The sequence below is a fragment of the Varanus komodoensis genome, unplaced genomic scaffold (genome assembly GCF_004798865.1).
Source record: "Varanus komodoensis strain SLA01 unplaced genomic scaffold, ASM479886v1 scaffold5, whole genome shotgun sequence".
NCBI lineage: Eukaryota > Metazoa > Chordata > Lepidosauria > Squamata > Varanidae > Varanus > Varanus komodoensis.
The window spans coordinates 22,636,396-22,708,484 of NW_025336087.1; the positions used below are offsets into that span (position 1 = coordinate 22,636,396).

The 72,089-nt window shown below is 39.8% G+C and overlaps 1 protein-coding gene across 1 annotated transcript; it reads right to left on the reverse strand.

The window, feature by feature from the left end:
• Positions 1-470: 470 nt before the first annotated feature.
• Positions 471-47,657, reverse strand: ELL2 (elongation factor for RNA polymerase II 2). The gene is made up of 12 exons (XM_044446830.1): positions 47,396-47,657; positions 37,249-37,296; positions 28,404-28,525; positions 24,666-24,829; positions 21,861-22,120; positions 16,470-16,594; positions 16,242-16,335; positions 12,990-13,560; positions 8,910-8,976; positions 5,399-5,570; positions 4,003-4,047; positions 471-1,978 (listed from the first exon to the last, which is right to left on the reverse strand). Exons 1-12 carry the CDS (start codon positions 47,525-47,527, stop codon positions 1,862-1,864), a joined length of 1,917 nt encoding a protein of 638 aa, XP_044302765.1. The 5' UTR covers positions 47,528-47,657; the 3' UTR covers positions 471-1,861.
• Positions 47,658-72,089: the final 24,432 nt, after the last annotated feature.

Here is a 72,089-nt window from a genome sequence, read left to right on the forward strand (position 1 = left end):
AGGTTTACCTACACCACTGCTGGGTAAAATGACTGCAATTTAATTTCAGCTTTAATTTCAGAAGAGAAGCCTTTGGAAGCCATGTAAGTGCTGTTCTGTGTCAGCAAAAGTGAAATTACTCCACCAAGATGACATCATACCACCCGAAGTCCTCCTCCTACTCAGGGAAACATCTCCTGAGGTTGCTCTTCTGTTGCCTGTGCACAGGCAGGTATGTAAATGCCATATTCTAAGTCCTTGTGTTTTGTAAGAGCTGAAATGTAAATTCCTTGCTGTCCCAGTTGTTAGAATGGAAAAATAAAAAGCTGCCCCTCCTCCATCCCTGCCCTGGTCAGTGGAATTAATCCCATTTGTAAATACAAATAGAATTGTTCTGTTCATTTCAGAATCTGAGTCATTCTCAGATTAACACTTCTAGAAATTCTATCAAAAGTACATATTCTGTTGTACAGCAATACACAACAATTGAGTTGATGCTGAAGACAAGTTTATTAAAGATACTACCAAAATTTTGGCAAACATTCCCAAAAAAAATTGACTTGTAAACATAATGCTTCCCTTTTCAATTGGCAGCACTTTGAAACAAAACATATTAAGACAAAAAGAAAAGACAAGTATAAGTCAATTTTGTGACCAAATAACTTATGTTCCCACATGATAAAGTGATGGTTTAATTAAATTAAACCAATTAACTGCATGAAATGAAAGTTTGTGCTGTTTGATGATCACAGTATTTTATAGTTAAATACATCTTTGTTATATTCCTGACAACCAGGAAAAAAATCTTTAAATATACATTTCATGTAGGTAATAGCTTCATTGCATATTTCTCGTCAAAAAATACTTTTATAGCAGTATATAAATAGGTCACCTACATGTTTAATTTTTATAATTTTGCCCCAAAACTACAGAATTAAATTTTGTAAAGTATTAATTTTTCTCAGATAAGAAAGCTGACAAATTGTGGAAATGGAAATATTTGTTTTCCAGAACTGATCTTGCAGTTTTATAGGAAAAAAACTGCTCTAACACTTTGTCACTTGTTTTAACCTGAATATTTGTCTTCCAGAACTGATCTTGCAGTTTTATAGGAAAAAACTGCTCTAACACTTTGTCAGTTGTTTTAACCTGAACATAGCAGATTTGTCCTCAATACAGCTCTCTTACACACACACACACTCTCTCTCTCTCACTCGCTCACACATACAGATACAGACTTTAGATATAGTAGGCCACAAAATACTCCCCATTTGATGGCGTGGGAAGCAGTGTATTTATGGAGAGATGGATTAAGTACAATTCATATACACAAGCAAACACCGTAAGGCAACCATTGCAATGGGGGTTTCAATCACAGAAATATGTTACTGTTGATAGATAGGTGTGTATATATTAATTATATACCACCTCATAACCCTCCAAAACAATGTTTCACTTTTTGTTTTATTTTGTGCAAATTTTTAAACTTTCTACCATTTAAGGCAAATAGTTTTTAATTAACAAGAAAAAGTCTGAAAACAGGCTTGTAATCATTCAAACACTTCTGCTTTTGCTACAATTTTTCCTTTTTAAAAAATGTGCACAACTTCAGAACTACAGACACTGGATCCCCAGTACCCAATGGTAAAATGATTTCTGTGGATAAACAAGTAAGTGTTAAGGAAAAGGGGACCAGGAAAAAAAGCAGCTTCAACTATGCAGGGAAGCAACATCCTCACCATCATCAAAAACAGCAATTCAGTCTGCTAATGCTGAAACTTCTGCATTAGAGAAGTTTCACTTATTTTTAAACCTTAGAATAAGTCATATGGAATTTTAAATAAATAATCTTTAGTTTATTCACATCTTCTGGTCCGGAGCCCTAATGCCATGACTCCGCTTGTCGTTGGTCAAATTCTCCTATAAGTCTTTTAATGTGAGCCAACTTGTTGTGCAGATATTCACATCTGTACTTTTCCTCATGGTAGTTGGGACTAGACTGCAATAGCAAGCAAAAATACAGTTTATCATACATATATTTATATTAATTTTTTTCAGCAAATGTATCTCTGTCTTTCTATCTGAAGATGCCCAAGGAAACTATTAATATAAAATCTAAGGAACAATAGTAAAAGCTATCAAACACAGATGGTTTGATGTTGTAAAAACAACAAATGAAGCAAACTAAAAGCAGACAGATACGGTTGTTCCAAAATGTCAGAGGTCATCCAGCACCCTCTTTTACTAAAAGGAGCAGTCCAGAACCATTACAAGTGGAGTTCCTGAACCCATTGTGGACATGGGGCCCCACACAGACGTTACAGTGATTGGTGCTGAATGTTGTTGAGAAGACTAGCAAATCCAATAGGGACACATTCCCTCTCCCTACTTCACAGGCCTCTCTGACTTCAGTGGCATTTAAATATGGCTACCTCTGGATTTCATCTATGGAAAACATGCTATTTGGCAGTATTTATACCTTAACTGGAGTTACGGTGTTCAGGTTTTCATGCCATATTGCACCAATTTGGAAGTGTGGCATTTCTTTCCTCATTTACCTCATCTTCCCTGCCTCCCAGATGCACACACCTAGTTAGTTACAGGGCTACCTAGTCAGAACTGAAGAAGGCAGTTGAGTTTATAACCCCCTCATCTGCTTTTTCATTTCTTCCTACATCAATGGAGGGACCTAACATTCTCCTCTGCCCATGTTTATCCAAGCCCTTTTTGTGTGCCTCTAGTCTTTACCTTAACAGATGGTTTAGTTAGCTCTGTACAATATTGTCATAGTGACAGCTACATCATTCTGTAGTGCTGCCACAGTTCTGCACCATTCACTAAGTGATTTGGCAAGGATTAGAAAAGTGATGTAGGCCACAGGAGGCAAAAAAATGCTAAGCAGAACAGCAGGAATTACTCCTTTCCTTCATCTGGTAAGCATATATGGAGTCATATGTATAATTCCAGCATCAAAGTCATATTTCTGATATTCTCACATTTTAGACAACAAATTATAATACTGAATATTTGGATCAATATCAAGTCTTGGCTGCTGTGATGGTTAGAAGATTCCACTTGCAAATGAACTTGATATTGGCAATTTGCCAAAGTTTGTTTTGAAAATGAAATGCTATTAAAGGCAAGACAAAAATGTATCTGGCTCATATGAAACTTCTAGTTAAATCAGTTGACCACAAGCTTTTAAAAGCTGAGCAAACATCCGGTCTTCCCAAACTGGATGTGTACATAGTGCCATAAGTGCAGAACCTCATCATGTGCCATACTGGGGAAATATCCAATAATAATTTTTAAAAATCCAAAATCCAAATCTCAGTGGACAATGTTAGCAGTGAGGCAAAGAGAATGGTAAAAGAGTATGTAGAAGACTGATGGAGCCCATGAACTGTCTATGGTCCCAATGCATTTTGGGCTCTGCAACTCTTTAGGGGAAGATGCAAAGTGCGCAATGTTCAAGTCAGTCTTCTGTACACTTTTGCAATCTCTTTACAAAAGGGAGAAAAATCAACAAAGTCAATCTGTACTGAACCTCAGAGACAATGCACAGAACTAGCATTCTAACAAGTAGCCAAAAGCAAAAACCAAATATTTGCCACAAACATAGTAAAAACAGGCAAACAGAAGAGTTTGTCCAGATTATAAAACCAACCAACCAACCCCTCCACACACCCACCCTCCCATCCAAGCTCTATGCAGTGTGAAGCTACATTCATTACTGGTACAGCAAGAACCTATAATTCAGTATGGTGAGCTTAGGAATTATTGCCTAATATTTAAATATGTGCATGTCATAAAACACATTACCGAAAGATGTTTTTGAAATGTCTTCATTGGAGGTTGCAAATCAGGTCAAACAAGTATTACAATTTATACAGAGAAACCTATCCAAGTACAGGAATTAGGTCTTTATGGTGCTAACTCTTCAGCTCATTAATTCTATGCAGTCCATTCAGTACAGTTTTACACATATATGTCACACAATAACTTGGTATAAGTTATACAAACCTGTTTGATCTTCCGATATTCTTGTAAGACTTCCTCATGAAGGACCTACAAGTTTGAAAGTTAAAACAATGGTAATTTGATGGCTACCTCATACAGCAATTTATTAACTATCACTTTGCAGATTAACTGAAAACATATATACTTGGCATTATAATTTGATAATTGCACTTTTCTGTAGATCCATGAGTAGCAGGGAATAAAAATCACACACTTTGAGTGACCCGCAAAGACCCATTTCCTTTCCGTAACAAAGAGTTTTTGAACTAGAAACTTTAAAAAAGCATCTTCCCCTTACATTTACTCTAAACTCAGCTGCAGGAGTACAGAATGAAACAGAGGAGCCTAGTATATACAAATCTCCTGTTGAGTCTACTCCATCTTGAACATCCTTCCCTACTTAAATAATCCTTTGCTGCCACTAAATTACTGGTCTAAGACACAGCAATGAGTGTTACTTGTCATTCCATTTAAAGTAATCTGAAGGTCCAAGCCTGACCAGAGGCTAGAAATGGAATATGCAGTTTGTCAGGAGTGGATCTTTCCCCCTCCCACTTCCAAGCAGAGCAAGGCAAAGGCTTCTAACTAAAGTCTTATATTTAAACTAGCCAGCCAGGCTGGTTTGGTGATATAAAACTTAATATTGCAGCAGTCATTAACAAAAGACACCAGAGAAGTTAGAATACAAGTTATTAGGGAAATGAGGCTTAATGATGAGAAGGTGATTCCAACTGAATACCTCTTCTCCCTTCCTAATGAAAAGGAGCTTCATGCTGCCTGTGGGCCAACTGGTAGAAATTCTGACACTACTAAGCTGGTCTTTCTGCTAGTTCTGGTGCCATATGATCAGACTAATAATGTTAAATCTGTCCCCCATCTAGCTCTGCATGTTCAACCGTTTCCCATATGTGGTGTGGTTCTCACATATCTAATCCTACTGGCATTGGTGTTTCAATTTCAAACCCACCGCTTCTTCCAGTATTTTAAGTAAAGTGGGCCTTGTTACTATACACTCAGCACTACCATTCAGTTGTCTGCTTACTGTCTAAAAACATTTTGTCAAAAAAGATGAATTCATTATTTCTTTGTATATATAAAGTAATCCAACAGTGGTTTGCGTCTGACCGTGGAAAGTAAGCTTCACTAGAAAGACTTTCCAGGATTATATCACCACTACCTCGTTCTGCCAAGTTTGCAAGGCACAAATTATTACAATTGATACACTCAGAATCAGATTTGGTGCATACAAGCTGCAATCAAAAGTTCTTCACTTCTTTAGTAAGGTGTGGGAACTCCAAATGTCACCAGACTATGAAGCACTAATTCCACAATTACCCCAGATTGTGAGCCAGACACCCATGAAGAAGAGCTTCTATAGAAGGTGAAAAATAAGTTTTACCTGATATTCTTTAGATCCTGGAGAAAGCAGTTTACGCTGTGCATCTAGTTTGATAAACCTCCTAGTAACACTCTCCATCCTTGCATGCAAGGTTCTGTATTCATCATATTCTGCATTGAAGTCATCCTTATAACTTTGCCGTTGCTCATATGAGACAATTGCTATATATTTTCTGTTTTAATATATATTTGAGAGAGAGCAAGAGAGAGAGAGAGAGAGAGAGAGAGAGAGAGAGAGAGAGAAGGATTCTCAGTTCAAGATGTCTTCACTTTTAAAGGTTGTAGAGGTATACTTAACTTTATCCAATCTATACATATTCTGTAATCCTCATTCCCACATGCTCACAGAAATCAGACTGATTCTTAACTAGTCAGAATTTACCTTTCTGTACACATCCTTGTTATCTGCCATTTTGTTCAAGTGTTCATAAAAAACCCACCATGTAAAGCTAACAGGTCAGTGGATTTTATATGGAAGCCAGGAATATTAAAATCAAATACATTTTTTATTCTTTGTATGCATATTTGATTAAAACTGTATTTGCTAGAGTTAATACAAGTAAATCACCATGGCTTCTGAATGCTACAATTAAGGAAGTAAATAAAAAGCCCAAGCTGCTCAAGTTTAAGAAATTGTTAAAGCTTTAGAAAAATAATTTTTTTCTGGGGAAAAAATAATTCCCCTCCTCCTCTCTGATCAAGATGGCTTAGTGAAAAGGCTTTGTATGCAATCTACATGCCTGCTGAGTACTATATACTGCCTCTGGTATCCTGTTCTGCTGAATATTATGAACAATATTATGAATCCTTTTCTCCATGGTCTTTTGTTGCCTCACCTTGGAACCCTCATTCTATCTAGTACTGTATTGTCCAAAATTTCACCTTTCCTGTTCCTCTGAACATGCAATCACCTTCCTCAGATCCCTAAACTGTCTTCCTGATTGCTCCTAAATCCTGCCCATCTTGCTCTTCCTCACTTTCAAATCCTCCTTGCACTTATTGCTTCAATCTCTCTGCTCTAATAACCTGACAGAGCCAATCTGGAAGCATTGCTCATCCAATTCTATCAACTTTCAGCTATCTGAAGGTCTCCCCTTGTACCTGAGAAGTGGTATGCAAAACATCATAAGGTCAGGTCTCTTGCTTTGTAAAGAATCACAGAGTGAGTGCTGTAACAAATTCTACTAGGTAAAATCCTACTGATATGTCCATTTTCTGTCAACCTATTTCCCCCACACATACAGCTGTTCAGTTGAGATGGCATCAACTGAGAAATCCAACTGAAGTAGAGGTCTGACAATATCAGATAAAAACATACCTCCACTGACCCTTGAGCCCTTTATCTGTTCCCGCATTGCTGCTGTTAACAGTACCTTCAGGGAAAGAAATTGCTAACTGTGTCCCGAAAGGAGTTTATAGAAGTTCAAGACATTTTTTTCTTATATTTTTCTGCACGGAAGAGGAAGCAGGCATTGCCCAAGAACAAAAAAACAGGGCTCTGTGCCAGCTAGAGGTGATATGCTAAACATGCGTAGGCAGCATGATTCCAGGGACAAGGGTCATGCGGACATTAGAGTTGTGCTCTCAGTGCTGTGCTGTAATGGTGGCACATTAAAACAACTGGGTAAGTTTGTGTCAGCAATTCAATTCAAAATGTTCAGAAGCACAGACAGTTCTTTCCACCAAGGATTGATTGTTAGTATATTGCATCAAAATGCCTGATTTGTTATGACTGTTATAAAGGAGATTTACTTGCAGTATTCTATCACAAACAGGATAGACAAGAGTTTCAGTTGGTTTTGCAGTTTTGAAGAAACCATTCCTAACAACACACTGAAAATCAGTAACTAGCAATTTTAAAGTACTTATTTTTCTGAAGGGTTTTTACAGTAGCCCTGAAACATTTCTCAAGCAATTATTAGATTAAATGACATCAAAGTACAATTTAATTTGTACCTACAGCAGATTGTACATATTACAAAAAGAGTCTATATAGGCCCACTGGCAACTAGTTACTAGTATGTGAAGCAAATTGATTGGATTAGGACAATGTCATTTTAAGCTATAACCATCCTTAATCATTTAATCTATGAAACTATTTTGCTTAATTGTGGACTGTGTAAGCCACCCAGAGAGCTTCAGCTGTGCAGCGCTATAGAAATACATACATAAAATCTATTGGATACTTTGCTAATATTCCAATAGATATTAACAAACAGCTATGGGGCAGATCAATTATTTTAACGTGACAGAAACAGAATCTGGGGTGTCATGGAAAAGCCAAAAATGCAGTATTTGTTCACATGTATTCTTTTGCTATTTTTGTTTGTATGATCATAAGCAAAGCCTTGCTTACTTTGTGTGGGAATGGCCTTTTCAAAGCAGGACTAGTTTGAAATGCCAAACAAATATGTACTCTGCTAAATTCTCAAGATGTCTGGTGGCCTTTTGTTTCCCTAGAGGCTACATTTTCTCTGATATTTTCCTTTCTCATTCTCATTGTCCACCCCTCTCATTTATTCTGTTCCCTGCCATTTATTTTGTCCAGCATTGGAACCATAATCATTCAAAGGGGTGCCACTGTGTTGTCAATAAAGTCACATGGATTGCCACAGCCAAATTAAAGAGCAGTAAGAATCAAGAAAAAATGTACTGCAAAGCTGCCTCTGTTAGGGAAACAAATTATTAACCAATGCAAACATGTCTACAACTAAGGGGAGAGAAATCAAGTAGGAGGCAATTGCAACATAAACTTGGAAAAATCCAAGATCTGAATGGCTAAGTGAAGGTTGTTATTTTAGACTGTACTCCATTCCTGGTTTTTATTTTTGTTTTGTAAGCTGCTCAGTGGTTAGGAAAAGGAGTAAACAAACGTTATGAACAAATTAAGTTGAACTATTGCTTCTAGCTGCTTTTACAATGGGTGTTGCAGCCACAATTCATACACCGAAGAGGTACAGATTGCATAGGAGATGAGCTACTGTACAAAGAAAACAAGAAACTCTGAATCATTGGTGGCTCAGAACTCCTTCAGCATCACTGCTGCCATTTGCCTCTTGAGCATTTCCCTAAGCCAGCAGATGAGAGTCAATGAAATGCAAAATACTAGGAAAAACTGAAGTTATTATTTCCTTCTGAGAAAGCTACTCTTGTAATTGATGAAATTTTTTGAAAGGAGGGATAGCAGAATCGCTGTACCAGCAGTACAGTATCAGTACGCAGCTTCTTCTGCCAGACAAGTCATCCAGCGAACAAGGATATTTTGATCACTTTGTTCTTTTGAAAAGGCCAGAGGTAAAGTAAACATGAATTTTATTCTGAAGCACAGCATGATAGGACTGGTGAAAGTAACTTAACTTATTGAACTTAAGCAACAGTGCAGGATTTTCATGTGTCTTTCCTATTTTTTAAAAGTGTGAGTTTTCATAGTTCAAATGCTCTATCACTTTAACAAATACAGCATCAATAGTTCTTGCTGTCCTACCCCCTTTGTTCAACATTGTTCTACTTACACAAAGTAGTCTGGTAGTTCACTTGTTGACAAAGGATCTGTGGAGGCATTGCAAGTCTCTTTAACACCTGTAAAGAAATTCAATTTTTACACATCCACAAGCCATAGAGCATACACAGAATGTCCCTTTCAACAGATGCATTTTAAGAGACAATTAAAAGCAAAGTGCAGAACTGCTGAATGTTTCTAGTACAAGTAGTATGACAAATTCTAAACTGCCAATGGCAGTAATGTAAAATGCAGAAGCAGTCTGTATACAATACCAGCAGTCTAGACTTAACCCAAGGTCAGTCCTCTATTATTTTAAGACACGTTGTGGCATCTGCAGAACAATTCAAGAATTTCTGTGGCAGATGTTGGCAGACAATAGGAGATGGGAGGTTTACAGCAACATCCAGCTTTTGCTAGCGTATAATGAAGAACAATGAAGAGGAATGCCAAGTGGTTTCCTTTCTGTTAATTCTCCCCTTCATCAGCCACAAAAGTTATAGTCATGCAAAGAATATTATGGAATTGGCTGAAAAATAAGTCATATATAAGAATGAGAATCCATAAAGTCTATAAAGCAGAAATGTCTGGGTTGAGTCCAGTAGTTCTCAGGATAGCAAGATTAAAAAAATAGTAATATGCAGGATCTAAAGTATCCACTGCATGAATGGATGCTTTCATGAAGTACCCATTCATGCACTTCCTCTAACATATGAAGTATGTATGTATTGGTTGTACCTTTACTGTATTCCTAAAGGTACACAAACATATGCAAAGGGTTGATGTAGTGGATAGCTCAACATTATAAAAAGATACTTTTCTTATTTGGTATTCCTAAGACACTTAATACACATTCTTTAGAAAAGAATGTGGAATGCTGTAACTGTCTGGTAAAAGAACCAGTAGTCTATATTATCAGCCTGTGCTACTAAACAAAGAATATTTCAGCTGTCCCAAGCCCTGACTAAGACAACCAAGTCATGAGCCTCAGTGAGTTGGAAACCTATTGTATCCAGTCAACAGTATACGTAAGGGATTGTTCACAAAGCTATAAATCAACTTTTCCGTTAGCTGCACAGGGTTTTAAAATAGGTCACAACTAAATCTGGCCCTAGGAACTGTGTCACAGGTCCTTATAGTAGTCTAAAAGTGATAATGAAATTGCCCTTCTTGATATTCAATAACTTTGGGTTTTTTAAACAGCAGCTAGAAGTTTTGCTGTCTGGGTTCTCAGAGCTACAGAAGTTTCATAATCTTTCCAGAAAAGGGAAGACAACAGACAGGTCAATCTACAAAAATGGGCCATTACAAATATAAGCAGAATCTAAGAACACTATATTTAAATTTTATTCTTCATGCTGTCAAATTAAGCAGTTGAGAAATTAAACTGCAATCCAACCAGGATTCCCATATCCTCCCATCCCATGAAATTACAAGCATCCTAAATAGGGCAGAAGGGGCGCAGAAGTGAAGGTAGTTCTGTGCTTCTTTTGCCCTGCAAAACATTGTTGTGCCCCAGAATGCAAAGAATGGAGGCTGAGGGGCCATGAGGATACTTTGTATCATGCTGGTGCCTGTTTCATTCCTTACTCCACCTCTGACATGCTCACTAATTCCCATCTCCAAGCTCGCTTGTGCAAGTTCAGAGATGCAGCCACTGTGGTTCTTTCTACACTGGCTGCATAGGTGGAAGAGAGGGTTAGGGTTAGCTATGACATCAGAGTGCTTTTCTGACCTTACAGCTGCATCTCTGAAAAATAATATGACCTTCTATAGAGCATCTAGCAGAATTGTTTTTAGTAGCTTAGCAAATGAATGCCTGCATTTCAGTGGTGTGCATGACCACTGAGTCATCCATGTCGCTGCAAACTAATTATATTTGTTATGGATTTTAAGAGAACAGTTGGTTTAGCTTTTACTGGAATTGCTAGGAAAGCTATGGAAAAACTGCTAACTCACAACCCTCAAAGCACTATGTCTTAATAAATGCCAAGTGAAATGTAACTACCAAATACTTAATAATATATCATTAAGAATTTAGAATAAGAAAAGATTCTATTAAAGGGAAGACACACAAAGACACATGCTGGTTCACAATGAATTCTGAGTTACTTATGAAAACTAACTGACAAGGTGGTCTGGATAATAGCCAAAGACGGTTTGTAAAGCCCTAGCTTGGGTCAAAGAGTTATTTGAGTAACAAAAACATCAGATGTTGCAGTATTCAAGTGCAAAAGTGTACATAAAGGTATAAACTTTCAAAAGCTTAATACCAAGACTTGATTATATTAAGTGGCATACACATATTAATAAATAAATATCAATGTCTAGAAAAGTTTCTATCCTTACACTTCTATCCTTCTATCCTTAGTAATTAATGAAAAATTTGAAAGACTTGCTTTTGCAAAGGTATGACTTTGAATTAATCTAATCTAGCTTGAAAAAATGTTTAAGTCTTTATATTTTTTGGAATTACTGCTAAAAGCTAAATTTATAGGACAGCTGATATTAACAATGAAATAATATTTCAGAAAATGTGCATGTTCTGATTTTGTAATGATGGCGCTTGTGTTCTTGTCAGCTGAACAAAACTTGGCACAAAGCTGAAAGATCTCCTTTTAGGCTTTTAGGGCTAAATATCTTTGTTAAGAAGAAAAGTATAGAAAATACAATTTCCTGGTAAGATATAAAAATCTTTAGAAATACTTTCCTTTATAATATGCTATAATTTGATGTTCTGACTTACTGAGAGTTCATATTGTTCAATAAAAATGGATCCAAATAATTTCCCCCTAAAACTTAAAAGTTCAAAATAAAAAAATGAATCCATGATAAAACAATATGTGCTGTGCCCTTTGCTAAATAATGTAATATAAATAGTTCACTAGAAGTCAAAGACTTCCTAAAAGCTGCCGATATAACTTGATAATGTTCAGCAAAGTAAAAAAATCATATGCACCATCATATTGTACATATTGTGTCAAGTTTCAGCTCTCTAGATTGTAATCATATGTGATTCTCAAATCACATTATATTCCAAACCTTTTTATATTCCATGCAATTCAATGGAGCAAATGTGTGTCTTGGAGCTGCATAAAAAATATCTTTGGTGACTGCAGTATTTGAGAAATCAATTAACTATGTATAGCTCCAGCTTATGTAATGTGGGGAGTTTATTAGCTTGGTTCTCTTCCTTCTGAGTTGCTCAGAGTATCTCAGAAACAGAGAGCTCAAACAAACCCCAACCCTTCTCTCCTGCATGGAGCTTGACCTCCTGTGGTTTATTTCTGTAATGTGCTTATGGCACAACATGATTCAAACCCCTTTCCAAACTTCCTAGGGCAGCAGGAAGGGATGGAAGGAACAGAATATCACTTTCTTGTAACTGCAAGATTTCTGACTGCCACCAAGGTTGAACTGAGGACCCTGTGCATTGGATTTCCTTACTGCCAATCATTTCAGTATTATTCCTATTCCATTCACTTAAGGTTAAAAATAGCAACAAAATGAATACAAGAAATGTCTGCTGAGACATAGGGTAGGTTTGACTAGAAGGTGGGCATGGTTGATTCTCACCATCCTTTGGTGCAGCTATTTCATACAATGGTCCAGAGGTGGGCTACTAGTAGTCTCAATTCCCATCATCCCTCACCATTGGTTATACTGGGTAGAGCTAATGGAAATTATAGACTAAAACAGCTGGAGTGCCACAAGCTATCCATGCCTGCTACAGACCATCTATCATGGAAGCTTATTATGTAGCAAAGTAAGACGAAAATGCATATTAGAACAATCTTACAAAAATATAAGAGAGCTGACCAGAGAAATTATTCAATACACCGTCAGCTCTCATGCCTGAGATTTTCATTCACATATGTCTGCAAGGAATTAGTTCTGGCAGTCACTCTCAGATCCAGGGAAACAAGGCAACAAGATAGATTCCTATATTACTATTGCATCCTGGGAGCCATTTACTTGTGGGTAGGCTCTATCACACACTGGTAATAGGAACGTCTGCAGACTAGAGGCAATGCAGAAGTAACAACCCAGCGTAGTTAGCTCGCCCATTCAAAGCAAGAAGCAATAACAATACCTTCACTCAGTTTCTGAGTGGAATTGTTCATCTTCGTAATTTCTTCACTTTCACAGTCTCTCTCCTTCTCTGCAGCATTCCCAATGTTATGTTCTTTGATTTGGTCCTTCTCTTTATGCTTCTTTGACTTCTTCTTGGATTTTTTGTGCAACACTGAATGTTTATCATCTGTAGACTTTGGGCATATTGACAGATTTTCAGCAGGTGCTGCAATTTCCAGTGGAGTCCTAGAAGTATATTTTTGATGCTGGTCCTCGTACATACTGCCATTCTGACTCAAAGTGTCAACAGGCAGGTCTTGAGTGCCCCGGCCCTCAGGTGTACTTGGAGAATTGGAGTTAGAATGTACAGTCTGAGGAGGATTTGAAACAGGAAGGCAAGTTGGAGGAAGAGGTGGTGCAGTTGGTGTTGCAGCAACTGCAGGGGGAGGTGGTGGTTGGGAAGCTTCAGCATTTTTCTCACCAGTAGTCAAGTGACCATTTAGCGTTGGGTGAACTCTATTAGTAAGATGAGATATCCTTGGTTTTTTATTCATTAAAGGATCAATAAAGTCAGAATCCAAAAGCCGTTTCTGAAATAAAGTAAGGCATATATGTGACTATTATTTTCCCATTATTAAAAATTTCAAGGGACAATTAGCAGGTCATTATGCTGATAATATACAATATATTCTCATGCAATATATAATGACATGTTTATTGATAATACATACAATAAATGCCTACTGCATGGGCATTATTTCAGGCTTTATATTTACAATGCACATTAAATTATTCTGTAAGAAAACCAAAATAATTCATGCTGTGATTATTCGGAGGACTATAGACTGCATGGCACTTGAATGGGAGGGAAAGCTCCCTTAATATTATTGTTGAACATTATTATACATTTGGAATCATAAAGTAAAATATTTTTGCCCTAATTCCTTGTGTTCACTAACAAGATGTGCTCAAGACATTTTGTTTCCCTTTCAAATATCACCCAGACAGCAAGCCCTGTGTTGATCTATAGCAGGTAGTTAATTCTGTGCCCTACAGATGTTTTGGGGACAGCTCTTATCAGCCCCAGCCAACATGGTCAACGTTCAAGGTTATGTTTTCTTTTTATATGGATCTAACTAATGGGAGGCTTTGCACAACACACTAAGCAATATTGTGTAGAAAACTATGCAGTCTGACCCATATGCCACCCTATTCCTAATACAGACAGCTTGGCACATAAATTGCAGGGTACTGCTTCTCTCCATTCAGTCCTCCTATAGGTATTCCAGGGGACACCATGGAAATATTGAGGTTTTCCCCATTCCTTGCCCCCAGTTGACAACAGCACTGGATAAGGGGATATGGGGGAGGAACCATCTTGTAAGCAGGCTGAAGCAATGGATTAGCCTGCCACCGTGCCCAGCTGAAAGGGCCAACTGTGACAGCAGAAGCCTCTACCACCCTAAAACAGCAGAAATAATCCCAGCAGAGAGGACACACCTGCAAGCTGAGATCTGAGCTGAGATCTGAGCAGAATGCAGTTTGTTGGCTGCTCTGTCCAGTGTCAATAATGTATGTTGCAGGCACCAGCCTTTTTGCTCAGTGGCTACCACAGCAATGAATGGGGGAGCCAAGGAGCACTCTGCTCATCCTGCTCTAAAGTAGGTTTGCCCTGTGCCATTGCGGCTGCTTTTTGTGGTGGCACGGGGAACCACTGACAGCTGTCCCTCTTGGCCACTTTGGGGTGACTGTCACTGGAACTTGCCTAGAGCCATTTAGCCAGAATGGCTTAGGATTAGGGTTGCCATTCTGGCTAACCCTTTTTTGCTGCTTTTGCCAAGTAACAGTATGGAGGGGTTTGGCTTGCCCGCAGTAGGTTAAGTTACCTGAGTTCAGGCGACAGGGCAAGTCACCATAGGGCACAGGGCAGCATGATTTCTGACTTTGGAGAGGCAGTTAGTACATTTTTTCCATGCTGGCTGCAAGGGGTGGGAGACTTCCAACTCTGAGGTTGCAGAACTTGGAGTTGGGACTCTGAATAATCCTACGATCCACCAACCAATGCTGTGGCGGGGGTGGGGGGCGCACAGGATTCCACTCTTACTTTTTTCCTATCCCAAAATTACTCAGTGCTGCTGGGGAAATGGTTTTTCACTGCACTGGGGGGGCAGTGAGAAATGAAATAACAAAATCATATGAATCATTCCGAAAAACAATCTTATGGGAAGTTGAGTACCTAAAATTTAGAGCGGTAGTCCTGTTCTCAAAGCATCCTCTCTCTGCCTGTTTATCTGAACACTTAATTTAAATATAAAGAGCTGACTTATGCAAAGTCAGTACATCTGTCCATCTACTCCAGCTGCCAAGGGTTTCAGGCCAATCCTATGTGAAGATGCCAGAGACTGAACCTCACACTTCAATGCATTAAACCTCAATGCAAAGCATGTGGTCCCGCATGGAGCCGTGATGTGGATTTTGCTGGAACATTTTGAAATGGAAATTTTCTGGATACTTTTCCAATACAATTGAATTGCATCAGACAATTTTCAATTTGCACTGGATATTTTTCCAATAAAAAATAAGTTTGTTTGCACTGTGCAATTTGCATCTGAACACTTTCAAGTTTGTATCAGAAAATGTTACGTTAGCCTAGAGAGATCTAATGCAGAAAGTATGTTTTACAAACATTTTGGAAACAAAGCTAAAAAAGGACTATTTTTGTCCAAATACACTGTAAGTGTGTGACCTGACAGATTTGTAGGGAAAAATCAAAGCACTTAATGTGATTTATGTAGAATGTTTTATTAAAACACCTGCAGGACTTTAAATGAAATAGCATGCACTTGTCTTTTATTGTTTAAATTTAAGAAAAAAAAATAGCAACCCAAAGAAATGTGTATGATGCACTGACAACCAACCACTTTCTTCAGCTAAGACTGCTGGAGCACTTACACTCACACTCTCACTCTCACTATTTATTAGTTCCATTTCACTCTGAGATACATATGTATCCTTTCATATTGTTACTAAGGATAATCACTTGAACATTATTTATTACAACTTTGGAACTGCCAAGCTTACATAATATTGTATTTACAACTGCATACATTCATTTTTACTAATGTAGTTATAAAATACAAAAAATTATGTGGGAGAACAGGTATTGGAAAATTTTTCACTATGCATAACTGCCACTGAGGTATGGCCCTTCCATCCACATAAACCGTGTCTATGGCATGGTACAGAATTTTAAAAGGGATGAATAAAATACCTGAGAAGGAGAAGCTGATGCAGCATCTTTGACAGTATTCAGAGGAGATTCCAAGTGACTGGTGCTGGTGGCATTCTGAGATGAATTTAATTTTCTGTAAAGATCACCCATATTCCACGTTACAAGGAAAATCACGCCAAATGTGCTCTAGTAAATCTAATCATTTCTTGGAAGTAAACAGTTTTTCTCTTTCAACTGTTCATATTATGAGAAGGAGACGCAACTTACCGAGAAAGTATTAATTCCAGTGACTGTCTGTCTATTTCATTGTATCCAGGCCAGTCTTTCTGAACTTCCTTATAAACATATTCTTTCAGTGTATATGAATTGTCCTTTGGGTTCAGATTGGCTACCTAAAGATAGAGATCAGAAACACAAGGAATAAAGGTTGTCACAACATTTTCAGTGCCTGGAATCTAGCATATTACTCAATATCAAACTTTATTAATATTATACTTAATTGTTCTGTACATCAAGAATACTTGGGATGGCTTACAAAAAGTAAGAAATTAACATACAAACATTACTACAATATTAACATATATAAACAGAGAACCAAGGCTAATTAAACTGCCTGAAATAATATACCCAGGCTCAAGAGTTTAAAAAATAGGGCTATTTACAGAGTCCTACAAAATTCTCTTTGATGGGACAGCCATCATTGTGATGACACCACTAAGAAGAACCTGGCCTATTTGGTCATCAGTGTTAACAATACCTTATTGGGCAATCTTATCACAGGCAATGAATCAGCAGAGGAAATGCCATTAATTTATGTCATATCCAAACTATTTAGGACTTTAAAAAGTAACTCCCCAAATCATTCCCGCCCCCCACAAATATCTTGAACTAAACCTGGAAGCTAGAGTAATAACTGATGCTCTTTGTGGGCACATATTCTAACTATAATGAGAAAGCTGCATCCTGCATCAGTTGCCATTTTCAAAATATCTCCATATACTATAGGCAAATTGTACAGATATGACAGTGTGCACCTCTTCTAGAAAAGAATAAGCTGGTGAAAAGTAGTAAGCTAAATCGGTAAAAGTTTAAGCTAAAACTGCACTTTCAGTCAATGTTGCTTTTAACAAACAAACCAGTAGAGAGCTAATGATATCAACAACATATCTCCCTCCCTTCCTCCCTGCAGATGCATGTGTCTGTATGTATCTGAATCCCTGGAAATATGATTCACATCTGTTCACAGATGGCAGACTCAAATTTACTGGTGGATCACTAGCTAATGTCGTGAAGAACTACCTAGCACTTTAAGCTAGAATGTACATTAAGGATGAGTTATGTTTCAACACTTAAGAGATCCTGGGTGTACATTCTTGTTTTGAAAATTGAGCTCAGGGATTTTGGAAAATTAGGGACTACGTAAAAATGTTGTGTGGGGTATAAAAGTCATAGGCAGATTTATTCCAAGAGCTGTCATGTAGCATACAGACTATCCTAAAAATAGCTTTGATTATTCCATGTATGTGAATGCATATACAGTCACAGATTATTTTCTTTTTCTGACCTTTCTGAATTGGAACTAACAAATGCATAAGAAGGTAGCTAGCCTCAACTCATCCAATTATTTCCAGCAAACACTTTTAAATTCCAACCAGTGAAAGGTTATTTCTCTATTCTAGGTGTTTAAACTATGGCCAGAATCCAAAGAAAAGATCTGCATACGCAGGGAAGAATTATACACGAAGCTGGAGCTTTGCTTATTGTTGTTGGCGCAGCAGTTTCTGAAGAAACAAACTGCTGTTTAGTTTAAAACCAGGCTGTCTCTCTGGTGGTGAAAACTGCTGTACTAGGAACAAAGCAATGGCATAACAGCAGGGGCTAGGTTCTGATGTTCCACTCAGACAAACTTTCTGAAAGGTACTTCTCAGTTATCTTTGTATAGTTCCTTCAGAAAGAAAGCCTGCATTTTTACAAATGTAGAATTCCTTTATCATCCTACTTTGAAGACTAGCACTTGGCAAAGAGAGGATCTCTGTCACTCATGAAGCTTTTTATGCACACAGTTCCAGAAAATGATCATGGAAGCACTTTTGTCCCCTCTGTGGCCACTTAAGGGGCTTTAATTAAAGCAGTCAAAGCAACATAATTTTAAAATATTATGATCTTGGGATGGAAGTTTAGTCCAAACTATTTTAAAAGAGCACTGAAACTGGAGTTTTCTAAAGTTACACAAAATTAATCAAGCAGTAGGTTTGAATGTATTCACTGTAAACTGATAATGATATCCATTTTTCAGGGTACTTGTTTGAATTGTCACTATAATGCCAGGCTAAGACCTTTTTATTTAAAACTTATTTTAATTGTTAAATTATTGAATTAATTAGGATTTTAAAATTTTTAGCCAAGAATGCACTGGGGGTTTTTAAATGATTTTTTTTAATTGTTATATTATCATTATTTATGTATGTATTCTTTGTGAGCCGCCCCGAGGCTTTGTTGCGATGGGGGTGGCATAGAAATGTTTTAAATAAATAAATAAACAAACAAACAAACAAACACTGTCCCAGTCTAGACATTATGGCTACTCATGGTTTGTTTAAAATAACGGATAATTGTGAATAAGTGGAAGTGAACAAGTCAGCTCTTGCCTGCCCACTCTCACTCAAGGAAGTAATCCAGGGATGTGACATCTAAACCCAGAACTGTTGGTTGTGGGGGAGTGACAACCCAGCATTAGAACTTAATGAACAAATTACAGTAATACAGGCTTTACATAACTTTGGGGTTGTTCTGATATGTGAAATACTTTGGTGTCTGGGTCACACACAATCATTCCAAAGTAAACTGTATACTTAAAGCAACAGCTGGCTTTCTATTCAATTGTGATGGTCTGACACAAACAAGGCACTGGCAACAGGGTGTGCTCAATTTTTTGTGCTTGTGAGACAGGACAAGGGCACCCTATAGGCCCTCTGTATTTACTGATGATCAGAACTGGGAATAAGAAGCTGATTAGAAATGTACAGTTGTCTCCGACAGCTGAATTTGGGGGGGGGGGTGCCTGTCCCCTCTTAGACTGCAAAGTACATGCGATCCAGATAGCGTTTTCAGGATTCCATACCACTGTGAAGGCCTTTCTCACTTTTCTATGCTGATCATGACATATGGACCAGTGCTTGTGTATGGATGCACCTGTGCTACCTTGTCCCAACTTGTAATGGCTTGATTATACCTGGAGATTCAAAGCAATATTCAGAAGCTTCATGTTCTCTGTAATTGCTATCACACATTGCCATTCTGCTTTTTAAATATAGTACCTAAATCATTAAGATAATTTTCTAATCAGCTTTCATGTTTGTGCTTTCACTTGCAAAGATCTTTTTAAAAAATTAGCTTGAATAGGAATGGATCAGATTTTCTAAGCCATTTCTTTGAGGAATGCATATAGATTTAAGATATGTCTGCATCTACTGTATTACATACCAAAAGATACAAGAACTGCATTAGTCTGTACTTCATCCTTGACAATAAGCACCTTATCACTGAGATAAGGTAATACTTCTGGATTTGGCCATGGAAAAATCAGATTAACTTTCAGATTAACTTTCCTACAATTTTAAAGCATACATCATGAGAAATACTAGCAGAGAACCTAATCACAGAATGGCTGTTTCCTACCAGATGGAAGGGAACTCAGAAAGTCTGATAAACTAAGCCTGTACTTTGCTTATTTCCTATGTTTTCATAGGGTAATGAAGGGCTGGACAGAAGTTAGATCAGGATCTATTGGTGGATCTACAAGCGATTTGCAGTAGATCAGCAAAGGTTTCTGTGTCCAAACAATTTAAAAATAGTGCAACAAAAAGCCTTGTTTACATCCTAAATTAAGCTGTTGAACCTGAGAAAAATTGGGGGAAACAAAAGTAGATTTGTATATGAAAGGGTTTATGTGGGAATTCCAGTTCTCATACAGGAGGTAAATTGGGCTGAGCATGTGCTCAGATGTACGGTGCTCCTCTACTTTGTGTCCACCTTCCAGAGTCACTATTTTGCACATGGCTTTAATCAGTGGACTTAGGGTTTTCGTGGAAAACCAAGTAGATCCTGCAATCTAAAGTCAGCCTTGTTATAATGACACACCAACTCCTAAATACATTACAGTTCTTTAGAACCATGAAAGAGTAGTTTTTGTCAAGCAAAAGTGTTATCGGGACGCCATCAATAAACCTCAAGATACGATAGCATTCTGCAGGTACTTGAAAGGCTGTTACAAAGAGGAAAGATGAGATTAAAATGCAGGACACAACATAATAAACATAAGTTACAGGAAACCAGATTCAGGCTAGCTATCAGGAAAAAATTACTGTCAAACCAGTATGACAGTGGAACCAGTTGACTATGGAGGCCGTGGGCTCTCCCACCCTAGAGGCATTCAAGATGCAACTGGAGAGTCATCTGAGTAGGATGGAATAGTTGCTGTCCTGGACTAGTGGAGGGGTGGGGGGTTGGACCCAATGTCCTTGTTTGTCCCTTCCTACTCTACTATGCTATCATTCTTTGATTCTTCTTCTCACAATTCTTTTGATCCAAGCCAATGCCCCTTACTTTACCTGGGAGTAAATTTGTTTATAGATTTATTTGTATTTGTTAAATTGTTTCTAGGCTACCCCTTAAGGGTGAATAAATACACAAGGTTACCATTTTACATAGCAAGATAGGCTGCTTATTCACAAGAGAGGTGGTTTGAGCTATTCGTTGCTTTCTTACTCTTTCTACTCCTGTGTACATATTTGTACTGCTGTAAGTATACAAAAAGCAGCACCAGAACAAATGGAGGACACAGAAAATACTGAGAGACAGATCGAAATAGCAAGAACTAGTGCAGAAATCTATTAGAATATTTCAAAGCTCAAACCTGATTTGCATGCTAAATCATGATTTAGCACTATGTGGAGGAGTCTCAATGAGCCCAAATAAAAGCATTGGACTTACATATGCCATTTCCCTTTCCATTCAGTCTTCTGCATAGCCAGGAGACAGACTTTCAACTTATATTCAGTTTCCAAATAAGCTATGTTGGGCTCAACATTTAGCTTGTTTAATTAACCATTGTTTATTGTATACCAGGAATCCTGGCAGCAACACAATACAAAGCCAAATTCTTTAGAAACTAATCCCAGCAGAAGTCCTCCCAAGTGAATATACCTGATGCCTTGCTCTGGCTTGTGCAGACTTATCCATATACTAAATCAAAAGAGGGGAACCTCTTTCAACCATAGCACTGCATTCCTTGCTTTATAAGCTCTGAGGGCTACATTGCACTGGTGGATGTGGCCAGAATGCCCACCAAAAAAGCACATTAAGCTCTTACTGCCAGTAAGTAAGACTTATAAGAAACATTTGAACTTTTCAGAAAGAAGGAAAAAAACATGCAAAAACTGTGCAACCACCCAATGGAGAAAGCACGTAGGACAAGAAAAGGGGGCGTGGGTCCCAGAGGTCCAGTCTGGAACACCAGGAGGGCTAGATTTGGCACTCCTTGTGAAACACTTTCTGGGAATGATGGCACTGTGGGGGTAAGGACTTTGTGCACAGAGATCATGAAGAATTTTTTGTAAGCAAAAGGAAGGGGTAAGAAGCATAAACAATCATCCTTACCTGTTGAAGAATAGATGCAAGGGAATTCCTATCTTTTTGACTAACACCATCTTTTAATAAGCGAGCAAGAAGCTCTGGTTTCTTGTAGGTCTTCAGTGCCAATAAATGAATTACTCTGTCCCTATATGGCCGCTGAGAAATACTGTTATTTGCATGTGTCTTGCGAATTGTACTTGCAGGGTTGATGGGAGTGGACCTTTTCCTCTCAGGTACTGCATCTGGAATACTTTGCGGTGCTTTCCGAATTTGTACTCTTTTACCTATACACAAAATAAACAAGATAACCATAATCTTTTCCCCACCTCAGACAAAACTGAGTCAACCAAAACTTGCTTCCAAACTGAACAATGGAAGAGAAATATATCTAACTCAGATTTATGCCATATTAGATATAAAAAAACTTCACTACCTGTTTAATTTATAATCTTCATTACCCCTTTCAAGGTTATTTAGCCCACAGTAAAACCAATAATTTAAAGATTTTGTTTCATTACCTATATATGCAAAACTGAAATAAAGTCTTGCAATGTATTTGCAATGGACAGAATTAGTCAATACTAAGCAGTATTTGTGCAAACTGGTCTAGGTAACTACACAACTCTGTTTGCTCTAATCACAATAGCATGGATGTTAATACATTTATCACAATAACTTGGTGATAGTGGGCAGTCTGACTATACAATGATGAAAATCACCACAGTCCATGACAGTCTGTGAAATCTTTGGCCTACCAAATTCTTTATTTTTTATTTTATGTATTCATACACCTTCTTCAAGTCAGCTTACCCAGTAAAACAGATAAGCACAGATATAAAATCTGAACTGATATCAACAATAACATCTAACAAAATAATAAGAATTCATTTTAAAGGTTCCTGAGCCCACCCACCACACAAACACATTTAAAAGACCGATCAGCATTAAGTTAGTCAGCTAAAACCAGATTTCAACAATCAGATGGCTCAACAGAGGCGTTGGCACGCGAGAGAAGGCCAGAAGCTCACAATGAGAGTCAGGCACTGGAACAAGGGGATTTATACTTGGTGCCCAGGGCCCAACCGGCCCCTCTGCAGCCCGACTCTGAGGCTTCCGAGCGAGTAGCCTCCCCACACCCTAGCTCTGGGTTGTTTAAGCAGGGTGCAGCTTCCCTTCCTCTAGACTCTGAGGTGTTTGAACAAGTTGCCCCCCCCCCCCGCCTCCTGACTCTGAAGCTGCTGGGCAGAGTCCTGGAGAACAGGAGGACGTAACAGGGAATTTATGGAACGCCCAGCTCCGGAGGAGATTGCGGCGGTTAGACCAATTGGGATGGCAGGAGAGAAGTTTGTCCCACCACGGACAGAAAGACATGAGAGGAGATTGAGATCCACGTGACCTTCCCCTCAGAGTTCAGAAAGGAGGGGGCAACTGAGCTGTGAGGAGCTCATAGCCAGAGCTTATCTGCTGCATCATAAGTCTTTAGTTTGCTGTGTGAGTTAATTGGAGACATGAGTTACGGCCTCACAACAAGAACTAAGAGAATTGTTAGTGCAAAAAACATTCCATTGTGAATGGGGCCATGTCTCTTGTGTCCACCAGCTCACAGAGTTCAATGGTCAGGCAGGAGTGAATGGGTGCAGGGTTTTTCAAATAATCTGGGCTCACAAGCCATTTTGGATTCAAAGCCAATGACTGGTACTCTGAATTGGCCCAGAAGCAAGATTCCTAAAATCAAGTAAGTAAAAGATAAACTGGAGCTAGCCAACAGAACAGAGCGAGCTTGATTCATGGCTAGGAAACATTAGAGAGCAGTCATGTAAACAGAATGTGGAAAAAAATAAATCACACCCTCAGATCAAATGCTGGTAATTCTTACAATCCCATGGATCCTCAAACCTGCATCTCTTCAAACACAGATGCTCGATGCCATTTTATCTCTCAAGTTTCCACTCTCCCCTTTCTAACTACTTACTTAAAACTATCTCAGTACCAATTGCATTCACATGTCATGAGAGATCACTGTAGTTTAATTTATACACGGGGACTATTTGTATCTTAATAAGTGTCCACAAGTAACCACTTTGGCATGGTGCTTATGGGTGCCCTGCTTATCATAATTTGTTGTTGTGCAACCCCAGGATGCAGGGTTGGTTTGAGGGCTGGATATAAACCTAAAACAATGGGTTATCTGAAGGTTTTCTAACCCTCACACAACCACTGCTGCTAGGGACCAGGCAAAAATGGAACTGTAGGTGCTTGGTGCAACACAACAGCCACTCTGGGTAAATTAAGCTATGGTGGGCTATCAAGTGATGAAAATTATCTCATTCGGTCCATGTGTCCAGGAGAGGGTATTCTGGGTATTTGGTGTGTCAAGTCCCTTGCAGAGGGAGTGACGGTCCATGGGGGGGGGAGCTTATGTCTGCAATTGTCATGGCATGTTGACAATTACACTGAACAATCATTCTATCTCCACTGTCATTGGTTTCTGAAGAAGAAAAATAAATCTGAACATAAGCTTATTTCCATCATGTCACAGAAGCCACAGTACACGCAGACACACATGAAGACCCCATCAGCTGTCACCTGCAATGGGCTTGAAATCATAGTGGAGAAGTTGGTGAATGGTCATGGCACACACTGATACTAAGATGGAGCTGGCAAACTGTCAGACAACAAATACACAGAACCGTAGCAGTAAGCATCACTGGAAAATAAAGGCTTATAGGACTTGTGTGTCAGCATCTATAGAAGTCTCAGCAGTTAACACATGAACTGGCATTGTGGTTAGTTACAGGCTATTATAGAAGGGGAAAAAGAGAGTCATACCTACATATGGTCCGCCAGGTTTTATGACCTTTGTACTTCGATTGCGAGACTCTTCTTCTGCCTGGGTCATACGTTCTCTAGTCATTTGGTAAGAATCATTTGTTGCACATACCGTAATTTTGTCCTGTATAAATCCCAGGCAACTGAGCTGTGAGGATCCAGTACTACCCAACAGTGGAAGAAAAGAAAATTATTTAAAATATATAGCATGGAGCACTATTACAAGTTGCGGTTCTGCATTCGCGGTTTCAGTCTTTCGCGGAATTTTTCTCCGAGCAACTCCAAACTGATCTCCTTGTGAGTAAGCCGGCACTTCGCCGTGCAGCGGCTTACTTGCAAGGAGATTGTTTCCTTCGAGTTTGGACTCGCTCGGGGAAAACGATCTCTGTGTGTGCCCGCCCCTGCCCCTGCCTCGCCACGCAGCAGCAAAGTGACTTGCATTTTTAAAGCAAAGTAGCATAAGATTGATGAAGATCAGAAGAACACCTCTTCTAGATCAGACCAAAATTCTGTCTAACCTAATATCCTGTTTCACATAGTGGCCAATCAAATGCCACTGGAAAGCCCATAGTTAACATTTGAAATCAATAGCTTTCCACCACTGTTGACCTCTAGGTAAGTGGCACAAGAGTCAAACTTGGGGCTGTTTGTCCTCCAACAACTCAGATTTCTAGGTTTGGATGTCACATAAACAACCCGTGGATGGGGTGTTCCAGGGCTGTTTACCACAGTGGAAGAGTATGTGCACTGTTTGGGGTGGGATACAATTCACACACTAAGCCTGCAACACTCAACAGTTAATTAAAAATGGGTTGTTATCACTGTGAAAACTGGGTTCCTGTAAGTCAAGTTCCTGTAACTTGGTAAGTATAAGCTCATATCATTCATATCCCACATGAACACAGCATTAGTATTACAGCAATTTCTATACAATAGCTGAAATTCTCTGGGGATTTACAGCAGTAGTGTTTATAGTGCTTCAAGATCAAGCACTTACAAATGCAATCATGCAAACTGTGTACATATTCTCAGCCCCCTCTGTGCATTAACCAAAGTAGTCTGGTGTCTACAGAAGCTGAAGCAACAACAGTTTAAGAGGCCACAGCAACTTAAAAAAAATCAAGTTGCACTTAATGCACTGGTGCTAAGAATACATATTAACATGCCTTTCATTCCATTCTATAGCAAAGAAACGATTCATCAGCAGTATCCGGGGTGTATTCTCCAATTTTAGCAGGCTAAATATTCAAAGTAAACAGTTCTTCTTGTCTGCTCTTTACTAAACACACAAACCCTGTGGAACATCTCCAAAACTGGGTTTACACCAAGACATGAGAACCCTGCATGGGTAGCTAGCCATGACAGGTTGTTGTGTCATGCAATTTCAGTGTGTTTTCTACAGAAATAATAGGAAGAAAAAGAAGAGATCCAGGAGCACAATTCATTAGTATCAAATATGGCAGGAAAGGCAAATGGAATAAGCGCACCAAAAGGTAGGGGAACAGTATTTTCTTCTTAGCAAGTTCCCCTTTCAGTTTTAAGTGTTGAATTGATACTTTTCAGTGACTTCTACCTTTCAATACTTGCTCTATTTTCCAGCTACTGCAGAAATGGGAATTACTAATTCCCTCTTTACATGATTCCTTTTCAGGGCCGCTACTCTGCTTCAGCAGATGCACACCAATCTTGTGACAGTTTTTGAAACATTCTAAGAGAGTAGCTACATGGGAAGAGTAAATGAACCCTACAGATGGAAGGGCATTGTAAATATACTGATGTGGATGCCCCATTTGCTTTGTCTCATTTAGCCACCTTCTAAGCATTTTTTAACTGTTGGGATTATTTGTGCAAATTTAAAGGTGGGAAAATAAATGGAGGGGAAATTTGCACAGTGGCATGAGATGCTCTGAAAAGGAGCTATAGAAAGGGAAGGAGCCAATACCTCCCCTATCTGGAACTTCTGGAGACTTGGGGAAGTGTTCAAAGGAAGGACTCCAAAAGCAAGAGTTCAACACTTGAAAGACAGGAGATTGCATTGCCAAGCGGGAGATATTCCCCCACTCCACAATCTTTGGCATACTTACTCCAATTGTGTTTCTTCCCATTTTTGGTGTTATTATTTGTCCCCCAGTCCTTTGCAGCTCTATGTAAATTAACCTATATGTAGCCTTCTTTTGTTAATTTCCTTGTATGTTACCAACTGTGCTTTGAGGTCCTGTTGACAGTTACAACATACAAGGGCACTGACAAGGCAATGTACACGTATCAGACAGATAAGTGTGGGGGAATAGTTAAAATAAAGAATTATGAATTGATTTGCCTAATCTCAAATTATAAAATGGAATGAAAAGGCATAGCTATCAGAGGGGGAAGGTTGAGAAGTCAAGATAGATTCTTCTGCAGAACTTCTTGGGATACATGCTGGAGCTGGCTGGAGGATGGCCGGTGAAGGCGGAGGATAAAAGCTTCAGCAAGCCTGATCATTTGTACTGTGGATTGTTCTGAAAACAGCCAGCCTATTGTGGCTGATTTGAAGGGTGGATTAGCATGACATAAAACCTGCCTTAAGAGTCACATAAGCTCTCATGCTACAAAAACTGCTACCATTCATTAATGTCAACTAGACAGAATATTTGGCAAAATTTAAAGGCACTCAGGAAGGTAAAAAAGTTTAAGCAACCTCTTTCATGGGAGCTTCGAGCTTTGACATTTGTTAAGTTCAGGCTTCCTTATATAATGGAGTTTTTGTCAGTGCTAATCAGGATTATTTGACAGAGGCACAACACATGCATACGCATGTGCACACACACACACACACACACACACACACACACCATCCCTGTAGGAAAAATCCTGATTAGCCCTGTCTAAAAAATTGCTTTAAGTGAATTTGAGTTTTAACCTGTCAAAACTCCATGATCCTGTAAAAAGGAGTGCTGCACACTTTCCTGAACATTCAAAGTACTGGAGAAAGGAAGGGGAGATGCAAGGCATTTGAATAAGGTTCATCTTCTGCAAAGGGGGTAAAAAGGGGCCACCTGCTTTCATGAGCAACGATCACTCATGGCTTTTGACAGCTTGCCTTTTGACAACTGTCAGGGGAAAGCAAAGTGAAAAATAAACCTTGTTGCAGCTTCACTGAGTGAATGCCCACAGTGGATGCCACCTGCACTTTGACAATGAGCATACCCCTAGGACAATGGCTAAATGAAGCTGCCCAGTTTGGATTTACAAAAATGCATAAGTGTGCATAGGCATACTTGTGTACACTTGGGGTAAATTAAAAACGTAGCAAGCCCGTAACATCCCCTCAATGCAATGCTTGATGACTTTAACATCTTTCACAGACTTTCATGAAAATGAAAGACTTTCACTGTCATGAAAGATGAGAAAGGCAAAATGGTACGGCCAGTGAAAAAAGAGCTCATATTTGCAGTGGGAAGAGAAGATAAGGTGTCATTAGCTGTTAAGTCCCCTGGGATGCTGCCTGGAGAACCAGGGGTGAAAGAATGGGGGATGATTCACAGTTGGTCTGATCATCTGAGGATCATGGATTGTTTCCATAATAATCAACCCATGGTGACTTATTACCAGGATAGTTTAACATGACAAGAAAAAAAGCAATAGGTTATTTCTTTTTAAAGGACTGCTTTAACCATTTCTTGAAAAAGCTATTTAAGTTCATAGACACAATAAATTTGCCAACAATTTTAGTTCCACACTGAAAAAAAGCATTACCTTGAAATGGTTTGCTGGACGCAGTCAAAGCTTCCCTGAGGATTATCTTTGCCAACATTTGACAAATAGAAATTAAAAGTATGCACTTCATTTGGGAGATCAGTTTTGGGAATCTTGACAAGCTGAAAAAGCAATTAAAAGAAGGTTCACACATGATTACTTATAATTCTAATATTATTAATAATCAAGGATTGTGTTTTTCCATATTCACAGCAAACCTGCAGTGTAGGGACATTATTCCCATATAACAGATGGAACTGCAACCAAGAGATGAGAGCTTGCCAAAGGGACACTCACTCAGTGCAACAAAGAATCGGAAATGAAACCCTGCTCTTCATATTACAATTCAAAGAATTTTCTTTGGGACACAAAGCTCTAATTAAACAATTTTTGGATTTCAAGATCCTGCAGAACTCATGATTTGACTTCCTTTCTCTGGTTAGGCATAGAACAAGCTGGAACGAATTCAAACAGCTCTTGTTCTACTTCCCCATGGTTGTGAGGTACCAAAAAAGTTGCAGCATCACCATATTAATCTCTATGTAATGAGTTTACATTTACAGCAACATTTATTTGTTTTAACAACTTGCTTCCTCTCCTCCCTTTGTCTGACAAAGGGAAATAGCTAGTATTCCAAGGTTATCGACTGTGGAGCATAGCAGAAGCAGTGCTAGATAGCTAGCCATTCAATATCCTGGACCCAGGATAACTTTCTAGACATTACTTTTGTTTAAAATTAAGATCAAAAATTCAGTTGCAAAGATTTCCTGGTTTACAAACTGAAAAGGATAGTTTAGTCTACATTATGATTAAAGTGAACATTTTTCTAATATAATTGTCAACTGCATAATTTCATTTTAAAAATGTTCCTCTGATGTCAGTATTTCATGGAGTATAGGGCAAGTAGGTAAGTATCTCTAAGCAAAGAAGTAACAGATACTTTTAAATGCATCTTATCTCCTCTTGTTCTTTAGCTGTTGCTACAAAGTAAGAGATAAGATAAATGGTAATAGCTATTGTCCTTCCAAGAAATAAGAATTGTGCAAATATTAGCACTGATACTTGCCTTTAACAGCAAAAAATTCAGGAGTTTTAAACAAACATTTAAAAAGTGGATTCACAAGCAAATCTAATGCTAAAGTTAGCTTAAGAATCACTCAGGACCTAGCAACTTCCAAGAATAGCTTTTGTACAAAAGCATAATGGGGACAGCATAATGCAGCTATGCTGTTCCATTGCTTGCAACCAATGCTGTATTCTAGCAGAGATTATAAAGTACTCTACTATGACAAGTATAGATAATGTATATTCAAAGAGAAGGGAAAACTCTGTCATGTGGCCCTATTGTAGAACAACATATGGTTATGGAGCAAGTGTTTAGAACACATAAGCAACACCAGAAAATGTCTAAATAAAATAACCAAAAGGAAACTGTGTCAAAGATGTTGTCCATGTCCAGCAAACTAATCTAAGTTTCTTCCACAAATGGGAATGTTGTAGAACAGGTATCAAAAGGATTAAGATAGAAAACACCCACAGCTAACAACAAGTCTTGTACACCTAAAGCACATCTTTGTGTGCACAATCCTATCCCCCTGGCAGTGATGCAAGGCAAGAACATGAGAAGGAAAAGCGCAAAAGTAATTCTGGTTGTTGCCCTTCTTTTAGGTAACAGGCAAACAGACTTAACTTATACTCCCTTGCAATGTCTGTCTATTCTTTGGGAACAGGAGGGGTGGGACAAGGTATGGAAAGCCTTTGAAAATCAGCTTCAATATATTCCATGAGTATGTAAATAAGGTTGTGGCTGAATAAATCTTATGCTGTGCCTATCGTTCCAAACTCTGAGCCTTTATGGTGCATCATTTATGTACATATTTTCTTTGTATGTTTTCTTTTCTCCAATATCTTTCTCCAATTCTCTTTTGACTTCAGAACTAAACATGTCTTTGGTATATGAGCTATAGCCAACTAGGCACCACTCCTGAAGTCAGTGGGGATTACTTCTGGGCAGGAATTTGTAGAGTAAATTTATTCTAACTAGATGAGGTTGACCTTGACTCCATTTGATATGAAACCTATCATTTACTTTTTTTAAAAAGAACTGGGGATCTTTTTTGGAGCCAAGAGGTGGCATAAAATGTTTCATAAATGACTGTGTAAATATAATAATGGCACTAATCTATTTAAACAGCTATACCAATGCATTAGCATTTAAGGAACTAAATATGAATATATTTTTGTAAGTATAAAATAGTATGGATGACAAAAATAAAAAAAGCTAGATCAGCTACAGTTTGTGCAATTTCGTATACTGTTTGTTGCTTGTATCCTATCTTTTTGTCTCAAGAAACTCAAGGAGGTTTACAGAGACCTCCTGAGGTATATTAATCTGAGAGTGAGGGACTGGCCCAAGTCACCCAGTGAGCTTCAAGGCTGAGGCTAGACTAGAACTTAGATCACCCAAGTATCATGCAGTCCAACACTCTAACCACTACACCATACCAGTTCATTTGACAAAAGCAAATGTAACTTTCTCTATATCCATACTCACAAATAACTTGCAGTTACAAACTCATATATTTGCCATATTCACACATTTACATTAGATGTACATCAACAGGGTAAGTTCCAAAGAGCCATAAATGATGTTTTATGCACACATAAAGAATTCAGCTGCCATCTTACTGCAGCCCCTTCTGCCTTTGAAAAAAGAGGAGCTTGAAGGACAGAGGACCCTTGGAGTTGCCTTTGATGTGGCTGCAACCAGGAGGAGAATGCAGTTTTCTATGTAAAGTAATACCTAAATCAATATAATTTAGGATTAGAGTTACTCAGCAGTCTTTAAACTTTGTGGGTCAGTGGACATATTCTGAATGGACTGGTATGGGAGCTCTCACAAAATGGAACTATGGGGCAACATGACCACTCCTAAAATGACTACCATGGTAGGCATAGCTGGTCACTAAAGACTATCTTCCCAGAAGGCAAATAGATGAGACTAAAAAAAAGTAACTTGCCCAAAAACCTAACTACAGAGTTTAAGAGAGGTTGGAATTTCCAAATCACAGAATACTCTTCTGAATCCAAATAAGGGTTGTGCTGGAAGTCAGTTCTTCAGTTTGCAGCATGTCAACCTCCCAGTTTAAAGAAGAATGCAATTGATTAAAAAAATAACCTTAATAAAAGGAGGACAGGGAGCTTAGTGAGTGTGACAAGAAGAGTTTATTGGCAGATTGTACCACATTGGGAACCCCAGTGATAACTTATAGAAATATATTTTGCCCAACATACACAAGCTTTTTGTATAAAGCTATGCAATAAAATTGTTTTCACGGCAGTTTTGGTATACAATCAAAATATTGTTAAGACAATAATTTGCGGCATAAACACTTCTAGCAGAGAGAACAATAAAATAGGTAACTCAAATACACAGACATAAACAGTGTTTCAAAGTGTTAAAATCAAAGACTGTTAAGAGGTCTATGAGAATTAAACATGTTCACCTGTCAGAAAATGTAAAGCTGTTAAAAGCTTTAAAGATAAAAACCAGAACTTTGAACTGGGCCCACAGACAGACTGAAAATCAGTGCAGCTGATAAGACACTGGCAGCATATGATCAAATCTTTCAGTCCTAGTCACTCATCTCTTGGTGGATTCATGCGAATGAGTATAGGAACATAGGAACCTGCCTTATACTGAATAAGAACTTTGGTTCATCAAGCTGAGCAATGTCATTGCTGCCTTGAAAACAACTTTCAAGTGTTTCAGTCAGGAATTTTTCCAGCCCTACTGGAGAGACTGAAACTGGCACCTTCTGTGCACAAACCATATGCTCTACCACTGATCCATGGCCTTTCCCAAAGCAAAGTTGCATGGGATTGAGAAGTGCTCCCTGAGTACCATCCTTTGTGATCAGCCACCCAAATGGAAAAGAATTCATAACAAAGTGAGGCTTCCAAATACTAAAATTTCATAGCCTACCAGAAGTATGCTAAGGTCAATAGTATCAAAAGTTCCCATGAGGTCCAAGAAATTCAAGAGCATTCCATTTTCCATGTCTGTATCTCTCAGCAAATGCCATCCACAAAGAAACCAAGCTTCTCTCCAAAAACTGTGCCCAAATTTTATTTTTAATTTTAATTAAATAAAAATTAATTTAAATTAAATTTTATATTTAATTTTAATATATAGTTGAGATGGTACCAGTTTTTAAATTATTGATTGTACTCTATGTATGTTGTGAGCTGCCCCGAGGCTTTGTTGTGATGGGGGCAGCATAGAAATGCTTTAAATAAATAAATAAATAAATAAATATTTTATTTATTTATTTTTCGATTTATATCCTGCCTTTTTTCTACAAAGGGCTCAAGGCCTTTCAGGTGAAATGGGTCAAGAAAGTCGGATTCATCCACAAGTAGGCCAGCCACCAATTCTGAGCACTCAATGAGGTTCAGTGTACTATGTATGTTCATGGATACTTTTCTAAGAGTAGCAACTACCTCAGCTTGTTTGGGGCCTAACATATGGGGAAATTCCTTTGTATACCAAGACACAAGTAACAAGAACTGATCATATATACAAGCTGCCTATGCACCTGCCCCCCTTCACTTAGGGCAGGAGTCCTCAAACTTTTTCCCCAGGGGGCCAGTTGAAAGGTGCCAGTTCTGCGTGCGGGCCGGAAAGGTGGTGCTGGCAGGGTGCACGCGTGTGTGGATGGGCATGCGTGGCAAGGGGAGGCAAGGCAAGGTAAGGCGGCGGCAGGCATGTGTCGTGATGTAGTGGCGGGCATGCGATGCAGCAGCTTGCTCACTTGGAGATTGTTTTCTCCGAGCAAGTCCAAAATGATCTTCTTGCAAGCAAGCTACTGCCTCCCCGCGTGGGGGGTGAGGCACACAGTGCATTGAAAACCTCTGAGGTGGCCCGGGTAAATGGCCATGGTGGGCCAGATCCGGCCCCCGGGCCGTAGTTTGAGAACCCATGACTTAGGGTCTTGCTTTAACACAGAACTAGCTATCAGCAGGAGGTATTTTTAATCAGGGCAACAGAACTAAGTTATTATTAAACTGAGGTGACTGCATTGGTGTCCTGTCCTATTTCATATCTATGGCTTCACTCTCAATGATTTTGTTCATGCAAGTTTCCCATCCTCTAATTTCCTCTGCAGCCACCTATACCTTCCCTGAAGCCTCTCTTTAAACAAGGGCAAGAGCCACAGCTTAGTGGTTTCCATGCAAGAAGTCCTAGGTTCAGTCACTGGCATCTTCATGTAGAGTTCAATAAACTCTTGCCTGAAACCCTGCAAGCTGCTGCCAATCAACATTGACAACACTGGGCTAGATGGAACAAAGGTGTAACTTGGTAGGAGATAGTTTATTGTGTTCTTATGAAAGGGGGAAGAAGGTGCAAGAGGGAAGACGTTTCAAAAAATTTCAATTAATTTCCTTAAGGCTTCAATCCTGTACTTAATTTAAACTCCTGTATGATTTTGTACCCCCAGTACTTATCTGGAAGTCACAGCAGTGTACTCAATGCCAGTTTTGAAAAGACATGTATAGGACTGGGTTGTAACTTTACTCATCTTTGAATCTAAAACAGGGTTTGGCAATATGAAGCCTTCCAGGTATTAAGTCCCGTAACCTAAACCATTGGTTTTGCTGGCTGGGGAAGATGGCTGCTGCAATCCATGGGAAAGTGCTATTGCTCAGTAGAAGAACACATGCTTTGCTTGCAGAAAAGCCCAGGTTCAATGCCGGGCATTCCCACATAAGGCTAAGAAAGGCTCCTGGCTTATACCCTAGAAGGCCTCTGCTTATAAGCATGGACAGTGCTGATGTATTTAGTTATTATTTCATTCCATTTCTACACTGCCCCATAACCTGAAGGTTCTATGGGCAGCTTATGAATGCTAGATCAAGATGGACCCATGTGTTTATGTGTGTGTTCCTAAAAGCAAAGGGAGAGGAAGAAGCATTTTGTGAATGTACTCTCCGAAAAAGTTTCACGTCAGTAAGAAAGGTTTCAGAAGTACATCAGGCAAAAGAAATGCAGCAGTTCTTATTTTTCTATGAAATACAATAAACTGGACGATTGGGGATGAAGAGGCAGCAAAAATGAAATAGTTTGCTAGTCAGCACATTACAGGAAAATTCACACATTTCAGATTATAGCAATAAAATAAACCACCTCTTAAAATGGAAAGTGTAATTTTCACAGAAGCTTTTAATTTTGGGAATATCTGTGTACTACCAAAAATCTTCAGAGCAACACTGTCAAAGACAATTGTAAATATAACTGATGCACAATATATGTGAAATACTTCATATTTGTACAGGTTGTGTTGCATCTAATTATCTTTCCCAAGTATCTACCCACAGGTTTTTTTTTTGTTTTTTTTAAATTGAAGCTGTGCTTAGGACTTCTGATATTTGGCTATCTACAGGGCAGTCTAGTCCTTGACAGGTCATTAGGTAAGAACAGAATGATTCCAGTTTGGTTTGAGTATTTATAAACCTGGCACTGAAATTTAAGACTTTGAGTAGATCAAACTTTACTGGCCTGTAAGCTAATAAAACACTGATAATTAGGCAGTAAAATAGCAGTAGGCAACATTGTTGCAAACAGATTATCAGAAATCTGTCAGTTCTGAGGAAGACACATAGGTAGTGTGGCCTGCTTAGTACAGATGACTGATTTATGTGCACCTTGTGGTTAAACAGTAACTAGGATGCACTAAGAGAAAGACAGAAAATATACACCTACAACTTCAGACTTAATGCAAAAATTAAAAAAGGACAAATGATTGAAAATAGCTTCCCAATGTGCTGGAACAACTGGTTTATGAAAAAGCCACATAGCAGCTGTTTCATTTGTTAGTATTTGCAATGTATATTCATAAAAAATGCAAAGGTTTTGTGTAGAACTGGAAATTACCAGTAAGTAACACCATGTGAAATCAAACATGTTAGGGGAAGTCAAGAGCAGAAGACAAAAGGGAAGAGTTGGATTGAATCCATAAATATGAGATGGATTAAATCCTTTATGGATTCATCAAATCCATATGGATTCATCCATTGAATCCATAAATCTATTGAATCCATAAAGGAAGCCATAGCAATGAGCCTGGAAGAGCTGAATACTGCAGTTATGGGCAGAACATTTTGGAGGATTTTCATTCATAGGGTCGCCATAAGTTGGAGATGATGGCACATAACAATAACACCACCATTTTATACCTTATGATAGTAACAGACACTGAGAAAATAAGTAACCACATGAAGCAGTATTTGAATACCACGTAGCAGGCTTTAAATTACCACCTATACTACACTGGTTGTGGCAGCCAGCCCCAAAGAGCAGAGGAGACTATTTGATCTGAAGCACCACCAACTAAGACATCACTTCTCAATCTAGAACAATGCAGTGACTTTAGCAAGTTGGCTCATTAAATCTCTCTCCCACTGCAAGCTTCATATTTGATTTCATTTCCCTTCTTCCCATCATGTTACTTTGGAAGTCCAGCCTTCTTAACACAAAGCAGACCAACAGACTCTAAATTTTAGAGCAGTAGTGTTGGCTTGGAATACTAAAAACACTGACTATGGGTTGATATTAACTCAGGACACATCTTCATTTATTATCTTTCATCCATGAAAGTTCCCAAGTGGTTTTCCATCCAAGCACTGAACTGACTTAGATCTGTCTTGGAAATATAAACTAAGACACATCTGAATTCTCATATTCAGCATAATTAGGAACAAACTCAATGACAAAAGCTTTCATTTCTGTACCTTTTTTTTTTTTTTTTTTTGCTAAGACTTGAATTTTTAGTCTAGCAATCACTGGCACAATCTCAAAACCTCTCTATCTTACATCTATTCATCTGTTATTCTAGGCTTACCTTTCTGGATTTCCAAACAGACTGAAGAAAATTCATTACAGTGGAAAAGTTTAGTGAAAAAGTCACATTTCTTTTTTCCATATATGAATTATGAACACATACCAACTTCATCATTTCTTTGAACATGCCTACATATTATGTTTATTGTAGCTTATGTGTGAGCATTAATCTTTAGTTACCTAGTAATTTTATGGAGCTGCTACATATCAGAAAACAAAAGGCTGGGATAAGAGGAAGTATAGGCAGCACAAAACAAAGTTGCTCATTGTTCAAAGCAAGAACTACTTTTTTCCATGGACTTTAGTGCAGTGCCCCGGGCTTCCTAATTCAAAGATTATTTATTCTCCAAGCACCATGGTGGCTTTTGTGGGATCCTCTGGCCAGTCCCTGCTACAGCTGATGTTGATGTCAGAGCACATTTTTATGAGTACCAAGGGCATAGTTATCGCATATCGAAATATATTACTTCTGTTTGGTGCAAGCTGTAGTGTGGGTGGAAAGATCAACAAGATAGGATTTCTCAGCAAAGCAATATGAGTGAACAAGTGCCATGTAAACTTTCTATATAACTTGTTGCATTTTAAGATTTCTAACTAGATTCTGCACCAAAGTTTACAAAGCAGCTTACAAGTGATAAAATTATATTCAGTTAAAATTACCAGGGCAGTATATTCACAGCAACAGAAATAAATACAACATTCACAAATCCCTCAAAACTAAAGGTTCAATACCTCTCTGAAGGCAGTCAGTCTGAGAAAATGCTGCCTCATATATTTTTCTATCGCTGTCAATACAAGCACAACTGGAGAGGGAGGCTTCAATTGCATATTGTGCACATATGGCCGCTCACTACATACCATTTAAATGATATGAAGCTATCAGTTGCAGCTATCGTCTGCTTTTTAAATATCTAAATAGCTATTTGTAAAAAGTTAAATACTCACCCCTTGGAGTCCTTGAAATTGTATAGAAGGTCGAGAAAGAATCAGATTCTAAACATAAAGGAATAGGAAGATTTCATTAAAAATTGAAAATTAGACAATTATTTAAAATACTTTGTTCATTATAAACATGCTGGTAGAAATTGTATAAAAAAACTAAAAACAACCCATTTGATACTATTGAGCCTATTTCTGAAATGACATTAGCTAAACTGGTATAAAGTAAATGCAATTTGGATTAGCTGGTTTAATTGTTAAGGAATCGGATCTTGGAAAAAGATAAGAATTTAACCAGATTTATTTTTAACAACTAAAACAAGCCCTACAAGAGTAGGTTTTGGACATGTATCACTTATAACTAATTTTGGGAAGGAGAAAGCTAGACTATGAATAACACCTAAAATAGTGCATAAATTGTTTAAGATTTTTTAGTTGACTTATTTAAGAGACACAAACAAAAAGTTGTTTGCCATTTAAATTTGTTTTGGTACAAGAAAAACCTATGACTGTGAATGAAATCCTTGGAAATGACCCAAATACAATAGAATGAATCGTTTTATTGTGAGGATACTAAAACATGCTTTGCACTAAGTTACAAAACTGTGACACTTCACTATTAAAAATGATGGTGCCTTGTACAAATATAAATCACACTTTCACTCTTGCAAAACTCAGTGGCAGGCCATAAAAAGGCAAATGCATTGAATAAAACATTTCTACTTTCTTCCACTGTGCAAAATAATTTATAAACATAGATATTAAAAACAAAGAAACATCTGAATTTTATTTTGACAATGCTACATGAAACTAATTTATCAGTTCTGATATTCCCTTTTAACTTTAAAGGAATTCTTTTGACATAGACTGAATGTACACTGCCAACTACAGGGCTTCACTTGCATTTTAAGACCTTAAAAATTATAATAGAATAATTACTATATTCTATTATAATAATTACTATATTCTATTACTATAGAATAATTACTAAAAAAAAAGAAGAAAAGACAGGTTCTAGCTACATACTGGCATGTCCTCCTTCTTAAGCCTCTAGGTTACAAGTTGAATTTCCCCACATGCAAATAGTATATTTCAAATTTTAACTGATATACATCCAACGCTATGACAGTGACATGTATGAGCAACAAATGCTTCATTATTCAGTGGCCTTTTTCAGACATAATGCCAAACCATCATTCAGCATTGCGCTGCATGAGCTTCAGGATCACGTGCTCCTACCAGATATGCCCACAAGGATGACAACTTTTGCTTTGTCTTTTTATTAACTTTAGACAAAAACTATGTCTGAACCCTAAACTGAAGCTAATCTTTTAATGAGGTTTTATTGAAAAAGCCAACTTGATGAACCATAGTTGGAAGCTGGCTTTGTTCAGTAGTTTAGATATTTTAAAATGAAACAATCTAATTTGCACTTAACAGACTAATAGGTAGACTGGAACAGAGTTATACTTTGAGTGATAAAATTCTTGATTTAAATTGTGCAAAAATCAATGAAAGCTGCATACAAAAACATTCATATTAGGGAAAATTTAAAACAAAAAATGTGGGGAGGTTGATGTGTGTTTCTGTGTGTTTTAATTCAAAGAGTAATTTGAGAGCCAGTGTGGTGCAATGGTTAAGAGCACAGGACTGGGACTCAAATGATCTGGGTTCTAGTCCCTGCTTTACCATGGAGCCAACTGGGTGACTTTGGGCCAGTCACAGACAACCCACCTCAAAATGTTGTTGTTCTAGGAATAAGACTGAGAGCATCAGGAGGAGAATGATGTAAGCTGCTTTGAGCTTGTTGTAAGAAAAAAGCAGGATATAAATCTAATACGTAAATAAAATAATGCAGAAATTCCAAAGAAAGGACTTATGGTTAAATATATGTGAAACTGACAAGCCTGAAAAAATAGGAATTTGTCCATTTCTAGTTAAAGCTAATCACAGTTTATCTGGGTTCAAATATAACACTCACATAATTAGTAAGAAATAGAAGCAAAAGCTTCCAATCTCCTCTTTGTGTCTGTCTCATAGGACAAGAGAGTTGAGAACACCAAAGTATGTTCACATAACAGACCTGCTTGCCCAAATGAGAACAAAATGGAACACATAGGAAATGCAAGCAGACAATGTGCAAAGGAATTCCAAATACACAATAAGCAGGCTTGCATGACACACTAAGGCACCCTATGAATAACCTACCCAATGTAGGTCAACTGCAGAACAACTCATGGTGTGCTCAACACACAATTAAGTTCTGTGGCTTAATCATTCTTCTCTTCAGTCCTCCACCTGGTGTACCAGTGTCTTTTCTCCCCCTCCCCACTCCAATTGCTATCCTAAAAACAATGAGACCAATAAAATTGCACAAATGTGTTCCTGATTTTTTTTTAAATAATTATTTTTCACAGTCTTTCGTGAGTGTGCTCTATCCATTGTGTAGAGTGGACTGGTAACTGTATATACCAGCATGCAATGTGCCCCTTGAAATGGGAAATAGCAAGCTAAAGATTGGGTGCTTGTCTTATATGCCAGGTAAGAACTTTTCATCCTATAGAACCCCTGTATCTGTGAGGAATAGTTTCTAAGCCCCCCAGCAGATGCTTAAAACCACAGGACCCTCACAAAAGTGGAAAACTGTGACTATCTCTTGCATGAAACCAGAAATATCTCTAAGGGATCTGTTTGGGGCTGCCACTGTTTATCTCGGCACTAGCCAGCCTCACTCACATGTCTTGTCTCTCAGTGGACACAAAGATTCTAGAGACATTCCTGCTTTTTTCTAGAGATATTTGTTTTCCCCCCTAGAGATATACCCATATATATTGACATATAAGAGGATGCTTGAAACTGGAAATAAAGAAGCCAAAATTGGGGGTTGTCTTATATGCCTGACATATGACAAACACCAGAAAAACAGTCCAAAATATCAACCTCATTTGCGCACCAGAAACGGGGTCAGTATCTCCCACATAGCCATATGATCCTCTTGCTTTTACGTGCTGCACTGACACTTCTCAGTGCCCAGTGCTTTTCAACTCTTCCTTGACTACTCCAGCTACTCCAGAAATGGAAGAATTTACTCTTCTGCTTTGTATAGCACCTTTTCAGAACAGCATCCCTACTGTAGATAGTCTAGGTCCCTGATCAAGAAACCAACTAGGGAGGTGGCTAGACTGCCAGATGACAATGTAGTAAAAGAAGTTGTAACAAAGGATAAGGAGATTGCAGTAAAACTGAATGAATTCTTTACAACTTCCTTCACTGCAGAAGATGTAGGGCACATAGCTGTGTCTGCACTGATATTTCAGAAAAGGAACCTGAAGAATTGAAGTAAATAGTGGTGATAAAAGATGAAGTCCTAGACCTTATTGACAACTTGCAAGCTAACAAATCATTGGCTCCAGATTATATCCATCCTAGTTCTAAAGTACTCAAATGTGAAATTGCTGATCTCCCAATGAAACTATGTAATATGACCCTAGGATCAGCCTCTGTACCATAGGGCTGGAGAATGGCCAATGTAATTCCATTTTTTGAAAAGGGATCCAGGGAGTGGGGAATCCAGAAAGTTCTAACCCAATCAGCTTAATATCTGTTCTTGGCAAATTAGTAGAAAACATTATTATAAATGATCAAGAATTTAAAAAGGCAAATCCTGCTCATAAAAAATAAACATGGTTTCTAGAAAGGTATATCCTGCCTCACTAGCCCTGCAGAGTTCTTAGAAAGTATCAACAAACATCTGGGTTTATCTGCCTCACAAAGTTCACCATCTGGCCAGCAGAACTTTCTTGGATCCACCCAGGGCAAGGGTTTAGCCTCTAAGCCCTACTTTCTGGAGGAATGAGCACTTCAGGTAGAGGAGATGTAAGTGGTAGAGGCTTTGCTACTTCTGGGAGATGCATTCCACTTGCCATCTGGGGTTGGGATGATTTTCCCATGTTGTGCCTTCCATTCCACTGGCAAGGAAACAGTATGAGTGAAATGTTGCCAAGCCAAGGCAGTGGCCAGAACACACCAGTCACTGCCTGGCTTTACCCATATCGTGCTTTCTCCCACAGGGAAGGATACAGTGAAGGTGAAGCAGCTAAGTGTCCTTGGCTTAGTCTGCACTGAATGTTCCCTTAACTGAAGTGGTGGCTTTTTGGCCACCACCTGGTTTTGGGCAGCTTCTGTGCTGCACCTTCCCCCACTGGGGGTAACAAAGCTCAGACAAAGCAGCACCAACTCATGGTAGCTGGAGCACTCCTCCAGGCAGCTTCACTGTGTGTGAGTTTTTCCTAGCCAAGGAAAGCCTATCCACAGCATAGCCAATGTCCAGGTGGGCAAGGTACACTGCCTCTGACATAATGGTGTGGCCACATTCCATTACATCACTGGCATGCAAATAGCTGAGGTAAGTTGCTCTCACCCCAGAATTATCCCCCACCCCTACAGTATACATTGTTTCATGAGCTTCCAAAAGTAAGGAGCAATGCAGCTCCACCACCTCTGAAAGCTGCCCAGGCCTGCCTTGCAAGGATCAATGAAAAATGTGTTGGATGTGAAACTTAGGTACTAACACACCAGTTGTCTGAGTCCAAAGCATCTACCTAAGTGTGAATAGCAGCAATAGGCAGTCCAAATTACTTCCTAAATTCAGGATTGTTTCATACCAAACCAGATTAGCAAACCTTTTACTGATTCGCATATAGCCATTGCAAAGTTGGTTACATAATTATGATAAAATACATTAGAAGAAAGTCCAGAGAGCATAAGATTGTTTTAGAAATGTGCCAGTTAATTCATACATCATAAAAACATATTTTATTTGTTATAAAATAAATTGGACAAAGTCCAATAAATAACATTATATGAGCAGGTCAATCATTTTAAGCAAGCAACATTAGGAGACCATATTTATGAGAATAAAGTATGAAATAAGATTTTAAAAACTGCTTAAAAGCTTTTGGTGTCAGAGCTATGCATAGCTCAGTGGGAAGAGTGTTTTATAAATCAGGAGCCACTAATTTCTTCTGTCCATGAACCAAATTGACTTCACAGGGACTTTTACGTAGATCTTAATATCCAGGGAGGTACATGTGGGATCAAGCAGAAGCCACCAACACATGGATAAGAGAAGCAAAGTTCAATCCATTTCCTAGGATGAAAGGCAAACTGCAACTCATAAAAACTTTTCCTAGCTGTCAATGTCACCTGCATTTCCACAAATATTGACATCAAATCCAGTAAAATCCCCAAGCTGTGACTGTCCTTTAGAGGAAATGAAATCTGAACCAAGTCTGGTCATAAACCTTTGTCCAGATTGATCAACTTCTCCACCAACTATGCCTCTGTTTTATCTGGATTATCAGCTTGCTCACATTCGACCCCAAACTCCTTCATACACCTGTTCCGTAGCCTTCTTATGATTTATACATTACAAAGAGAACCACCTATTGATGACACCACAGTCCAAACCTATGAATGTTTTATTGAATGGTTTCAGAGAGACATAAAATGGCATGGGAGACAAAATGAAATCTTGGTGCATTGCATACACCAAAGGCCATAACAGTAATCCAGGTCTACCTTTTGAAACCAATCTTTCAGGAAGAACTAGAACCATTGCAACACTGTGCTCCCCAGGCTCAGCTCAACAAGATGACCAAGAAGGATATCAGTGTTAAGTGCAATTCTGTGGGTTGCTCTATTGCAAGAAATGTATTCAGTGCTCTCCTGGAACTTAGCACTTAGGACAGAAGGATCCAATCCTCACTTCTGTGTTCTCCAATCATTCTGACTTTTGAGAGAAAGGGTTTTTGGTCCATCTAGTGATGGTACTTTATAGGGGAGGGAAGACTCTTGGAAGGCACTCCAGGCAGCTTGGGTTCTTTTTTGGTCTCATCCCCTCCTTTCGGAACATCCCCTTTCCCACAACCTCAATTGAATGATTTTCAATTATTGATTGGTAAGTGGATTTCCCAACCTTACAGACCAGTCAGTGCAGCTCTTTCCATGTTGGCTGCAAGCAGTAGGGGTGGGGCCAGATCTCCAACTTCTCTTCCCAAGGTTGAAGCACTGTTTCTGACCATGCATCATTTCCACTATGATGTGGACCTCAGACAATGCTTAAAAGTCACAGAATTGCTCTCCTGAGCTTCTAAATTTCTGAACATGTTTTAGCAAATGGGGAAATGGAGTAGCAAAGAATTACACTATTAGTAAAGAATCAGAAAATGAACTATGAACCTCTGCCCTGACCTCCAAGTTTCTGCTGGTTGTTTACGGGCACACAAAAAGCTGACCTTGACACTCCACAGATTCTTGCAGTATTAATTGTGAGGTCAAGCTTTAAGAAAGTGATCACATTTAGAATAGTGCCAGTGCCAACTTGAAAGTAAATATACAAAATCTGATTGTAGATCAACAGAAGCAGTTTGGTTCACAGAAGCATCCCACTCACAAACTATCTTGGATTTAATATTCAAATTAAAGAAAAAACTAACTTAGAAAAGTTTAAAGCCAAATAAGACACATGTTGCTACATATGACATTTCATCTTAGTTAAATATTTTGGCAGTATCTATAGATGATTCATGTACAACACCTCACATTTAATAATGTGGGCATTTGAAGGATACTGTTTCTTAAAATGTTTGCACAAAACCAATTAAGTATACTGAGTTAGCCTTGCTTTCAACATCTCAGATCTTTGCAAATATACACATATTTGCAAGTAGAACATATTAGTAGAACATATTCTATTAATATTCATAGGTACTGAAATTACTTAATCTCCAATTGCATCAACCAATGATGATATGGAAAGCTTTATTGTTCCTATGATTTCTTATAACTCTTTCCTCCATTTGTTTATTTTCTGAAGGAAGCTATTTATGAATGTCTAGATACAATGGAATAGTTTATTTCTAGTATAGACAGAAATTAATCTTAAGTATTTATTGTATCTTCAGTTCCTGACCAATTAGAGATACTTTGCTGTTGAATTAGGAATATAGCCAATAGGAAAAGTTTATGTACTTTACAAATGCAGAGATTTAAAAATGAACTTTTTCCAAAGAACCTCGATCATTTAAAAGTGCCCAAACTAATATTTGCTCACATAATAGCCACTTTTAATAGTTATTGAATCTGTAAGTAGCTATCCAAACTGTGATCAAGTTTCTTTCATACAGCTTTGTGTATGTTGCATACTCATAACCACATAGCAATATCATCTTATGAGACAAGGAAATAGCAGCTACCATGGTAATTTCAATTCCTTGTTTAGTTAAAGCAAATATTTTCCTCATTCTGAGGTGAATAATGTATAGCATTATTGTAAGTATTTTCACTCAGGATTGCAATCATAATGCAGTTTGTGACTTTTTAGATTCTAAATCATCTCTGCACTTGTTTTAAGTTAATCACTTTTAATTCTATCAGAAAAATGAATTTACCATCCTTTGAGCTGCATTTACCTTCTGAAGCTGTCTAGCTGAGGTCAGCATAAACTTTAAGTAATCATGCTGTAACATGCAACAGTGTCACTGCATTCAGAATAGTTTACATATTACATATACTAACCTCTATTCATGTAAAATATTCGAGAATAATCCTTAAAGTTAAATTAAATTCTACAGCTCTGTGTAGAATTTTTGTTTAATCTTAAAAAGCTTTATGCAATTTAGAAAGCAAGTATTATCATTCTAAACAATATCTTATGTCAATTTCAAGCCTACAAAATATGTAATAATATTGCAGCATTGACTAGATTTTTAAAGTTCTAAATATAAAGGAAAAAAGGAGCTTTAATACTGGAGATATTACAGAATATTAATATTAAAGAATTGCCATAACTACATTTCACTTCAGCTAGCTGAAAAAATAAAAAAGAAATAAAAGTACAAGCTCTTTGGCAATATCTACTTTAAACTTTAGTAACTGACTTTTTAAACATTTTGGTTCAAAAATCAATATCCTGTTAAAAGAAAAAATGTGGAAAAAAACTACAGTCACTTGCTCACTGCTTGATCTAAGTCTAAACCTCTGTTAATTACAAAAATGGTGGAAGAAAGGAGGAAGCAAGCAATGATCCATATTTAAAGGCAGCAGTGAACAGAGTCTGAAACTGCCTCATTCTAGAAAACAACCCTTATAGTTGTTTCAGTTCTTCAGTTAACATATGCAGTGGAAAGCTGTAATTTGAAGTTGATTTCTAAGGACTGTTTAGCAGAAGTAGTGATTTCTGCCCAAGTTTAACAACCGAAAGCGCTATACTACATTAATTCTTCAGTAAAAAAACCCCCCAGAAAGGCGAAAAGTCAGAAGGAAAATTGGAATGGGCATACTAGAACAGAAGAGGCAAGTTCATTGAAGGAGATCATTTTTCTGTAGATTCACCCACTTATTATGAAAAACAACCATTAGTCATAGGAAAAGGCACAATTTGGAGTTTAATTCTGGGAAAACCACAACTGAGTCATCTTTGCACGAAGAACTGTGCAGGAAAACAGTAACGAGACTGAGAAGAGCGCCTGCTGTCTGTCAGGAACCTGTTATTTAAATTCTGTCTGGTTTTAGTATATTCCAGGCTTATCTATTGCTCCTAGAACTGTTTCAAGGAAAGCCTCTTGGAGAAATGCCTGCTGGCACTATAAAAGACATACAGTATTAAAAAGAAAAGAAAGAAGAAAGCTCGATCAGCACCTTTTTTCTTCTTCTGAGGATCTGTGCACTTGAACAAAAAAATCCTTTAAGAATCCTTTCAACAGTAACAGAAACACATAAGTGTAACAAAAGAAGCTTAAGTAAAAAGAAAGAGGAGCAGAATTTAATTTGAAATTCCTTGTTAAGGCATCAGCTAATTAGAGCTTAATCCTCCTTGCTGGGACACAGAACAGCCCATGCTTTTAACTGCCTTGAGTGAAGGCTCAAGTTTCTATTGGAAAGCTACAGTATGGATAATTGAAAAGAAGTCTAGCACTCACCCTGTCCCTACTTTTGTAAAAGAAGCCTAACACTGAGTCCATCATGTGCCTGCTTTTGCTGACCTACTCTCTTAAAGATTTGAAAACTCCCCCTATATATTTATGGGGGAACCTCTCTCAAAACAAAAACACCCATAATGTGATCCTCACAGAACTCTAAGAAATTTTTTAGAACAAGACTCTGATATTTTCAATATTTCAAAATTAATGCTGTGCTAATTGATGCGTTGAAATGCTACATAACTCTTGTGGCAGCTGCTTGAATTAGGGAGGGGAAAAAGAACAAGGAAGGGGATGCGATTAATTGGGAATAAAGTTCTTTCTCTGTGTGTAAACAATTTCTTGACAACTTTATATAGACGTGCAATAAATCTGTCATAGTTGCCATTGTCACTTAAAAACTCAGTCACCTCACACTATCAGGAAAAACAAAAGCCCGAGAAGTTGGGCTTAAAATAAAACATACAGCCTATCCCTCTCTCTACCCCACACACAATCCGGGGGAGGGAGGGAGAGCGACAGATCGGCAGGGCAAAGAACTAAGCCCATAAATAAATGACAGCTCAGCAGAATCTGCCTCATCTGGGAAAAGCTGGCTCCGGTCACGGCCAGCTCCAGAGGAACTAGCTGGCACCGACACCAAGTAAAATGACTTTCTTGTGTAAATGCCATTTTAAAAAGATCGGCATCAGCCGCCGCCACCCTCCCTCCTCTGCGTGAGGCAGAGGCTAGCTGTGGCCGGGGTCGGGGGGAGGGGCATTTTCGACCCTACAAAACTTTTTTTAATACACTCGAAAGGGAAAAAAGGTACTAGAGCGCGACTATTTAAGGCCGGGTGGGGGGGGGGGGGAGATTTCTATAAGGGAATGATTCACCTTAGCCTGACCCAGAGGATCTTACTCAGCTACCCGCAGGAAGAGCACGGTCATCTGTGGGGCGAGACTCACTGCCTCCCCGTCACGGCCTGACCGCAGGGAAGAGAATTTCTCGGTGAAGACCCCTCCACGCCCCCCTCTCTCTGCTCCTTTCCCTAGGGTGCCCGCAGGGGGATCCGCGGCGGGTCACTGCCCTTCTGCCTCTCAGCGGCGTGACACGTCGCCCCCTTCGGGGTGTGAGGACAGCGAAGCGCTAAGGGTGTCCCGGGAGACAAGGGTGTCCAGGGCTCCCCTCACCTTGCTCCCCTGGTAGCTCTCCAGCGCTCGAAAGGCGGTTTCGGTCAGCTTGACATGCAGCACCGTGATGTTGTCCTGGGTGACTCTGCCGCAGGACACGCCATACCGGCCCCCTTCCTGCAGCGCCGCCATTTTACGCCGCCGCCACCCGCCCTACTGCCACCGCTGGGGCCGCCAAGCCACCACCGGAGGCTGCTCCTGCTGCTGCTACGGCCACTCCAGCAGCAACAGCCATCCTGTCGCTGACGTACCAGCAGCGCGCAGCCGCCGCGGTCGCGGCACCCCGCCCACTCGCCCAACGGCCCGCCTTCCCCGGCGCCGCCCCGCCCCGGCGCACACCTAGAGACGACCCTTTGCTCGTCCCCCTCCCCAGCACCGCGCGCGGTAGGCCCGCAGCAAAGCGCGACACTCTCGCTCCGCCCCGCGCGAAGACGCGTCGCTCACCCATCTTCCCGATTGGCCAAGCTTCTGGCCAGGACCCCTCGGAAAGGGCTTAGCCGGGGTCAGCGGGGGCGGAGAGGCGGGGCTACCCGATGACGACAGCACAGACGGTATTTAATCATGCTTATATCATTATTGACGTTCGGGGTTAGGGCTTTTTTTTTTTTTTTTTTTTTTTTTTGGTAGGGCTGTTGTGCACGTTGTGCCCCGCGTTATGTCGCTTTCCCAGTTGGACGATATCCCGAGCCATATTGACCTTTGCTCTTCTACCTTCATCCATGAACCTGTGTGTGGACAGTGGTTATTACAGAGATTAGTTCCTAGGTTGCGCAGGACATAATTGTATCTGGGCGGAGCCACGGCATTGTTTTGTTCTTGTTAGGAGAGGCGTTAAAGTTCTTAGAAGAGTCTTACGGTGCCTTAGAAGGCTAACAAACTTACGCTTTCCTAAGCTGTCGTTAATTAGATGTGTGGAGTATTAAGGGGAGTTATTAAGCGAATTATGCCCATTTTGTTCCTTTCTGTGAAAAGTTTGCCTTATTTAGATCATTAGGTTGTGAATGTCACAGGCCTCGTATGGTAGGCCTTTGGTTGCCCATGGACAAGTCCCCCAATCTAAAATAGCTGCTTGCTAGCAGCAACAGGCCACACAGCAAGGATACATGCCTGGGGACCAGACCCTGCAGCGAACCCAGATGCCAGTTCTTCACCCGTATTCACTCTGACAACAGCTTACAGGATACAATAACGTCACCCACTTCATTAGGAGCTTGTTCACTTGCTTCTCTTCCACTGATCTGCCATCTTATGTCAGCAATGCCTTCTGCATTTTGCATAGGGCAAACAGGCCGATCTCTACAGGAAAGAGTACATGGACACAAATGTGTCGTCAGAAATAGCAATATTCAGCAACCAGTGGCAGAAAATTTTAACTTTCCAGTGGCCATTGTGGAGCAAGGAAATGTCAGAAGGAGATTAGAATGAGAGGCTGCTAAATTAGAATTCATCAACAGATTTAATTCTATAGTGGAGGCTTGGATCTGGATAAATGATTCTTATTACACTACCTGTGTTAATTGGCTTACCTAGTGCTTGGACATTTGTCTTAGCAGTGGCAGCTAACTGGATGACCACTGTTAGTGTGATTGTCACTGCAAGGTACTTTTTGCATTCAATTTCCTTTTGACTCAACTGTTCACATTTCATCCTTGTAGATAAAATACAAGGTATGCAGTGCAAGAGAGCAAACAGCTTGCACTTCTCATGACTTGCATTGGGCAGATAACTTAGGATTCTGCCTTAAGCCTTCTATGGCAGAGTATTTCCCTCTTTCTCCATGTTCTCCTTTCAGCTGCCCTTTTCCCAGATCTAGTCCTTGAACTTGTTCATTAATTGGAACGAATCAGTGTATTATTGAATGTTTGATTTGCATATATTTACTTTTTATTGTGCAAAAGACTTTCCAAATTAACACCTATTTCCCAAATATAAATTAAGACTCCACCTTAACCATCATCAGATATTGAGAGCTGTTAAAAGTTCATAGAATTGCCACATTTTAAGTAATAATTTTAGTCTCCTTTGTGTGTAACTCACAGAGGGAGAGGTTTTAAGGACTGCTTAAGCACCCCCCCCCCACTGTCCATTCTCAACTGCTTGCTCATATGGAACCCCTTCCCATGTATGCCATGTAATGGAGGTTATTTGAACTCCCCTCACATGAAGGGTTGCCCAGTGTTGAATGGAGGGTGTCCCATGCTGTACCCCCAAACTTCCATGTCATGCTTACTCCCCTATAATTTGTGTGGATATAGTGTGTTTTTAATTTTCTTGATATTTTTCTCTCTTTCTCTCAGTAGGTAATGCTGCCACCAGGAATTTTATTTATTCATTTGATTTATAAAACTGCAACCCACAGTCCCAAACAAGACTCTCTGAACAGTATATATCCAACACCCAAGGACAACATCAGGCAAAATCATACAATAAATCGTAGTTTAATTTTTTTTATTTAATCCCAATATTACTAATTAATCTCTCCCTCAATATTGTATCTAAGCTATAAGCCTCCTTCATTGGACTGTGTGGTCCTGAGGGTGAGACACTGGTGTTCAAACAGCCTATGACTCTGAGTTAACAATAAACAAAATAAAACTTTATTTGTACAATAAGCATATTGATTTCAAGATGTTCAGTAATTAATTTCCTTAGTGAATAAAACAATATATAATAACATCTGACTGAGGTATCTCACCCTTTCCCCTCACAAACACTCCTCACTCTGAAATCCACCTTTCTCTTCTGAATGTAATTTTGACCAGTCTTTATTTATCAGTTTAATCTTTCCCTTATACACTCAGGTTTCTGTCACCTCCTCTGTCTCACACCCTTATAATACTAGACAATATTAGGTTTTGACTCCCTGGCCAATATAAGACCCTAATATGTCTTTCAAGTGTTCTACTTCCCTCCCTTTCTTTTTGAATCTTAAGTGCCTTTCACAGAAGTCTATGGGACTCTAGAGAGAAGGTTGCCTCTTCAGTTTTTGCAAACCACTGACTGACCACCACTCTGCTGACAGACTGATAGCATCTATTTTTCTCTCCTCATATACTTTCAAGCTCTGCCCAGACAATCTCAGTCTCCAGCCAATCACCCACTCTCTCACGCCTCTCTTTTATTCCTCTTGCTGTTCTGAAACTTGCCAACATTTAAAGGAACACACTCATAACTCTTTAAATCATTACAATCCATGTGCTATATGTAGACTTCTACAGCTGCTGGTACCCTGATCACACAGATGTATGTACATAGGTTGTTTCTTCTTAGGCATCCATGCTCAATGATTTGATGTTGGGGGGCGGGGAAACAGGGCTGGAGAGTTATGTGACACCACATGTGGGGCCAACAGTCAGCCTCTTTCAATGCATATTATTTATTTATTTGGAGAACTTATATGCCGCCCCATTCGCATAAGCCTCGGGGCGGCTTCCAAACCATAAATAAATATAACCAATACAATTACATAAAATATTGGAGACATCCTTGCAAAAAATTGTTAAAATCAATGAATAAAATTAACAATTAAAATAACATTTAAATAAAAAGGTCTTGGCCTGGCGCCGAAAAGCTAATAATGACGGCACCAGGCGGACCTCTCTGGGGAGTGCTTTCCATAAGTTGGGCGCCACCGCAGAGAAAGCCCTCCTCCGGGTACTTGCCCTCCTAAAATCTTTCATGGAGGGCTCCCGGAGAAGGGCCTCTGCCGCCGATCTCAAGGGGCGGGAGGGCATATATGGACATAAGCGCTCCTTTAGGTAACCAGGTCCCAAGCCGTTAAGGGCTTTATAGATGATAACCAGCACCTTGAATTGAGCCCAGACTTCAATGGGGAGCCAGTGAAGCTGACGGAGGACTGGAGTTATGTGAGCACGATGCCCAGTCGCCGTCAGCAACCTGGCAGCTCTATTTTGCACCATCTGAAGTATCCGGACCGTCTTCAAGGGCAGCCCCACGTAGAGCGCATTACAGAAGTCTAATCGGGAAGTAACCAATGCATGTGTCACTGTCGCCAGGCAATCCTCCTCCAGGTAGGAACGCAGCTGATGGATCAGCCGAAGCTGAAGGAAAGCGCTCCTCGCCACCGCTGTTACTTGAGTTTCCAAAGATAGCTCTGGATCGAGGAGCACTCTCAAGCTGCGGACCCTGTCCTTAAGAGGGAGTGCAACCCCATTCAGGACAAGGTCAAGGTCCCCCACCCTGAAGCCCGACCCACCTACCAACAGGTCCTCCATCTTGTCTGGATTGAGCTTCAGTTTATTGGCCCTCATCCAGCCCATTACCTCGGCAAGCACCGATTCAGTACAGCCACTGCCTCACCTGGATTGGTTGAAAAAGAGAGGTAGAGCTGGGTATCATCAGCGTACTGATGATTCCGCAGCCCACACCTCCTGATGACCTCTCCCAGCTGTTTCATGTAGATGTTAAATAGCATGGGGGACAAAATGGATCCCTGCGGAACTCCATGACATAGCTGCCATGGCGCAGAGCCATAGTCCCCCAGCACCACCTTCTGGAAACAAGATAGGAGTGGAACCACTGCAAAGCAGTGCCTCTTACCCGCAATCCTGCTAGCCTCTCCAGAAGGATACCATGGTCGATGGTATTGAAAGCTGCTGAGAGGTCCAGGAGGACCAACAGGGACACACTCCCCCTGTCTCTCTCCCTGCACAGGTCATCATACAGGGTGACCAAGGCAGATTCAGTACCATACCCGGGTCTGAAGCCGGACTGAAATGGGTCCAGATAATCAGTCTCATCCAAGAATGCTTGGAGTTGTCCCACCACCACCCGCTCCAACACCTTGCCCAAAAACACATAGACTTCCTCTGCTCATCACTTGAATGTACTTCTATTGATATGTGTATTGGGGGACTGGGGGGAATAAGTTAACAAGTGCTAAGTCACCACAGGTATGTAGCTCCTTCCTTTCCTCTGCTCCTACAAGGATTGTTTTCACAAGTGTTGAAATGTAACAGAATCTGTACTTTAGAAATAAGCATTTCCTGAGAAGGATCTAGTTGCATTTTTAACCAACGTCTATGAGATGTGATAGCTCATCTAATGGGGAATGTGTGGCTCTCCAGATGTTGACTTGCATCATTTCCCACCATTGGCTATCCTGGCTAGGCTGATGAGAGTTGCATTCCAACAACAGCTGGAGGACTACATGTTCTTCACCCTGAACCCAGCAAGTCTGTTTGGAAATGCTGCCTGAATGCTATTCCTGCACCTTTAATTCCTCTTTCTGTCATTTATGGTCAACATAAACAAATTATGCCATATCAGTGTCACTTGTGAAAATATCCAATGTGCCCAATTCATAAGAAGCAGCCTTATTCTGGGTTGTACCACCAGTCCATCTAGCTGGGTGGTTTTGTTGTTGTTACTATTATTTATATGTTCATACTACCCAGTAGTCAAAAAGCAGGTGACGAAGCCAAAATCTCCCCCCAGGTTCTTTTCTTCCTCACTTGGAATACTTCCTCCTTAATTTTCTCATCCCTTGCACATTTAGATATATTTATTTACTACAAAGTCATTGCTAACCTACCCCTAATAGAAAGGCTTTCTTGGTATCTTAAGCCAAGAAATTCTTTCATTTTCTGCTGCGACCCACAATAAACACAGAATGTGCATTATGAATTTAATCTTGAATGTTTGTTATGTTTCACAATCTTCTTCCATTTGGCAGACCTTGCAATATTTGCTCAAATGAAAAGTGTGACAAAGATGGCCCATAGGGCATAAACAGTGAATGAGAACAAATGCCAAACTTCTTGGCACTACCTATATCTAGATGCCCATTGCTTGCAGGACCATATTTACTTTGACTTTAGGACACTTATGTTACATGTAACCGACAGAATCCTTCCCTGAATTCCACTGAAAAAATGTTGGGAATTTTACTTTAAAGCTATATAATTTTTCCTGCTACAGTGGCAGCACATATTTTGATACTGAAAAATATCAGAAATCAGTTCATTTTTCAGTGTGTTATGTTAATTTAGTTTTGCAGATTTTTAAAATTTCTAAACTCAGATTATAGAAGTTAATATGTGCAGGCTAAGCAAGAAAGCAGAGGATCTAGTACTAATAGCTCATGCTGACAGATCAGGTAGTGCACTGTGTACAAATGCAGTACATACCAGCATTCGATACATGTACTGAGAAAGGGAGGTTCACGATATGATCTGTTGGCAGGTTGCAACAGATGGTTTCATAATCCTGTTTGTCTCCATTCTTACAGGGTCAGGTACTGTTTCTCCTTGCTGTTTTTTTTAAGACATCTTAAACAGTTGGATGAACAATGTTACATGAATTTCTTTGTATGATAAAACATTTCCTGTTCATGTGTATCAGTAGTGGCAACAGATAGAGATAATAATTAACACAAACAAGCAATTGTGAAGAATTGTTTGTATTAAAAATAATAGTCTTGAAAACCCTACATATTATTTTTTTAGAAATCAGAATGAATATCTACATTCTGCTACAGGGAACTTTGGATTTTATGACCGATGTACATTAGGTTAAATATGCACTTTTGCATGATTTGTGTAATGTAATCATTTTGCATAATACAAGCAGTCCCTGGGTTACGAATGAGTTCCAGTCCCGAGAAAACAGAAATTCATCTTTAAGTTAAATTTATATGTAAATCGGATCATGTATAGTCAGCCCTCCACATTTGCAGGGGTTAGGGGAAGGACCCCAGTGAAAGTGGAAAATCTGCAAATATCTCTAGCTCACCCCTCCCCCCCGCCCCGCCTGACCTTACTGGTGCCACCTTTTTGCAGCAAGGAAATGCTGGAGAGATTATCCTCTCCAGATGGGCAGGGCAGGAAGGCATGCTTTGGAGGCCTTTCTCACTCTCTATGATGATGATTTTCCACAGTAATTTTTTTTAATTAATAGGCTGTATTGCAATGTGTTCGTAAGTACAGGTTATTTTTAACTCAGACATTCGTTAATGTGGGGACTGCCTGTACCTGTAACACCAAACAGTGCATTCATGATCACTCTGTAGTTTAATACCGTGACACTATTAGGTGCATACTTTCAAACTTATTTTTCCAACCATAAGGACTCGCAAGGAAGTGCTTAATTAAATATGAGACACTAAAATCTGATTCTGCCTCATACTGTATAGAGCAGGGGTGGCCAGACTTGCTTAACAGAAGAGCCACGTACAGTAAATGTCAGATGTTTGAGAGCCGCAAGTGAAGGGTGGTGAGCAGCGAATGGGTGCCTGCAGGCAGCAAGTGGTGAGCAGCAAAAAGGACTCAAACAGCCACATGCTGTTTGGTTTGGCCACCCCAATATAAAATGATAAATGGCGGTTTGGGTAGTGTTTCAGTATATTATGCAGCTATTATACTGTTATAAGGGTCTGTATGCACGTTAGGCCTGCAGGCTCAGAAAGAGACATCCAGAAGTAGCAATACACATGTTGTGTGCCTGTTACATATGCCAAATACACTATCAAGGTTAGCAGGCCAGTTCACTATGCGTAGCAGCAGCTGCTTTTTTTTTGCAAGCCTTTGCAAGAAGAGGGTGTCTGTACCTCTAGCTGCTGCAGTCTGAGGTAAAAGTGTTCCACAGAAGGTGTTTCCTACCCTTGTGTACCCCCTATGGTTGTCAGAGTGCATCCACCTGCTGAAGGCATGCCTGGCTGGCTTGGGGCAACATCCTACCTTCAGGAGCCCTAGGGGAAGTGGAGAAGCCATCTCTGGCACCTTGGAGCCTTCTTCTGTCACTCACACCTCTTCTCCAGTCCCACTGTGCTGTCATCTGAGAGCTGCCACCACTGTCTGCAGCTACTGGTTCTAAGCTGGCTGGAGCCAACAGGAGGCAGGCACTGGGCTGCCCATGGAGGAGAATTCCCCCCCCCCCCCCACACACACACACAAACAACCCTTCCTCCATCCCACTTGCAAGCAGCCTCCTTTCCAGCAAGAGAGAAGAGCTTGGCTCGCAGACAGCCAAAAAATGCTGCACTGGCCACCTCTGATCCTGCAACAGGCTGGATGCTGCTGCAGAGGGCATGGAAGCATGGGAGGGACACTGAGGAAGAACGACTGCCCCTAGAACAAGTGCTGCTGCCACCTCCAATAGCACTACTGGATTCGCCACCTGGAGCAGGGGTGGAGATATAACCACTAAAGTGCCTTGTCATCAGGAGGAGACAGGACATGCTGGGGCAAGCTCTTGCAAGTTCACCAACCCAACCTATTCAGTGGGACAGACCAGCAGCCTTGGGACAGCTCACCGCAGTCATGCACGTGCCATTGCTGGGATCTGGACCCAGTCTCAGATACTTACATGAAACTCATGGGGGATATTGGCCTATCATTCTCTTGCATTCAAGCCTACCTCTCAGGATTGTTGAGAGGATAAAACAAGATGGGGTGAAGAACCATGGATGCTGTCATGAACTCCTTGGTGGAAGGATACAGGGATGCAGATGTGATACAAATGAATATATGAAGCAATAATCTTCAGCTTTTTTGGAACTTGGCAATTGTGGCAAACATTGTCAAGTTTCACACTAAGTGGGGAGTTGGACTTGATGGCATTATAGGTCCCTTCCAACTCTATTATTCTGTTATTCTATGAGATGGACAAATAACCAATGGAAATAAAGCAAGCAATGACACATCTGTTGTGAAAGAGTTGAGGACAATAGAGATCAAAGGCTAGGAGCCACTTCCATGGCTGTTCTTGCCAGGGAACTTTATAGTGTTTCCATATCAACAATGATAAAATGGCAATCCAGATCTGGATGACAGGAGAAGCTGTGGTGAAGAATGGAAGAGCAGACCATTGATTCTTTCCATGGTGTCAGAAAATGAATCCTACCATGTAGGAAATCTGAAAATGGGTCTGGATAACACAACAGATCCACAGTGCTAAGATTTAGCCATGGTTTCTCACATTGTGAGACACCCCCACCCCCCGGCTGGGTTCATTGTAGTTTTGTACCATTGTTGGTACAATGGTACAAAACCATTTCATGATAAGTTTGGTCTTTAGAAACCACAGTAAAAAGCAACATTTTGTTTCATAATTTCTCTGTACCATTATGGCTTGTTGTGTTGTCTGAAAACAGGATTATGGTTTCCACAGTCTCAGTATGCAACCACAAAGTCTCATGGAAAAAACAGCCATTCTAGGAGCCGCTTCAGCCATCCAGCCTCTACTCTGCCTAGTTACAGACAGTGATGTGTTCAGGTCCTTTACTCCAAGTCTTGAGTCAAGTCTTAAGTCTTTACTTGCAAGTCCAAGTTGAGTCTCAAGTCATTGCAAGAAATTTTCAAGTCAAGTCTCTTCTTAAGTCTTAAGAGCCAACTTTAACAGAAGAAAGGGAGGTAGTGGTGGGGTGTGTGGGTGGGGTTGTAACCCCCCCCTGATGTTTCCACTCGAACCCTAACCCTTGCCTTCCCCTTATTGCAACCCCCTTCTCTATCCTGCCCCTGTCCCCTTGAAACTCCCTCACTCCCACCCCCTCCCTTGTGCCAGAAAGAAGAACTGAGGCCTTGCCTTTCCCCATCACAACCCCCTCCTCCCTGTCTTGCCCCTTCACTCTTGAAACTCCCTCCCTCCCACCATTTCTGCTGTTTTCATGCCTGCCTTCCAGGATATCCTGCTGCATGGAAAGCCATGAAGTGACTTGGTCATTAAAAAATGTAGAAATATCAAGTTGAGTCACTTGCTTGTTGCTCCCAAGTTGAGTCTGAGTTGAATCACTGAGTCAGACTTGGGAGTGAGTTGCTCAGCTCGTGTCTCCAGCTTTGGTTACAGACATGCAGACCAATGAAGAAAAGCAGGAGACATAAACAGGGAGTAAGGCAGCTTGGAACTACATTTCATGTCAACAGTGGGAAGACTGAGCAGGTAGGATGGAAAATATGATAGTGTAGAAACAACTTGATAATCTGTCAGGTAGATCATGGAAGAAATCGAGAACCATGGTAAGCATGCAGGGTTGCTTGTTGTGTTGTGTGAATCCAGTCACAAAGTGGTGTAGTAGTGAAGTTTGATGTTCATGCATTCCCTGTGACATTCCTCATAGATAAGCTTCCAAGGAAACTTCAAGAAGCTAGGCAATTGGGTTGATTCCACCAACAGATTCAGCAATTTTCTTCTCCACCATGAACAGCTCTTTAGGAAACCTAACAGACGTCTTAATACTTTGCATTACAACAAGCATATCTCACAACAATATGTCATTGCTTGGAAAATCCTTGTTGCCTCAGATACTATAAGGACAGCTTCCAACCTCAGAGGGGAAACAGGGAAGTCCAAGGGTTGGCAGCGGCAGGCAGGTGATCATCCTTGCTGATGAAACAGCTCTGATGCTTTGACCCTCGGGTTGCTACAGTGCTGCACACAGCTGTACCAGTTCCCACATCACAATAGGCCAGATTGTCTTTGAAAATGACAAAATGTTCACACTGGTACATGCTGCTTGATCCCTTCCTCTTGGCTGCTCCTACCCAAGTCAGGGACTCTCTGACTGTGGTTGCTTAATCTGCTGTCCAAAGCTGAGTTCTTGGACTTGCTCCGCTCCAAGCAAGCCAGAGCCATAAGCCAGAGTTTGTCCTGACTTACCACTATATACAAACCAGGCCTACATGTGTCTGTGTACATGCAGACACATACACAGAAGCCTCAGGAAGCACCAAGTTCTTGCTATGGCTAAACCATGTGTGCTGTGCAAGGGACAGTGACACCATTAATCCAATCAGCACCTAAAATAATCAGGATAGTGGAATTTCAAGGTTAATGCAAAATCTTTCTCTCCACATAATTTGCAATGCTGTTAAATTGAATGGGATGTCTTTTAGCAGCATTTTAGTCAGGGTGGTTTCTAGCATGCCAACACTGATCTGGTTCTAAAGCTTGCATAACTTCTTAGCTGATCTTGAAAGATGAAAAACTTTAAGAGGGGTCAGTAGTGGCCATTAGAACACTCCCCTTTTTTGTTTTTCTTTTCTTTTTTGGTGTTGCTAGAAGGCTTGAATCAGGCTGCAGTTGCTGTGGTGCCTTTGCCCCATGGCTGCAAATCAGGAATACTTTGTTCTAAACAGGACAAAAGGGCTTAGAATCCTGCTTTGGAAACATGTTTTGTCTGTAGAAAGGGATTTCCTAAATTACTTTAGCTTCTGATTTGGAAAATTCCCATCTGGAGGGGAGCATTGTTAAAGTCACACTGGTGCCAAAGAGTGTAATGATAAGGGCTACAAAAGAGATCAATGGGACTTCAGAAGTCAGACAATGAACACAAAGGACTTTTACAATGGAACCCATTTGATGTGAGTCTTCTCTCATCAAGGTCAGTGGCAGCGGTGTTCATATACATCACAAATAGAAGGCATAGGATTTAAGACTTAGATTTGCTAGATTAAACGTATTTTATTTAAACTTTACCACCTGCTAAACAAAACGCAATTCAGTGATTTGGTGATATATTTACTATTATATTCTCAGAACACTCAGGACAGGTTACTGTAACAAAAGGGATTAGACTAGCAAAGAAGTTTTCTGCAGAGTAACTTGGAGTAACACTCACAATGGATAATAAGATGATCAAACCATGTGAAGATGTTACAATGTTGCTTGACCATATCTGGCCTTGACTCAGCTAACTTTTCATATGCTGAGACAGGCATGCATTATTCCTTGAGTAGTCTGGTCCTAAGGGTGGGGGCAAATCTAAGAAGGCAAGACAGCTTTACTTCTCAGTTTCCTAGGGTAAACTCTTGACCTGTCTCCATTACTACACACTGGCCTTTATAGTAATGCAAGGGTGGGCAACCTTTTTTCTTGTAAGGACTTCATATCCTTGTGGGTAAGGTGTTGAAATGCACATTCCCAGTGCGTGGGACCAGAGCAAAAAACTGAGTGAATCCCCTCCCCTCCTTTCCCTGTCTTTCTGCCCTCTCCCATTCTTCCCTGCTTTCTACCAGGGGCTATCAGGGAATGAACAGATGGCTTGTATAAGATTACATGAACTGACCAAACACAGCAGGCTTTTGAGATGAGGCTGAGGGCTACAGGTTGCCCAGGCTTATGGTCATACAACTATACAGTCAAGCTGCAAGGAGCAGAAGATGCTTGGTTTCACCAACCAGCCACCACTACAGCTGATTTCATATATTTTTAGAAAAGCTTTATTAGAAAATTAGACTAGGAATGCTGAGTTATTTCTGTGAAATTGGCTGTTAGGATGATAATAAAACAGAACCACATGTGTCTTATTTATTACTTTATTAACAATATTTGTATCCCGTCCTTTACAAAATGTCCCAGGACAGCTTACAAACCATAAGTCTAGATTAGTCTTCACTAGTCTAATCATGGAATAATACTAAGGACCAGCCAGATTCCTGTAATACTCACTTGGGTATTCTGTACAAGACTATTTTTCTTCCTGCTCTGTTGAATGTAAGGAATCTGTGGATCAGGATAGGCTAGGTATTGAGGGTGTTGGTAAGCAGGTATGACCATGTGGGCTTGGGCTAGAGAGGCCACCAAATTTGTTTGGTGGCTCACTGGTCCAGCTGCATCAGTTTGTAATGCTTACCTTTTTTAAAGAGCTTGGACCAGTAGTTTGCAAAAATGTGATTAAGTTTGGAGTATATTGTGAGCTTCTAAAATCTCAGTAAGGGCTTTTCATGGACAATTGATAAAATATAAGAGATTGATTAGATTAGAAAATAGATGATTAAGTGTAACGATTTCAGGAGGTCTCTGGCCAGTGTATGGAAGGTATGGACACTGGTTTGTTAGATCCTTGCTAGTTCATATTGTTGCACAACTATCCAACCTTCTGAGCTAAGATACTTGTGAGGCCATGGGAAAAAATGGTGGCAGAAAACTGCTCTTCAGCAACAAGCCTTCCCTAGGCAGGATTGCTTGGAGCTTACCTTTACAATTTGGTGCCTGGTGATAGCCTGTGTATTTTCCTAATCCTGGTCATCTGATCTGTTTTTACTTTTTCCTGTTTGATTTCTATGTTATTGTTTATCTTTTTATTGCATGCATTTTATGCTTGTATGTATGTATGTATGTAGTTGTTACAGCTATAGTGAGCCTTTCCTCTGAGGAACTCAAAGCACGGCACATAGTTCTTTTCTTCTTTTTATCCTCACAACGATCCTGTGTGGTAGATTAGGGTGAGAGTCAGGGAGAGGCTCAAAGCGATTCAAGTGAGTTTCATGGCTGAGTGGCCATTCTTAACTTGGTTATGCAGCAGCACATAAATGCTTAAAATCATTAACTAAATATCTGGCCTGTTTTAAAAACACTTCCTTCTTTCAAAATGTCAGGGAAAGACTTAAGCTAGAATTGTTGTTCCAGATACTTTGGGAATGAGGGGAGTGTTTGTGTATTCAGTCCCCAGCTGCCTTCTGAAGTGGAACAGTTCCAGGAAGATTATGTTATCATAAGAATAAAACTTGTGGAAATCTCTCAAATATTTCATGTCTACAATATTTTTGACTTTGACGTGTCTTTACATTATGGGAGTTTATTTGTGAAATCAGCTGTTAGGTATAGAGCTTGCGGATATTACCTGGGGAATGCTGGGAACTGTAGGATTTTTTTCTGTCCAGGCACGCATAAGATTGTGCTTGACAGTGTAATCCAATGCGCTACTCAGAAGACAGAACCTTTGAGCTAATGAGACTTATTGTTAAATATGTATAAGATTCAGCATTAGAAAATCTTGTATTTGGATTGGACTCCTATCATAAATGCCTATTTCATATTGTTTATTTTTTTCAGTACAGTATGTGCTTTATAAACCTATGCTTTACTAAAAAAAAAATTAAGCCAATTAGAGGGAAGGCAGTTACCCCCCCCCCCACAATAATTGCTTTAAGGCTGGGAGCCTGCAATGTATAGCTAATTTAGTATGAAACAAGACATTTCGTTTGCTATTCTGTTTTAAAAGATATAATTGCTCCAAATGTTTAGTTATAGTTCCTTAAATAGGATCTTCTGTTCTGTTTTCTATTTAAAAGCCTCTGATTCGGTTGAAACAATAGCATTTATTTTGTTTCTTCTTCTAGAAAAAGTTGTAGTTACCACTTATGCCTCTGTTTGTTCTGTCAAAATAGTCTAACTGCTATCCTATTTTGTAAGAGGAGTATTTTGCCATTATTTGCACTAAGCATGCTTGTAGAAGGGGCACTTCCTATCTTGCATAAACACTAAAAACACTGAAGCAGCAAAATAAAACTCTCCAAAAAAATGTGTAGAGCTTTTGTGTGAATGCTTTTTGTGTGAATGCTTTATAGATGTTAAGTAATGCTTAGAAAGCCATCCTGTGCACACTTACCTAGGAGTAAGCCCCTTTGAGCACAATGAAGCCTATTTCTCAGTAAGCATACATCAGATTACATGGTTAGACTATTTTCCAAGCTCCACCAATTAGATCAAGGATCAGACTATGAAAGGTACTTTTGAAGTCAATTACTAAATGCTACCAAGTGTAAACGGCATGCCATTAAATGAGTTCTGGGAGTCCTTTGAGAGAGCTGTATACCAGGTTTGGATGACATAAACTGCAGTGGATTAACATGTCATCTGAACTCAGCAGTGATACTATAGGGTGATTTATTCACCACGCCTGAGTGGCATAGAAACCATCCCAGTTATCCATGGCTTATTCAACCCAGCATGGCTTCATTTGTTGACTGAATCTAGAGGACAAACTAAGCCACAATCAAGGCCCAAATTAAAACAAGTCGATTCGACAGAATGGTATTGTCACCTTGGCAAGGGGCTCTAGATGGGGGCAGCTGGTTAAGTGGCTACCATCAGTTTCCTTGGGTTCCTGCCAATGTGGGAGGGACAGCAGGATGGCTCCCAGACAACCGTGATCTCCCTTTAGCATTTACATGTCAGGAGCCCCAGGGAAGCCACAGGAGCAGAGGTGGCAGATGAGATCTAGCCTGTGGTCCCTCCTACGTCGTTACTGGGACTTTGAAAGGTAGTGTGGACAAGCATTATCCCCTCCACCACCTGCCTTCTTCTTAGAGAGAAGAGGTTCATGGGGCAGACAACAGGAAGGGATGCCCCCTACCCATTTTCTCCTTTCCTCACTGGAGGAATGGGGCTAGGGAAGCCAGCAGCTGCTTTCCACTCATCACCACATGGTGTGCGAAAGACTCACCTTCTGAGCCCAGTGCAAGGCTGCCCTACACTTCTCATCTCAAAGCTCCCTGCCCAACGCTCTTGCCAGCACCAGGAGAATGGAATTGCTTATGAGCAGTCACCCTCTACTGACATTGGCAGAAGTGCTGGATGGAGAATGCCAAATTTCATATGCTGACATCCTGCTATTCTCATGTGCCTGCAGTGTCACCTGGGATATGGCAGGACAACCAAGAGGAAGGAGGGGAGAAAGTGTGACGGGACCCCTCACTGTGCTTGATTGTTTGCCAGGCTCAGGGGAATTTTATGCTCAGTGTGCAGGTAACATTCCCAGAGAGATTGTGTGAACCCAGCCATAGAATCCAAGCACATTTTATGTCCAAGTTCTACACAAAGGCTGCCTCAATCTCCCATTATTCTGCTTTAGCTGAAGGACTAAGCCCACAGGAAGTGATTCTCAGATTATTTTGTAACAAATTAATATTTTACTCTGAGTTTGTTATGCTCAAAATACCTTGGAGAATATACTCCCAGTGGCTCCCATATGGCTTACCACCTTTCATGCTTTAATATTGGATCTAACAATGGTCACATGTGCTGGAAGTTTGTGATATTTTACTATCAATTGTTGCTCTAAAATATTGACAATATAATGTTTTTCAAGATCAGGATTTCTAGAATGTTCAACCACTGGAACCCTAAGATCTACTCACTATCCTCCTGTGCCACACATACCATAAAGCAATTGTACCTAAGTTCAGCAGGCCAACCTTCGAATTATGTGTAGCCCTTGAGTCTTTAGAGGAAGGGTTTGCTTGCTTGCTTGCTTGTTTATGTGTTACATTTTTAAGTTACAAGTAGAGTACTAAGCATATAAATCATATCAGAGTGTATATTAGCATAAACATGTCAGTCAAATATTGGCTGTGTAGAATAGGTCTGTATCTTGTTTGTGTGTGAGAGCTCAATCCCACTTTTACCTTTTACTTCAGTTTTTGGACAAGTTTGTTTTCTTTTAGCCTTATCAGTTTGCCTTCTGGAAAGTAGGTCTTTTGTGGACTAGTTACACTGACCACAGCAGCTATCTTGTCAAGGAACAAGGCTCTCCTCGTGGCAGTCATTTTGTAAAGGTGGCCATGACACTCTTTCAAAATTCCAAATGTGCTCACTGCCCCAAGAAGTCTGGGTTCCTCTGCCTCACACTCTGAAAATTTGCATCTCTAAATGGATAGTAATCCTACTGAGGTCCATGGGATTTACTCTAAGAGATGTAGAGACAGGATTACAGTCTTAGATTTCAACATATCCCTCACTAATAATAATGAACCATGGTATGGAATTGGCTCCCCCGCCTTACTTTTATTTTGCATGCAGACACCATGCTTGCTGTTATGTACACCAAATCTGCATATTTTTTGACGGAATGAATTGTATAGCCTCCCTTGGAGAACATAAACCCAAAGGGACTTGACCAAATTCTTGCTAAGTGATTAACTGTAAACTAATCCATTAGTTAGGTAACTTTGTTCAGGATTTTATTTACTCAAGGATAACCCTAATTAACTTCTTGCTGTAAAACTAGGAGGGATTGTCAGATCTGCTGTGACCAGAAAGTTTACCTAAGATGCTTTGTCTAGTCAAGGACATCTAATATTCAGGCAAAACAGCATGCTGTTTATTCAGGTTTCTAGCCTCAATGCCATGCTCTTATGTTTTAGCCCTCTTTCAGTGTAATTTAGGGGTTTTTTTTAAATGCAACAGGAGATTTAAGGATTACTTAACTAGCTATTGTCAAGCAGTATTTGGGTCATCCTAGATATTTTAGAACCTTTTACTATTTGTAAGTAGTTGCTAAATCTAAGGCTTGTCCAAAGTTTTAGATCTGTCCCATCTCCCTTAGTTAAAAGAGCTATTATGGATGCAATCCTATGCATGTTTAGACAGAAAAAAGGCCTACAGCTCCCAGAATGTCCAGCTAACTATGTTTTTCTGTGGCAGTCATTTTGTGCAGGTGATACTCTCTCAAATTATAAATATGCTCACTAGCTCAAGAAGTTTAGGGATCCTGGACTCACATGCTGTTGTGACATGTTAGCAGTAGTAGACCTTTTTTTTTTGGTTCTAAAAATGTATCGGATTGCACCTGAAATCACGTTAGTCTATTGTCTTTCTGTTTTACTTCATATTCCTAAGCCTTTTGTGGTAAAATCAGAGAGACAAAGCACTGGTAATAATGTTAAAGAGCAGTTCAAACTTTTTTTTAATTTATGGCACTTAACAAAGTGACTTTGGAAGTGCTCCTTTTACCATAACGGTTAATGCCCCTCTCTTTTGGCAAGAGAAAAACCCAGCTCTAGGATTGGCAGTGCTTCTCGTATAAGGCTGTGTGTCTAACAGAAGAGTATTCACTATATATATTATACAACTTAATCTGATCAAAAAGGGTTAAGCATTGGGATCTCTTCTCAGAAATAACTCCTATTGAATTAAATGGGGCCTACCCGCTGGGAAGTGGATATAACATTACCTTGGAGAGAGAGAGAGAGAGAGAGAGAGAGAGAGAGAGAGAGAGAGAGAGAGGACTATACTGTAAAGGTAGCTTAAATGTTATACTCAGGATCACAGCTTTTAATTTAAACAATTTCTGTTGGAATGCCATGTCTATTTTAAGACAGAACAGTTCGATAGCATGTTTTTCCCTTACATTGTCTTTTCAAATAAATATAACAGGGATTTTATTTAAGAAGATGTGCCTTCCTCCTCTAAGCAAACTACCTTGTTTTTATGTAAATATAGGTTGTGACATAGTAAACAGAAGTAAGTTATCATAGAAGTGGCCATAACAAGGCTTCAAAGTTAATTCTCTTGAATGGGAGAAACAACACATACTGCAGCTGTTCTTTTATCTGAACCATTGCCGGATCAAAAGGACAACATTACTTCAGTTTACATAGTAATCAGGACCAGATTAAAAGATTACAAGGTCAGAGGACTACAAAATTTGGAAAGGATATTTTTTAAAAATCATCATCACCACCATCATCACTGATAAAAACCTGTATTCTTTTTAATGAGAAATCACAAGCCTACATACAGGACAAGGTTCACTGTTTGTTTTGGTGGGTTCATCCAGCCTTACTCACATAGGCTTGAATCCAACAGTATCCTTTCACTAGCAGAACAGAATAATTGGTGGAAAGATTTTCCTCTCCCCACAAAACCCTTGTGTAACTCCAGTTCCACTCTGGAAAGCTGAGGGATCCTCCAGAGTACTTTTGATGAGCATACAGGGGGGTTGGTAGGGGAAGGAATGGACAGGAAAGCCTTGTTTGTGTAATACTGCGTTTAAGTCAGCATATCAGCCTTCTTGCACTGTATGTTTGCAGTAATATGCTATGCCACCAATAAAGATGGCAATTCATTATCATTTCAAATTCAAAAGTGAGCATTTCCCTGTATGTGGAAACTGTTAGAGTGATTCTATATATGTTTACCTAAAATATTGAGTTCAGCTGTCTCTTTTCCCAAGTAATTGTTTAGGTGTTTCACATTTGTTAATTTTAAACATTTGTTTCACACTTCTGTCTTATTTGTAGTTTCAGGGCAGTATGCATTTAATACCACAAAACCGAAGTTCAGAATGGTAACTCAGACTTCATGCTGCTTATTATTTGTATGTCAAGATGTGGGTAAAACCAATCTGCATTGCAGAATCAATATGGGAAGTCAGAGTCTACAAATATATGAGTCAGGTGTCTAGCCATGCATGATTTGAGCCAAGGATTTATGAAGCTGAAGTAAAGTTAGGTTACGTCAGAGCTGAGCCATAGACAGCTGTCCAGAGGGAACCAGGTGTTGAGCTGGCAAAGAAGGGGAACAAGCCAAAGGTTTAAAGTGTGCAGTCAGAGCCAGAGCACATACGGAGAGCCATGAAAGACTAGCATAGCCAAGAAAGTCTGTATAGCCCTTCCTCCTTAGGAGGGCCAGTGGCTAGACTGGGTGGGTGGTGGTGGTGCCTGTGTGTAGGTGCACCTATTGCACAGAAAAGAGAACCCAAGGAAAATAAGCTTTTGAAGTCATGCCTTGGAAGCAGAGGGTTAGAAAGGATATACATAGAACACACTTATCTATATGTAGACTGTTGCTCTCTGCTGTATTTACCGCTCACTCAGGTAAAGACAGCCATTGTGCTTCCAGATTCTGGGAAGTCAGTTCTACATTGAACAATCAATCGTCCAGGATGTGATCTAGTAATAAGCAGAATATGTTCATATGTTGAGATGCATGGGAGAAAAATCCAGCACACTTGGAAGGCTTGTTAAGGCAGCCTATTATGTGTCAGTTCCAGATTCTTCCTTCCATGAGAGGAAAAGATGTTTTGTTTGATCCACCTCATCACAGTGTGCCCCATTTTTTAGGGTCTTCTAATTGTTTGGCATTTTCAGGAGACTGTAGGAGCTGCCATAAGAAGGAAGAGGTGGGGAAGTCCACTTGCATCACTGAAGATGATCCAACATAAATCTGGCTTCAACCATGTATCTTTGCTGTTTCTCCAGAATAAATTGTTTGACAACATCAGGTTTCTTTTAAGGTACCAAAAGATGAACTTCTGTTTGAATGACACAACAACTTCACAGTGCTGAGGCATAGCAACTAACATTAGCCTGGCAAACTCGTATGGGAAAGCAGCTATATAATATAAGGCATTCTAAAGAAATATCATCTCTCTCTCTCTCTCTCTCTCTCTCTCTCTCTCTCTCTCTCTCTCTGTGCAGATATGCTTATTATATAACACCTTGGACCAGTTCAGACACCATGGCAACCCATCATATTTTATTTTTGTAGGTGGACTGTTGTGTCATTCAAAAAGCTTCAGTAAGGGTGGCACTGTGGTGTCTATGCTCTATTTTAGGTTGTGGTCACCCTTGTTATGTCATTCAAACAGAGACAACATGACTTACCATTTGGAGACCCTGCAGCTACTGGGCTGCTTGGCAAAAGTGGCAAAAGTTCTTGATCCATTCCCCACTGCTGCCCCAGGTACATGTGGCTGCCTAGAGTGGAGGTCAGGGGAGCCACACCTGTCCTCCCTGTTGTGCTTCAGGGTAAGAGAATGAAGAAATGAATGTTGTCCTTGGTACAGGGCTCCTGCCCCAAAGCACAGTGAAATCAACAAGCAGCCTCAGATGGATGGATGTACAGGATGTGCCTATTTCCCTTTAAACTCTTGTTTCCTTTAAAACGTTGAGGGGAGCAGTTTCATCCTTCACAAAGCCCACAAAGGGGGAAAGTGGCTACCCTATGGAGAACAAAGAGGGAGAAAACAGAAAAAGAAGGATTTTGCTGGGGAGCACTTCTAGGCCCCAGCTAGGAAAATGTGCAGAGGGGTGAGCGACCACTGCAAAGGGACAGTGGGTATTCTTCTGCATGCTTGCCTAGCTGAGGCTGGAACTTGCCCCTGCTACAAGAGGGACAACTCTGAAAAAAGTTTTCGTTTGCCCATATTTGTGAGTGCAAAAAACTAAAAAAGGTTGGCAGGCACTGGCAATCTCTTCAAGTGCCACAAGATAATTTGAAGTAGCTTGTGCCTACTCCTTAAGGGTAGCCATCTTAGGGTAAAGAAACAGAAAAAAAGGAAGAAAGACAGAAGGGGGTATCCTCTGGGAGGGAAGAGGGAGGAAGTACCACGATGAGCCAGATTGTACCTACCAAAAACAATCAACCCATTGTGGATTGCTCTGATGTCCAAATAGGACACTTGAGTATTCATTGCGTAGAGGAGTGACACCCCCACATATCTAAATAAATAAGGGAATTGCAAGAATATTTTACATAATGGACCTATCCTTGAGGTACTCTTACTTCACTGGCAGTATGCAAGCCTGAATATATAATTAATAAGAAATACATAAGATTCAGATCTAAATTACAGTTGTGTTATACTGCTTACCTATTCGGACAGGAGAACCACAGGATTCTGTGTGGTACAGAGGTTTAGCATAAGAAGTCAGATTGTTCCATGATGGATCTTGTCACTCCCTATTTACCAGTTGTTCTGTCCCAAGTTCCATCCATATGTAAGTGGAGTCTAAAGGGCACAAATAGATTCCTGGTATATTTTTGGTTATTAAACATGGACAAGAAGAGGCAGCTTATTGTGGGTCAGTTCCTGACTCTCATGATGCTGCACAACAGCTGCCAGCAGTAAACAGTTCACAAAGGCACCACACATATTCGCTTGGGTGAGAAGCATACCAGTTTGACCCTATGCTGGCCACAAGCCTGAGCCATCCGCTCTATGGTTCTAGGTGAAAGTGAAGTCTTACTGGAGATACGCTGTTTTCCATAATTAAAACTGATCTCCCCTCCCCCTCCCCAGTTTAAAGCTGCCATTTGCTGTGATTAGAAAATGTATGTATCTTTCTATTTCCTTGCTTTAGGACAGATCACAATAATAGAGGATTTCAGCTAGGAAAACAGCATGGAGGAAAAGGGTTAACCCTGCTTCACCAACTCCAGGGTCCTAATTTCTTCCTTCCCCCATACACTGTTATTAACTTTTGTAAATAGAAAAATTGTGATTGGTCCTTCCTGCATCTTGTTGAATTTGGCCCTTGTACAAAGATTTGCCTGTTTGCTTAAGACATCGTTTTAGATAGCTAGACTGAAGTACCAAGATACTTTCTTCATTGCTATTTCTGACATCATTATGCTTTTCTACTCATATAGTGATATTTATAATTTTTAAAAGCATAATTCTTAATACTTTTGAACTTAGATTACTTCTATAGAAAAACACTTGTTTCTTTGAGTTCTAAACTTTTTAAAAATGCTAGTGAATCATTCCTTAGTCTTTATTAATTCTCTGTCTATCTGGTTTGCTTCAAACTATTCCATATCTACTATGTATTTTAATACTACTGTTTAATTATATCCTAAGCACAGAGTGAAATGATTAAGCAATTATAATGGACAGTGTTAATTACTTCTTGCTCTTATGCAGTTAGATTTAATGAAAAACTGAATTTGCATATGTGTTTGGCTGCTAGAATCTTACAGGAACAAGTGTCTCTTGATATTGATGGAGACATTTAAATCAATTAATTTTAATTCATAAGCCCCTGTTCTACTTTGTCTTGAAGAATCTTCCTGAAAGCAAGAGCCTAGGTGCCACAAAAGTTTAAACATACATACTTAATGCTGATTTTCATCTGCATGACAACAGCTGATACTTTCAGACATAAAAGAAGCAACTTAAAAATTGGTACTGCAAAAAGAACTAAGCCTAATCAAAGCATTCTGCTGGTTAGACTTATCAGCCTACTTCCCTCATGGAATTTTATGAGAGGTCCAGATGAAGTTATCTTCTACTCATTAAACTGCTGTGTTTTCCCACTGCTGTTTCTGTATTCTTACTGCAAGAAATCCATTAAGGTAGCAGTATAGATTCTTAGGCTAAGGGTCTAATACAGTTTAGCTGGGGCTTCATCTGGCCCTCTGGAGTTCTTTATTTATTTCACATAGGCTAATAAACACCTAGGGAGCGTCTTCTAAATGTCTATGTTTATAGTTTGTTTTAGGGTTATTCTTTGAAAAAACAACAGCAGGAAATTTTCGAAGTAATAGGTTACCTGTTAAAGTCTCAGAATTATTACTGTGACACAAGCAATTGTTTTCCTCATTTCTGGTTAGTTTCAAAGTCATGCTATGGCAATTATCAAGTGTTAGATGGTAGTTTAGTTTATTGTTAATTCTTTCCATTCAATTATTCATATTATTGGAGTTTTATTAACTATTTTGTATGCTTGAGTATTGTTGTCTGAAGGGACCATTCACTATGTTAAAAATTCTTGCATTGTGGTGCCACAAAGTGGAAAAAGATTTTAACAAGTGTTGTGAATTTCTTGTCTGATTTCTTTGAATGGCTGTGTCACTACCCTGGACTAGAGTCCCAAACTTGACAGAAGAATGTTTGTTTGTTTTTTTAATAGGTGTGGATAGTAGCTTGATGGGCCACTTCCTTTGGGTCTTGAATGAACAATTAATATTTATTTATTTATTTATTTAAAACATTTCTATGCCACCCCCATCGCAACAAAGCCTTGGGGCAGCTCACAACAAAAACATACAAAATCATACAAAAATTATACACTAAAAATATTAAAACCCAGTGCATCTCGGCTTAAATTTTTTTAAAAATCCTACATAATAAATTAACACTTAAAATAAGTTTTAAATAAAAAGGTCTTAGCCTGGCACCGAAAAACAAATAATGACGGCACCAGGCGGACCTCTCTGGGGAGCACATTCCATAGGTGGGGCACCACCGCAGAGAAGGCCCTCCTCTGGGTACTCTCCCTCCTAATATCATTCACAGAGGGTTCCCGGAGAAGGGCATCTGTTGCTGATCTCAAGCAGCGGGAGGGCGTATATGGATGCAAGCGTTCCTTTAGATACCCAGGGCCCAAGCCGTTGAGGGCTTTATAGGTCATAACCAACACCTTGAATTGGGCCCGGACTTCAATGGGGAGCCAGTGGAGCTGACGGAGAACTGGGGTTATATGAGAACAACGCCCAGTCCCCGTCAGCAGCCTGGCAGCTCTATTCTGCACCAATTGAAGTATCCGGACCGTCTTCAAGGGTAGCCCCACGTAGAGCGCGTTGCAGAAATCTAATCGGGAAGTTACCAACGCGTGTGTCACTGTTGCCAGGCAATTGTTCTCCAGGAAGGGACGCAGCTGATGGATCAGCCGAAGCTGAAGGAAAGCGCTCCTCACCACCGCAGTCACCTGGGCTTCTAAAGACAGCTCAGGGGCGAGGAGCACTCCTAGGCTTGACTAAAGAGCTGCTTCTGGTGGAGGTAAAACAGTGGTTTGTTGTATGGCTGTGGGCACTGTCATACACTTCAAAATTTGCCGTAACACCACTGGGCACAGGGTACTTCCATGTGAGGCCATTTGCTTTTTGGAGCACTCACTCTACAACAAGCATGGAATTCTCCAGGTACATCTTCCATTTGTAATCCTCCTGTGTTTTTCTACAGCTGCTTCTATATTTTTTCTTAATACAAAACCCCCCACTAACACAGGAAAGTCCGTCTGATGAATAGAAGGCTGATACTCTTTTGTGGTATCAGTGCCATACTCTGTTCTATTTTTTTTTTTACCATCTTCCTTTCCCTTTGAAATCCCCCTTCCCCTTCTCTATAATTGTTTCACTTTCTTCTTAATATAGTGCCACAACAGGAAAATTACAGATATGCAAAGTGATAACTGTAAATGGTTCAATATGCAAGACACAGAACATAACATAGGCCAGTGTTCTGAAGGGAAGGGAAGAAAAAACAGTGGAGATGGAGGCTTATTGTTTTCAACTGCGTAATTGGAAAGAAAGGGGGATTCTTTTATTGTTAAAAATAATCTCAAATAACCTTTCAAAAAACAATAAGGAATACTGAACCTTATCTTTTGAATGGTAGGGCTAATACCCACAACAAGCAAGTGATATTAGTTTACTGAAGGCAGAGTTT

Bases quoted from the DNA above. Each gene is read 5' to 3' on its own strand.
- ELL2 (XM_044446830.1), bottom strand. From the start codon at position 47,527: ATGGCGGCGCTGCAGGAAGGGGGCCGGTATGGCGTGTCCTGCGGCAGA. The intron at 24,830-28,403 runs GTAATGCTTTTT...ACTGTTGGGTAG, and splicing joins GTCCAGCAAACCATTTCAAG to TACTGGATCCTCACAGCTCA. The intron at 5,571-8,909 runs GTAAGTAGAACA...ATATTAAAACAG, and splicing joins GAACTACCAGACTACTTTGT to AAAATATATAGCAATTGTCT.